We start from the raw sequence: 72,089 nt of genomic DNA, 5'->3' as shown, positions 1-72,089 counted from the left end.
GCGGAAATGTGCGCAGAGCCAGCGCACCTTTCCGAGCAGGTCTGACAAGCGTGGGTAGCTTTTCAGAATGCGCTGAACCACCAAATTAAAGACGTGGGCCAGGCATGGCACGTGCGTGAGGCTGCCGAGCTGCAGAGCCGCCACCAGGTTATGGCCGTTGTCACACACGACCATGCCCGGTTGGAGGCTCAGCAGCGAAAGCCAGCGGTCGGTCTGCTCTGTCAGACCCTGCAGCAGTTCGTGGGCCATGTGCCTCTTCTCTCCTAAGCTGAGCAGTTTCAGCACGGCCTGCTGACGCTTGCCCACCGCTGTGCTGCCACGCCGCGCGACACCGACTGCTGGCGACGTGCTGCTGCTGACACATCTTGATTGTGAGACAGAGGTTGCGTAGGAGGAGGAGGAGGGTGGTTTAGTGGAGGAACCATACACCGCCGCAGATACCAGCACCGAGCTGGGGCCCGCAATTCTGGGGGTGGGTAGGACGTGAGCGGTCCCAGCCTGCACTAAATTCACCCAATGTGCAGTCAGGGAGATATAGTGGCCCTGCCCGCCTGTGCTTGTCCACGTGTCCGTTGTTAAGTGGACCTTGCCAGTAACCGCGTTGGTGAGGGCGCGTACAATGTTGTGGGAGACGTGGTCGTGTAGGGCTGGGACGGCACATCGGGAAAAGTAGTGGCGACTGGGAACCGAGTAGCGCGGGGCCGCCGCCGCCATCATGTTTTTGAAAGCCTCCGTTTCCACAAGCCTATACGGCAGCATCTCCAGGCTGATCAATTTGGCTATGTGCACGTTTAACGCTTGAGCGTGCGGGTGCGTGGCTGCGTACTTGCGCTTGCGTTCAAACACTTGCGCTAGCGACGGCTGGACGGTGCGCTGAGAGACATTGCTGGATGGGGCCGAGGACAGCGGAGGTGGGGGTGTGGGTGCAGGCCGGGAGACGGTCGTGCCTGTGTCCTGAGAGGGGGGTTGGATCTCAGTGGCAGGTTGGGGCACAGGGGGAGAGGCAGCGGTGCAAACCGGAGGCGGTGAACGGCCTTCATCCCACCTTGTGGGGTGCTTGGCCATCATATGCCTGCGCATGCTGGTGGTGGCTCCATGGCTGATCTTGGCGCGACAAAACTTGCACACCACAGTTCGTCGGTCGTCTGCACTCTCAGTGAAAAACTGCCACACCTTTGAGCACCTCGGCCTCTGCAGGGTGGCATGGCGCGAGCGGGCGCTTTGGGAAACAGTTGGTGGATTATTTGGTCTGGCCCTGCCTCTACCCCTGGCCACCACACTGCCTCTTCCAACCTGCCCTGCTGCTGCACTTGCCTCCCCCTCTGAAGACCTGTCCTCAGTAGGCTTAGCAAACCAGGTGGGGTCAGTCACCTCATCGTCCTGCTGCTCTTCCTCCGAATCCTCTGTGCGCTCCTCCCTCGGACTTACTGCAATTACTACTACCTGAGTGATAGACAACTGTGTCTTATCGTCTTCGTCCTCCTCACCCACTGAAAGCTCTTGAGACAGTTGCCGGAAGTCCCCAGCCTCATCCCCCGGACCCCGGGAACTTTCCAAAGGTTGGGCATCACTCACGACAAACTCCTCCGGTGGGAGAGGAACCATTGCTGCCCATTCTGGGCAGGGGCCCGAGAACAGTTCCTGGGAGTCTGCCTGCTCCTCAGAATGTGTTATTGTAATGGACTGAGGAGGCTGGGAGGAAGGAGGAGCAGCAGCCAGAGGATTCAGAGTTGCAGCAGTGGACGGTGTAGAACTCTGGGTGGTCGATAGATTGCTGGATGCACTTTCTGCCATCCACGACAGGACCTGCTCACACTGCTCGTTTTCTAATAAAGGTCTACCTCGTGGACCCATTAATTGTGAGATTAATCTGGGGACGCCAGAAACATGCCTCTCTCCTAATCCCGCAGCAGTCGGCTGCGATACACCTGGATCAGGAGCTCGGCCTGTGCCCACACCCTGACTTGGGCCTCCACGTCCTCGCCCGCGTCCACGTCCTCTAGGCCTACCCCTACCCCTCAGCATGGTGTATTACCAGTAGTGCAGAAACAGAACGCTGTAATGAAATGTGCCGCTTATTGGCCTGTGGTTGGAGGCTGACTTCACTTGCGGAATGCACAGCAGAGCCAGGAAAGAATTTTGCGCAAGCCTGTAGTGAAAAGTAGGTGCGTATCACTGAGCTAGTGGAATTCACAGCGCAGATGCAGTCAAGTGTCCAAAGGCCACTAGTAGGCCTTAAGTATTTTGCTTCTATTTTTTTAAAGGCTGAGCTGAGACAGCAGACAGATACTGTAGACAGCGTATTTATGTATACTGTTTCCCTCTGGACGGGATGACGGCGGTGATGTAACGGGCAACGCAGAGCAAGGAAACTATTTTGCGCAAGCCTGCTGTAACACTTAGCTGCGTATTAATTAGGACTACTACCCCCAGCAGAGACGCAGTACACTCAAGACGGTCACAGGCAGCCCAAAGATAGTATTTTTCCCATATTTGTTTGAAAAAGGCCACTGCCTATATAGACAGTATATCTCTTTCACCTTTCCCACTGTCCCTGCCTCACCACTACTGGCCCTATACTATGTAAAATTACTGTAGACTGTTTCCCTCTGGACGGGATGACGGCGGTGATGTAACGGGCAAAGCAGAGCCAGGAAACAATTTTGCGCAAGCCTGCTGTAACACTTAGCTGCGTATTAATTAGGACTACTACCCCCAGCAGAGACGCAGTACACTCAAGACGGTCACAGGCAGCCCAAAGATAGTATTTTTCCCAAATTTGTTTGAAAAAGCCCACTGCCTATATAGACAGTATATCTCTTTCACCTTTGCCACTGTCCCTGCCTCACCACTACTGGCCCTATACTATGTAAAATTACTGCAGACTGAGGACGCAATGCTCTGCACACCCGATATACAAAAAAAAAAAAAAGTGCAACACTGCCCACAGCAGCCTTAACAGTGCTGCACACGGTCAGATGTGGCCCTAAGAAGGACCGTTGGGGTTCTTCAAACCTAAAATAACTCCTAACGCTCTCCCTATAGCAGCAGCAGCATCAGCAGCACTGTCCCTGATCTCTGTCAAAATGCATCTGTGGCGAGCCGCGGGCGGGGCCGATTTATATACTCGGGTGACACCTGATCTCCCCAGCCACTCACTGCAGGGGGGTGGTATAGGGCTGGAACATCACAGGAGGAAGTTGTAATGCATTCCCTGTCTTTCTATTGGCCAGAAAAGCGCGCTAATGTCTCAGAGATGAAAGTGAAAGTAACTCGAACATCGCGTGGTGCTCGTCTCGAGTAACGAGCATCTCGAACACCCTAATACTCGAACGAGCATCAAGCTCGGGCGAGTACGCTCGCTCATCTCTAATTGAAACTGATCCACGTAAATCTTGTCACGTGCTTTTATGCTGCACTCCGGGGACACGGTGATAATTTTATACGGGGACGTGCCACTCAGGAGAGGGCCATGGGTTCTAATAAACTAATCATTTAATGTAGCATCATTTCTTGTGGTGGGTACATATGGGATGAATTGTAAGAAGTTAGGGCAGAAGAAACTATTGGCCCATATATAATCGTAAAGGATATTTCCATGTATAAGTTGGACATAAGCCTCTAAAAACATAAGAGTTCACTTAGTTGCAGCCCTACAAGCCTCTATTGGGTTATGCAACCTTTTCACAACTCTAGAGCACTGCAATTATCGATGCACCATTAAAAAGGACTAACTAAATGCTCTAATGAAAGCTCCAGATAATAGGCATGGAAAATTTCCATTAGTGGAAAGGATTTCTGTAGAGCGAATTTCATTTCCTTGGCAACCAGTGTAGACATCACATTGTGTTACATGTAATTTGATGGCACATCTGAAAGTGGAAGATTTCCGTTAACTTGATTTGAAGTGTAACTCCAGGTAAAAAGTGAAAATTGAGCTCATGTGAAGACTTTAGGTCAAGACAACCAGGCCCATGCCACCCTGACATTAGAAATTGGAAATATTTCCTACTGAGTGTAATTAGGTACAAGTTCTTATTGTTCCATGTTAAATACTATACTTTTAAGTGGCGTTGGGAGTGGAGGAACAGTGCTGAGGGGGAAAGTAAGACAAGAAGAGGTGTAAAGAGCAAGTCATGTGGTGCGAGATGGAGGTGGAAAGCGGGAGTTCCTCTTTGTGGCTCTGCTGTGTTATAGATAGTCCTACAGAGAGTACCCTCCAGGAAGGTAACGGACATGTTAAATGAAAGTTGGAAACCAGATACTTGCAGGCAAGCAGAACTTTCACTCCCACGTTCTTGCTTATTGTGAACCCATGTTAACAAACTCTGCGTAAGATAATCCTCGGATACAGGACTTTATTTGCTCTCCATTGCCATGGAACTCTGTTTGTTTCTTTTGCTGTTATTAACCCATTTCAAACATAACCAGAGACTGAGTTGCCCGGTGTACCAGGACCTGCTGTGGTCTATGTCAATTACCTGAAAAGTTTTCAGGCCATACTGCTAATGGGGCTTACATTAAGACCTGGCCCTCTCCTAAACCATTACAGCTGGATCCGGGTCATGAGTCCCTTATGTCCCCTCTGGCTACACATGAAGAAAAATGGACTATGACCTCAATCATAAAGCTCAGCCTGTGCACACTGCTCAGGAATCAGTTCAGCCCAATGCCCATCATAGAATGGTAGAGTTGGAAGGGACCTCCAGGGTCATCGGGTCCAATCCCCTGTTTAGTGCAGGATTTACTAAATCATCCCAGACAGATATTTGTCCAGCCTTTGTTTAAACACTTCCATTGAAGGAGAACTCACCATCTCCCATAGTAACCTGTTCCACTCACTGTCAGAAAGTATTTTCTAATATCTAATTTGTGTCTCCTTCCTTTCAGTTTCATCCCATTGCTTCTAGTCTTTCCTTGTGCAGATGAGAATAGGGCTGAACCCTCTGCACTGTGACAACCCTTCAGATATTTGTAGACAGCTGTTAAGTCTCCTCTCAGCCTTCTCTTCTGCAAGCTAAACATTCCCAGATCTTTTAACTGTTCTTCATAGAACATGATTTGCAGACTGCTCACCATCTTGGTAACTCTTCTCTGATCTTGCTCTGGTTTGTCTGTCTTTTTTAAAGTGGGGTGCCCAGAACTGCAAAGTATTCCAGATGAGGTCTGACTAAGGAAGAGTAGAGGGGGATAATTACCTCACGTAATCCAGACTCTATGCTTCTCTTAACCCTTTCCAATCCAATTTGTATCCTGGTTTTCCTAGGGGGCTTACTCTTTTTCTGCCATTATACAATGACGCTATATGCTGGCTAAAGCCAGTACTGCATGAGGTGACACATTGGATAGGCTCCGACAGCAGAGAGGCTGGCAATATACAGTAAGAGAACCCCGATGGACGTCTTCCAACATCGGAGCTGTACAGCCTTAAATCATCATGTCTTCAGACGTCAGACAGTGGATTGGAAAGGGTTAATACATCCCAGTATTGTGTTTGCCTTTTTGGCTGCTGCATCACATTGTTGACTCATGTTCAGTCTATGATCTATTAGTATACCCAAGTCTTTTTCACATGTGCTGCTGCTTAGCTCAATTCCTCCCATTCTGTATATGCGTTCTTAATTTTTCTTGCCCAGATGTAGGACTTTGCATTTCTCCTTGTTAAATGACATTCTCTTAGTCGCTGCCCACTATGCAAGCTTTTCTAGATCTTTTTGAATAATCACTTTAACCTTGTGTTAGCTATCCCTCCTAGCTTTGTGTCGTCGGCAAATTTGATCAGTTTCCCATCTATTCCCTCCTCCAGATCATTTATAAAAATGTTGAACAACACTGGACCTAGGACAGAACTTTGTGGTACCCCACATGAAACATTCTTCCACTTGGATGTGCAGCCATTTATGACCACTCTTTGAGTATGATCACGCAGCCAGTTGTGAATGCACCTAATAGTTGCCTTGTGACTCCCATATTTAGTCATTTTTTCAATAAGTATGATAGGAGATACTTTGTCAAATGCATTACTAAGGTCAAGATAAACTATATCCCCCAAATTTACCTGATCAACCCAGTCGGTGATTCTGTCATAGAAAGAAATTAGATTCGTCTGGCATGACTTGTTTGTTACAAACCAATACTGGCTCTGGGTAATTACTCCATTTTCATCCAAGTACTTGCATACATGCTGTTTAATAATTTGTTCAAAGATCTTTCCCAGTATATAAGTCAGGCTCACAGGCCTGTAGTTTCCTGGATCCACCTTATTCCCTTTTTTGAAGATAGGGACAACATTTGCCCTTTTCCAATCTTCTGGGACTTCTCTTGTTCTCCAGGAATTTTCAAAGATTATGTCGAGTGGTTCAGCAATTACCTCCGCTGCTTCCTTTAGTATCCTAGGATGTAATTCATCTGGACCTTTAGATTTGAATTCATTTAAGCAAGCTAAGTGTTCCCTCACCATCTCTCTGCTTGCAGGGAAGATCAGTTGATGTTCCATCTACTTTCTGAGGCCTTAGTCAGACGGGCGTTTTTAGCCGCGATTTGCGCATGCGCATGCGTCCGGCGATTTTATAAAACCATTGCTTTGCAATGGTATCGGACACATGAGCGCTTTTTATGCGCTCGTCCGATAAATTATAGAACAAAAAATCGCAGATCGCACCTATCTGCGATCTGCGATTCCTGTTCTCTTCTGTATATGCGCTCAATGGGGCCGGCGGCAGCAGCGCCGACCCCATTGAGAACATATAGAAGACAAATCATTCTTCTCTTCCACAGCTGTAACAGCTGTGGCAGAGAAGAACGATGTTTGCCCATTGAATTCAATGGAGCGGCAATACAGCCGCTCCATTGAAAGCAATGGGCTGCCGGCGTGCGCGGGGTGAATTGTCGGGAAGGGGTTAAATATATAAGCCCTTCCCTGCAATTCATCCTAAAATGTGTTAAAATAAAAAAATTGTATACTCACCTTTCCGCTGCAGCCGGAGTCCAGCCGCGGCCGCTGTCAGTTCTCCTGAACTGCTTCTCGGCACTATTCAGCCGGCGGGGCTTTAAAATCACCGCCTGCTGAATGATCTGCCTCTGATTGGTCACAGCCCTGACCAATCAGAGGCCGGTTTCACTCACACACCCATTCATGAATTCATGAATGGGTGAGTGACTGCTGCCTCTCAGCGCTGAGCCAATCAGGGGCAGGTCTGACTCGCATCCATTCATGAATTCATGAATGGGTGTCAGTGAGGCATGCCTCTGATTGGCTCAGCGCTGAGCCAATTAGGGGGCAGGTCTGACTCACACCCCCTTCACACCCACTGCAGGACGGCCGCGCGGAGCTCCGGCAGCCGGGAGAAGGTGAGTATACAACTTTTTTTTATTTTAACACATTTTAGGATGAATTGCAGGGAAAGGCTTATATATTTAAGCCCTTACCGACAATTCATCCCGGGCTCGCCCGCAGCGCATTGCTTTCAATGGAGGCGGCTCTATTGCCGTCTCCATTGAATGCAATGCGCTGGACAGCTCCGGCCCGTTTCTAATGAAACGCGGCTAGGAGCAGATTTTCGGGCGATTTGCGGACGACTTGCGCGCACCGGTCACGCGATTTGCGGATGCGCATCCGTCATGCGATCCGCAAATCGCGCGAAAAAACGCCCGTCTGACTAAGGCCTGAGAGAAAACAGATACAAAAGAGGAATTTAAAAGCTCGGCCTTCTCAACATCATTCTTAACCAAGTCACCATTTTCATCTTGTAATCATCCAATAGCATCTTTGACTTTTCTTTTGCTTCTGACATACCCCCAAAATCTTTTTTTATTGCTTTTGGCCTCTGTTGCAAGCCTCAATTCATTATTAGCTTTTCTTACACTGGCCCTACAGTTTCTGCAGACAACATTATATTCTTCTATAGATATCCCCTCCTCTTTCCATTTGATAAATATATTTTTCTTCATTTTTACCGTGTGCAAGTTCTGTGTCCAATTCTTCCCATTCTTCCTTCTCTTAGGGATTCTTACATCATTACAAAATAATTTAAGTATTCCAATAATGATGTCATTGAATGGCTGTGATTGGTTAATGCAGCGCCGGCTTATATGGGCTGATGCTGCGCTGAATTAGCCAATCAGAGCATTAGCTTTCTGGAGGCGGAGCATTCAAGCCCCGCATCCAGAAAGCAATGCTCTGTCAGCAGGGAGGAGCGAGCATAGCCTGCAGCAGCGCCGCAGATCATCGCAGAACGCCGCAGGAGGTGAGTATTGATTTTTTTTTTTACAGGTAGTTAGTCCACGTATAAGACGACCCCTGACGTTTGAGAAGATTTTCATGGCTTAAAAAGTCGTCTTATACGCCGAAAAAATATGGGTCCAATACACAGAGAAATGAGAATTTGCTTTTTTAAACAGGAAATTACAGAGTCAGGTATATACATATCTAAGATTTGAGATTTGGCGACATTTAGCTGCAAGTAATGAACATTCTGGTTTCATTAGGGCCATGGACGTAACTATAGGGGATGCAGGGGATGCGGTTGAACCCAGGCTTAGGAGCCTTAGGGGCCCATAAGGCCTTTCCTCTCCATATAGGGAGCCCAGTATTATGAATAAAGCATTATAGTTGGGGGCCCTGTTACAGATTTTGCATTGAGGCCCAGGAGCTTCAAGTTACGCCTCTGATAAGGGCTATAAATATGTCATCCGCAAACAAACCAATTTTGTATTCTCTTCCCCTATAGTAAATTCCAGATACATTTTTTGTGTTCCTTAGCCATTCCGCTAAGAGCTGCAAGACCAAAGTAGATATTAAAGGTGATAATGGATGTCCTTGCTGAGTGCCATTGGTGATATTAAATGTTTTAGAGGTGTATCCTAATGTTAGTACAGCAGCAGATGGGAAGGAGTATAGTGCCATAATTGACTCCTATGCTACTCCAGATAATCCAAATTTGAGTTGAATTTCACATGGGTTTCCCCAATGGACTCGGTCAAACGCCCTGTCTGCATTGTGAAAAAAATATCAGTAAGTATATGGCTGCTTTCAGTCATTTTCTTTGTCTGTTTTATATTTTCCTTTCTGTGATTTTAAATTGAGGGGAAAAAGTAGAGAAGACATTCAAGTTTTTTCATAACTGAGTACTACCCTTAACAAATTCTACCTGATCTTGACACGCCAAAGTGGAAAAAGTATCTGCCAACCTAGTGGCTAAAATCCTTGAATATATTTTTAAGTCCGTGTAAAGTAATCATTGAGGGCGAAAGTTTCCAGGTCTATCAGGCAGAGTAATAATCGTGGCGTGTAACATCTCTTTGAGGATTCTACCCATTGTTTGTATAGTGTTAAAAAGAGAAAGAATATGAGGGGATAAGGCAGACTGAAAAACGTTCTAGTAATCCTTTGTTAAGTCCTCAGGACCAGGAGTTTTATGTGGTTTAAGTGACTTGATAGCACTATTGATTTCTGCTAGAGCTATAGGGGCAGATAATGCTTCTAGCTGCTGCGCTGACACCTTAGGGAGTGAAACGGAATTTAAAAAGTTCGAAATCTCCTCAGTAGTGGGTTGGGGAGTTAATGGGTCGTCTCGGAGTTTATAAAGTGATGCATAATAATCAGCTAAAGTATTAAATATTTTTTCATTTTGTACATTAAAAATATAAAATATTTTAGACTTTGCAGCTCTAGATTTGAGACACGCTGCGAAAAATGCGCTCACTTTATTATTTTGACTACAATACCTGGCTTTAATTTTCCGCATCGCTTGTTCATATTTATATAAATCTAGTTGATGGAAGTGATCTTGGAGGTTACATATCATGTCTGATCTAGCTGGGCAATATTTGGCTTTGTTTAATTGACTCAAGTGAATAATATTATTTGAGAGATGTAATCTCAACTCATTCTTCGCTCTGTTCTTTTCAGCTGCTAAGCTTATAAAGGGTCTCCTAATATAAGTTTTATGAGCACACCATATTGCGGATGGCTGTATTTCAGGCATGCAGTGGTTATAAAAAAAATCAAGGCGTAATAAGTACGTTTTGATGAAGTATTTAGAGGAATGTAAAAAATGATTGTTCAGTTTCCAAGACATTGGCTACTATATGTTTCAGAAATATTTAGAGAGATTGGCACATCATCATACAAAGTAATTGTACCAATTTTATAAGATACTATATGTTGAAACAAAAGATTATCAGTGAAGAAGATGTCTATGCGCGTGTGGGTCTTGGGCATGTGTGAAAAAAAGGTGTCATTTTTTTCAGTTAGTTGTTACCTCCATACATAAAGAAAAATTTTCTTTTTATGTCACTTTGTCGTGTCGCCACAAATGGCTATCGTGCCAGCCCAAAGCACTAACGTGATGCCACAAAGCGCTATGGTGAGCTCTAATTTTATTATTACTCTTTCAGGCTGGCAATTAATTGTGATTTGTTTTGTTCGGACGCCAGTGATCTTGGGCACAATTTGTAGTTGTGAGTGGTGAGGTGTGGAATAATACACAGAGCCAGATATTTTGCTTACATTGTCGTAAAACTGGTATTTTTAATTAAGGCAGTCCGATGAGTTTGTTTTCTTCATCACATTCAGTACATAATAATTGATAGACAAATTGCAACGATGTAGACACCTGTGTCTAACTCATTTAAATACTGGGAACTTACTCTGGATTTCTTCTCTCTATCCTTCTTTGTATTTATATCTAATTTTCTACATCTCTTTTATTTTTCCTCTATTCACTGTCAAAGCTGTCACTCCTCCTCAACTACTCATATTATTCTCATATTTTTCTCTTGTTTCTCTCTTTCTCTCTGTCACAGCAGATCTCTGTCTCTTTTCACTTTTCTCTCCTGCCTGGCACTTTCTTTTCTCCTGTCAGGCACTTCTTATTCTGGCGCTCTCTCTCTGGTGCGTCTCACTCGCTCTCTCACACTGGCTCACTCTCTGGCTCACTCTGGCTCCTGCCACCGTTGTCCAGCTATTTATCCTCTCTGTCACCTGACCCGTGTGTCTGCAGCCAATCACACCCTATCTGGTTGCTAGGCTACCTGCCTCATCTGAGTCTCTATGCATTTTCTCTATCTTGTGCAGCTGGCTAATAAATGTCCTAACTGGTTGGTGAGTTACCTGCATCCTTTGTGTTAACTGACTCAGATTAAGCCCTAGGGCCGGCTATTATATTACTACAGGCCACTACAAATTGATATAAATCGGTAGGTTTATCTGTCAAACAAGAAGCAGGCGAGTCTACAGATGGCCACATAACGCTATCAAAATCTCCTAAAATCAGGACAGACTCATTCTTAGAATAATAATAATCTTTATTTGTATAGCGCTAACTTATTCCGCAGCGCTTTCAGGCATGGATAAATGCAAAAGAATACAACAATTGCAACAAATACAATGTGAGGTACATTGGGTTAGATATAATGATGGTTTTCTTGAAAAAAAGCACAATAAAATTTAGTTTGTTTTTTTTATTAGGGCATAACTGACTTCTATAGTATCATTTGTATTATTTATTGTACAAACCAAGATAATATAACTTCCAATTGGGTTGATAAAAGTGTTAATTAGAGAAAAAGCTAAAGTAACTTTCTCTGCAATGACAACTCCTTTTTTGTTAATTGCTGAAGCAGCAAGAATACATGGGAAATGATTAAGCCTTAAAGGAGATGTCCCGCGCCGAAACAGGTTTTTTTTTTTTCAACCCCCCCCCCCCGTTCGGCGCGAGACAACCCCGATGCAGGGAAGTAAAGGAAGCTTACCGGAGCGCTTACCTTAATCCCCGCGCTCCGGTGACTTCAATACTTACCGCTGAAGATGGCCGCCGGGATCCTCTGTCTTCGTGGACCGCAGCTCTTCTGTGCGGTCCACTGCCGATTCCAGCCTCCTGATTGGCTGGAATCGGCACGTGACGGGGCGGAGCTACACGGAGCCGCTCTCTGGCACGAGCGGCTCCATAGAAGACTACAGAAGACCCGGACTGCGCAAGCGCGGCTAATTTGGCCATCGGAGGGCGAAAATTAGTCGGCACCATGGAGACGAGGACGCTAGCAACGGAGCAGGTAAGTATAAAACTTTTTATAACTTCTGTATGGCTCATAATTAATGCACAATGTATATTACAAAGTGCATTATTATGGCCATACAGAAGTGTATAGACCCACTTGCTGCCTCGGGACAACCCCTTTAACTGTAAAATGTCCACCTGATTAAGGTGTGATTCTTATATGCACAATATATCTGCATTCAAGATTTTAGCCTCTTTCCGAAGTAGAGACCCTATAAAAAGACTATTATGTAGAAGACCATTTCTAGAGTTCATATAAATGCAATGAAACACAGAGTGACCAGCTAACGGATATAGAATCTTCTGTAGAAGCCTAGTAAATTCCAATCACCATTCAAAAACTGATAGTAACAAAAATTGACATCAAACAACACAAACTTATGTTTGAGTATGCAATACCCCCTTAGTTATGATGCAAAGGGGGTTTAGAAGTTAAGTGTCTAAGGACACTCAAAAGAAACATAAAATAGCTGAGCAAAATTTAACCACAATAAATGACGTTGTAGGGCAAAAAAATAGTTATGCATGCCCTTCAGCCCACACAAATGGGAGAAGGTATATGGCCACTAACTGATATAATTTAAATCTTTAAGGGGTTGATTCTATTCATTCATCTTCCAGTCTTGTAGCTTGCTTTCCTCTAGGTGAATTTGGAACAGTAATGAGTCCCCAGTCCTGGAGAAGCTGTCAGCTTGGCAGGAAAGGCAAAAAATATTTTCTTTCCCTCTCTTGTTACCACTAATTTCACAGGAAACACCTATTTGAAGGGGATATTGTTGGTATGTAAAATTTTTGTGGCAGTAGAAAATTTGCAACATCTCACCAGAGTGGCCATAGATAGGATCAGTAAAAATAGTAACATGGTATGTTAGGCTGAATGAAGACAATGTCCATCCAGTTCATCCTGTCTCAACCCCCTAGTTGATCCACAGGAAGGCAAAAAAAACCCAAGAGGCAGAAGACAATTAAACCAATTTTGGGGAAAATTCCTTCCCAACACCATAATGACAGTCAGAATAATCTCTGGATTAACCTTTGATAGTTCCTACCTAAATGTAAGACCCAGAACAACAACCTTCTGGTCACCTAATGTCCTCTAATATGATAGCGCTCTAGAAAGACGTCTAGTCCCCTCTTAAACTCCTCAACGGCCATCACCATGTCCTCAGGCAGAGAGTTCTACAGTCTCACTGCTCTTACAGTAAAGAATCCCCTTCTGTGTTGGTGATGAAACCTGCTTTCTTCTAGACGTAGCAGATGTCCTCTTGTTACCGTCGCAGTCCTGGGTATAAACAGATCATGGGAGAGATCCTTATATTGTCCCCTAATGTAAGACATGGAAATCTGTCTGGAAGGTTTTGTACATTCCTAGCCACTAGCATCAGTTTACCTTTAAAATGTAAATGGGCGATAACATCTCTTGGAGTGGATGCAGAAAGATTGTGATTTGGTCTTTGGTGCACTCTGTCTATTAACAGATCAATTTGAGGTGTATTTGGAAGGACCGCAACAAAGAAACCTGTAAGATATTCTGCAAGCTCTTCTGCTTTAATGGTTTTAAGTATGCCACAGAATTGGACGTTATTACGGCAAGATCGATCTCCCAAGTCTGCCACTTTCAATTTCAGTGCTCCTACCTCATCCTCTAGGACATTAGTTATATCCACTAGCTTATTGCTCTTTATAATTCTGCCATTTTAGATTTGTTGTGGGAAGTTTGATGCTGCAAACTCTTCTTTTATGTTTTTAAAAGCAGCATTCATGTCTTCCTTGAGGGACGTTCTCAACTCCACCAACGTAGTTTAAGAGATTCTTCAGACATTGGTTTGAGAGAAGAGGACAAAGAGTGATCAAACTGAAGCATGTTCTGCTGAATAATGTGGTGCTGATCAGATACAACATGTGCCGTCACCATTTCACATGTAGCTGCAGCACTTACATGTCTAGCAGGTTTGGGTCCTCCATTCTGCACTGTGAGCTCCAGCAAATGTGAAGGATGCTGAGAGGGTGAATTGCCAGAGCTTCTTTGCGAAGGATCAGGTGATGATGCAAGTGAGGACACTTGTGAAACTGCGACACTACTGATTTAATGAACATGCTGTGACCTTGTGGAAGGAAAGAACTCTGTGAGACTTGCAGAGTTCAGGTCTTTTTCTTTGCTTTCCCTATGATTCAGGAGCAGTAGAAGAGATACGTGATCCAATTCAGTCATCAGGGACCCACAAGGGATGCCATAAAGAGACGATTTTCAGTCAAGGGTAATGGAGTTACTGAATGTGCAACTTACTTCATGTGCTGCAGGCCACGCACCCACTAAATTGCAATTTTCAAGCATTCCACCATTATAAAAAAATGATATAACTAAATATTAAAGGGTTACATAAACAGTTATTGTATATTCATTGGAGGTGGGACCAACCTCCTTGAACCCCTTTCGGCAATGAGTTGTTTCCATCCACAGGATCCCCTTTCGCTGGATGTTTTTCCTTGATCACGCCATTCTCTGTATATGTCTCTAGAAAACTCCACGTGGTTGGCAGTGACATGCCGGCCCAGCTAGTCTAGCATCGATGACTAGATCTCATTGAAAGTCGCTCAAATCCTTCCCCATCTAATGTGGATTCACACTGAAACCTATGGAAAACGTGTGATGGGATTTTATGCTGCACTCCGGGGTCACGGCTCTCATTTCCATAAGGGAAGCGCCAACCATGAGAGGTCTAGGGGTTCTTATAAAGTGGATATTTATTGTATAACTGGAATAATCCTTATACGTTTCCTGAAATAATGAGTAAAAAATAAGTCCGCAGCTCTTCCTGCAACAGCTATATGGACATTAAAATAAAACTTGTAAGACAGAATGCGGTGAGACAAATACAAAAAAAAATGAATGTGGTCCTTGTAGGACAAAATTGGATTAGTGCTAAAGATCTTACCATTGTAGATACACCACATATAGGATGGGCCACGGAAAACTACTCCGCCACCTCACTCTTATAAAATCTGTCTTTGTTGTTCATAGCAACCAATCATATCGCCGCTTTCATTTTACCGCAGCAGTAGAAGAAACGAAAGCTGTGTTGTAATTGGTTGCTATGGACAACCAAGACAGGTTTCATTTAGACAGCTTTCATAAGAGCGTAGTCCTGGAATCAGAGGCTGGCTACTTTTCCATGGCACAGCCTGTATTATGTATTCTGTACTTACATGTATTATTGGATTTAAACTCAGTATGTTAAAGGATTTTTGTAAAGCTACGAAAACGGATAATATTTTAAAGAAACGAAAGTCAACGAGAGCGTTCCCCGACTGCGAGGTGAGAAACAAGCTGCTGTATTTTTTATGTAGATAGAAAGCTCCTGACTGACACTTGTAATCTACTTCAAGTTCGGAAAAGAATTCCAAAGAAAAGTAGAGAAGAGAAGCTGCGAGGTGCACCGGGCCGCGGTCTGCGCTGACAACCGGTCTGGCTGCTATTTAGTTTGATAAAGAAGGCTATGACTCCTCTATCCGGTAGACTGGCAGATCATTAACTGGAACACCTGAGCTCAATGAACCGGAGCTCACAAAACAGGAGAGAATGATGTTTCACAGTTCTGCTTCAAGGGACACAAACTCCCAGACTAACTAATATCCCTGGCACACCAGACACGCCGGTGGGGGTGAGATAGATTTTTTAACAAGTTGCCAGGCTGTGATCAAGAGTGCCGGTTATAGAAGTGAAAAAAAAACTCTTATGAAAGGATAAAAGAAAAGTTAAAATCCTTTAAATATGAGAGCAGAGGCAATCTGTCTTCTGTGGAAAATTTCTGCTTGCTAAGATTTAAAGGGAAAGTTTGAAACAGTGGAGACACGTGACCACTTTTAAAGCCACCGAAAGCTTCATGGCCCCTTTATTAGAGACACCAGCTCTTTCACAATTGGCTATTGAAATTACAGCCGTGGCCCTGTATTTCAGCATAAAATCACGTGACAAGTTTTCCATGGATCAGTTTCAGTGTGAATCCACATAAGATGGGAAAATCCAGTGATCTGCGTAACTTCCAACGAGGCCGGGTCATGGGGGTTAGGATTTCACTGCTGACCTTGTGGGGATTTCTTGTGTAAGAGTGTGGAGAGTAGACTGAGAATGGGGTGACTGAGGAAAACTATCCAATGAAAGAAGATCCTGTGGACGGAAACAATTTGTCACTAAAAGGGGTCAGAGGAGGATGTCAGGAATTGTTCTGATCAACAGATGCTAAACAGTTTAGCAAATTGCAAGTATATACAACACTGGTGCTCCAACTAACGTATGCGAACACATACCTTGCAATTCCTTGGCACAGATGGGTTATAGCAGCAGACTAGTTCCAGCGCCATTGTGTCAAAGAGAGACAGAAATGCGAGAATCCAGGGGGCAAAACAGTGCAAGAATGATATCGCTGAGCACTGGAAAAGCATCACCTGCTCAGATGAATCCAGATTTCTGTTGCACCGTGCTGATTGGAGGTCAGAATTTGACATAAGCAGCATGAATGAATGACCCCTTACTGTTTTTCTGCTAGAGTTGGAGTAATGGGGAAGGTTTTCTTCGCATACTCTGGGTCCTCTGATATCTGTGGGTGGACTTCATGATGAATTGTTGCAGTTCCAGTTCTGAAGGGTAAAGAATGTTCAACGTGCTACTTTAAGGGGGTCTCAAATAAAATGGTCATTCAATATATGTCCTAATAACAGGCAATATGGCAAAAAGGCCAGAATCAGCATGGCCCAGCAGAGTAGTAGAGAATCCTTTGTTGTGGCACTGTAAGTGGCTCTCCTAAAGGGTGTACTGGGCTTCATAATGGAGCACCAAGATGGTCACTGCAAACATAACTGAGCATGCTCCCTGGGAGCTTTCTATTGAGATGATGTCAGCACTATAAAAAGAAATAATGCTGTGCCACAGAAAAAGCGCAGGGGCTGGGGGAACAATGGCGTTGCCAGGACTGAGGAAGAGAAACTGTTAGGCACTGCAGAGAGGCTATAACAGGAGGGTGACAATCTGCAGAGCTAATGCTGAGCCTACAACCCCCCCATGTATCCAACTGTGAGAGGATCTCAGGACTATTATCAAGAACCCCTGGTCGAGCAACGTTCCCAGCTCCAGGTTAGCCTGAACTAGCCAATACTAGTACTCCCCCGCAACTGTTGTAAGTGAGGCTGGCCTCATTAAATACCGAACAGTGTGCACACTAGAAGGGACTATGAGGTAGTCAACAGGCCTGCTATATACAAGAGAGAACTCGGGTACAAATTGCACTGACTGCAGGGCATTATCCAGTGCTCGATTGGCTAGGAGTAACTGCTCGATTGGCTAGGAAACCGTAAGTCGCGGAAGGCTATCTTGTAATTACTGAACTGTGCAAATTACAGTGTGAATTATTCTTCCAGTTGCTTTGTTAACATTGCCTGCTGCCAGCACTGTTATTCCCTTATACGAATGATGGCATATTGGGCTTTCATAGTCTGACGATACTAAAATTGCTAAACCTCAGTTAGTCGTCAGGATTGAGAAATGGTATAAAAGTTAATGTTTCTTTGACATCATACTGTTGTTCTCTTATGGTGACTTGACATTACAAGTACCACCACAATCATTGAGATCTGCATGTACATTGAACTGCACTTCTGAATGCAGGAATGGGTTAAAAAGAGTCTCATGTTTACCTCATTGATTCTGCCAGTTAAATCTGTCATGACAACAGACAACTTTAACATAGATGCTTTAAGACGCTATGAAATAAAAAAGTTATATCAGATTGTAGTAACAAAAATTTATTCTTGATTTCTGAGCCAAGCTGCACAGATCATTTCTTGCCTTGGAGGACTTGACACCTCTGTAAATTACACAGAAAGCCCATTTATTTCAGTGAGAATTGTGTAATTCTGCATTTCTCCAACAGAGGTGCTGCAGGGTTACTGAATAGTGTTTCTGAAGTTCCTCTACTGAATACCGCTGACTGCCGGTGGTTTCAGCAGTGGCACAACCTGTGATTAACTTGGAATTGGAAAACCATCTAACAAAAAAGGGATTCCAAAGCTGAAAACCTCTTTATGATGCAGGACGCATCATGTAATGTGTGAAGCGGCCCTGGTATCTGGTTTGGGGTTTCCCGGTGATATGGGATGATGTTGGTAGAACACAAGTTCCGGGGAGATATCTCACACAAGGTTCAGGAGCCGACATGTATGCTTTCAGTAACAAACTTTGATGAAATGTACAAAGAAAACCAATAAAAAGTTTAAGTCCCATTCCAGGGTTACGACCACTTACAGCTATTGCTTTAAAAGTCCAGTATCCATATATCGGGCTTCTCAAAATACTTACCGAGTTACTGGGGTTTCAATTGAAGTACTCTTTTTTTTCTGTGGAATGGGTTTCTCAAATGTCCTTATCCAGTCACCAGTAATGTAGTCTCTGCCAGCTTTTTATGACATCAACATTGTTGGGTAAAAGGGAGGAGGGGGTCGAGGAGGCAGAAGTTTCCTTAAAGCTTGTATCCAGCTCAGACTTTATCTAAAGGAAACGTCTATCCCCTGGAGGAGCTTATGTTCATAGGGCTAGTCCTGTGCACCACAGTTTTTCTCACATCAAGGAGTATTCCTTACTCCTCACTCCACAGAATGACTGAAAGACTTAAGAGACTACTCCGAGCTCCCCACACTGCAGCATAGCTGCACAGATAAAGAGGAGTATTCCCAACTCATCATACTGCAGCCTAGCTGCACAGACACAGAGGAGTATCCCCAGCTCATCACACTGCAGCCTAGCTGCACAGAATAACTACTTCCTGTGACTTCTTCCTGCACAGAGAGCTGCTTCTTGTTCTCTCCCCTCTTTAAAGTCACAGTAGTTTACAAATCACTGACACAGTAGGACATCCAATAAACAACAAAATATTCAGCAACAACCATACCCTTCTTACAAATACATCATTTCAATATAGATGGCACATAAATGGTGCATGAAACCATTTCGGTGTTAAAGCATCCAAAACGCCCCCAAATAATCAGGTATTACTCAGAAGGACTTACACTGAAATAAAAACATCATCTTTGCCCCCTGGTTCTCATCCTGCATATTTGTAGATACTAGTAAATGTTTTCTGCTGTGCTCAGTCATGTGCATAGATTCTTGTCTAAGATGATGAAAGCTTTTTATGCAAATGATGGAAAATAACGAAAAAGTTTAAAAAGTTCTCCAAAGTTCACATCTCGCAGTCAGTAGGGAATGTTGTCTGACACCATGTGTTACATAAAGTTCATAAATAGAACACAGAGCGTACCCGGCACTGAGCAATTAGCCTTAAACTCAGAACCTGGCGCTGTGATGTGAAGAGTCCTGACAAGGTACAAATGATGGAGGGAGCTGCTGGAGTCAAGTGATGATGATACAGGATGACTATAAACAGCAGCGGTGGAAGAAGAACAGTTAAGTTGGATGAAAGTTCTCACAGCCATTTTCACTTTACTGTATTTAGCATATTTGCCATTTTCAATGCAAGGCAGAATGAATGGAGTGATCAGTTTTCTTTATACTGTATACAGTTGTTCTGGCTAGTTTTTAAGTTGTGGTGTATCTTTAAACCTATGTATGATCGGTTAATAAGGCTATTTAATGATATGAGAGTAGGGGTGCACACATGCAACCCACAAGTCCATTCTGTGTGGCCCACAACTATGAGATCACAGACAAGCTTGTCTATGCCTGGTGGCTGCTCAAATGTGCTCTATCCTACCAAAAGTAATTGGACACCTGAGCAAGAATCAAAAGTAGTATTTATTTCCATATGTTACTACTTAATGGGTTTCCTTAGCCACTAATGACATCGGATACTCTCCGTGGTATACATTCTATTGACGTCTGATACACTTCAGCTGGGATTTCCCTCCATTCATCCAGCAATCGTCTGGTGAGTTCTCTCAAGGAGGATAGACACTGTTCATGTTTTCTGATCAAAAGTTCCAGTTTGTCCCAAAGTAGGGTTCAGGTCAGGACTCTATGCAGGCCAATCGTGGAACATTCATTTCCTCAAACCAATGTAGAATAGAGTTAGAGTCACTACAATCAATGGACAGAGACTACGTCATGTTAAACATCCCCAGACCATTACCACATGTTGTACTTAACTGTTGGAATAGCACACACAGACAAAAGGCTTCCCCAGGCATACACCATACCCAGGTACCTCCATCTGATTTAATTGGCACTCCATGTAAATAGGAAGATGGATTAATACCTCTGCAGAACCACCTATTGGAAGGCAGCTTTCCTGCAAGTCAATGTTAGACTCTTTAAACAAGTCTTGTAACTATGACTGGGAATTATAAGCCAAAGCCAGAAACCATACACAGACAGCTGTTTGGGGGTGATTGCCAAGCAGAAACCTACTGCACACTAATGAGGGGCAATCACCCTGAAAGAGCTGTCTGTGCATGGTGATTCTGGCTTTGGCTTATAATTTCCAGTCATTATTACAAGACTTGTTTAAAGAGTCTAACATTGACTTGCAGAAACGCTGCCTTGCAATAGATGTGGCTGCAGAATTATTGTTCTATCTTTCAATTTTCATATTTCCCAGAGGAGCATGGAAGACCTTCATCACTTCATAGATCGTTCTTCCATTGTTGAACAACCCCTTGCACCTTTGTAGACAGCCCAATGCATGTTCTTTGAAAGTACTTTCCAGATGTTTGCATCTAAACAACCCACTGAACCGGTAGGTGGAATATAGCTGCAGATAACAGGGTGAAGGTTGAGGCTGTCAGATTACAGGTCATGTGATAAACTAAATGGGGCATAGCGCAGGCGCATTAAGCTCAAGAAGTCAGCGCGGGTCCAGGAAAATGACAGTTCGCAGGTGCAGCCATTTCTGGTCACTGCATAAGATTTACTGAGACTGTAGAAAATTGGCATGTCTATCCATCAAACCCAGAAGACATCCCTGCTGCTGGTGAGCAGAGCAACTCTAGCTCTTCTCAAAAAATCTGACCCTTTTCCACTGTTTCGGATACCAGGCGGTAAAACTTCTAAAGAAGATTATAAAGGTATCAGTGCACTTACAAGTACATTGTATATCTATTGCATTGTCTGTATCGGCAGTACAACGAGATTAGCTTAGAATCCATGATGAAAACCTGATGACAGGTTCCCTTTAAATATCATGAATGTCTATATTTTTGCCACTTTAAATTTTCCTTATATTATATTTTGCTAACAGGCATCAAAAAACTTCAAATAATCCCATAAATCACAAAAGTCCGCTGTGAATTATCCTTCTCTCAAAATATATTTGAAATTTGACATTTCACAATGGCTTAAGCATCACAGATGTCTTGCTGCGATCAGATGTCACTTATCCCTTGGTTGTGTACTGGACTTAATGATACAGAAACTCTTGCCGTCTTATTAAGCCCCAGAGTATATTACCAATGTCAAGCAAGATCAGATCACATTTCAAGAAAATGTAATCTTTACAACAACCTGCTATAAAGTGTGCAGCTCTGCTTATCCTACAAGAAATGCCACGCCAGAAGAGATGCGAGTGTGAAAACTGCAGTGTCAGAGGGGAAAGGGACAAGATGTGCTGCAGCTAGGTCAGGGTACAGATACCGCCATAGGAACAGTTGTGTTACAAGGGTAGTATGCATGGTTGGCAGACGTTCCCATGCTTGTATGGGCCAAACAGGAACAACTACAACCCTAGAAGACATCAACTGCATTACATTTCTTGTATTGAGACTTTTATCAGCATTATTCAGTCACCTTGTGAAAGAAGTAAATGGGCACTCTATGGCGGTATTATTTAAAGAGGACTCATCATGTCTTATGATCAATAGGACTGGCTGCAAAATTTTGCAGCGACCACCTCGTTGCTTCTATTGTGCCTACATATGTAGAAACGTTTAACTTGATTGTGATAACTTTCTGTGGCAATTTATCTTACTTTAAGGCATTTAAAAACTATTGGAAGGGCAAATAAACTGCCAAAGAAAGTTTTTTTAATGCATCGCGAGTCAAGATAAGTTTTGCTATATCTGTATCCTCTTTCCTGTACACCTTCATTACCTCCATTATATTATGGTCTTGAAGCTTTGAATCTCTCAAGTTGGCGGTCACTGTGAATGAATAGCATCAGTGCAAAGGAAACCTGATGTCATGTCTTGAGAGAAGCGTCAGGACCGCCTAAGTCATGGACCCCGTGGCACATGGAAGAAGAGGCAGTCTCCCTCCCCGCTATTTCTCAACTAGAGATGAGCGAATATACTCGTTTCGAGTAATTACTCGATCGAGCACCGCGATTTTCAAGTACTTCCGTACTCGGGTGAAAAGATTCGAGGGGCGCCAGGGGGCAGGGGAGGCGTGGCGAAGCGGGGGGGTAGCAGCAGGGAACAGGGGGAGCCCTCTCTCTCTCCCTCTCCCCCCCCCCCCCACTCCCCACTGCAACCCCCCCACTCACCCACGGGGCCCCCCGAATCTTTTCGCCCGAGTACGGAAGTACTCGAAAATCGCGGCGCTCGGGTGAAAAAGGGGTGTGGCCGAGTAGGTTCGCTCATCTCTATTCTCAACATAGAGGTGCTGATGTCGACATAGATCAAAGTGGATGTGCAATCAGTCCTCTATGTACGCTGTCCTCCTGGCCAGAGTGGGGTCATGGACCTTATGGGAATCCAACCCAAAGGGTTTTTCATGGTAGGGACAGGCGACACAGAAACCATAATATATATTTATAATAACAAATTAACTTAGAGAATTAGTTGGCAATAGAAGCTTCTGTTAATAGATAAGCGATATGAAGTGATTACAGAAAGGTTGGATAACCCCTCTAACTGTAAAGATATGCACAACTTTAACGTACAAAGAATATTATTAGAATCTTTTATAAATCACAAAAATCAGCAATACACCAATTATAAAGCACGTGGTGGTCCCACAGAACGTTTTAACCCAACAGTGGTGATTGCCTGGACACAGTCCAGAAGTAACACAAATGTTTTTCAATATCTTGTCTGCAACTATCAGATTGATATTCATTTATCTGGCGTTGGCTTAAGTTCCTGTACTTTTACTGGCAGGCCTGCACTTTAGTCATAGTCACTATCCATGTGCACACATTGTTTTTGTTTTTTCAGAAGGCCCACCTCACTTACGTATCTTCAGAGTGTTGGTACCATAGTGGAGGTGAAACATCTTTGGGAGTCTGCTGGGAGTACCCTGGTGCCCAGAGCTGCAGGGTGATGGGGACTATCTCCAGCAGTATCTCTAGCTGTAGTCCCTGCAGCTTTGTTTTCTTGTCAGTTCTGATGCATTATAGGGCCACACTGCTCAGTTACAGGCTCCTTCCTTTCTCGTGCCACTGTCTCTTTCTAGCAGGCGCAGAATCTCCAGAACACGTCTCATACGGCTCCCTCAGCTGAGTCCTCACTCCTCTTGCAGCTCTCTCTCTCTGCAAGGCAATCTCTGAAGGCTGGGTACCACTGGGATCCCTCTCAAGCTTTCCACTCTCTCACCCAGTCTCCTGCTCCTACAGATCCCCCTAGAGCATACTGAGGCTGTGCACCTCTCTATCAATCCCAATGCTCCAGATATCCCACCTGATCTTTGCAGCCTATTGGAAGTAGAATATAACACTCCATAGAAAAATACACAAAATGTAGTGATGCATGACAGCCACTAAAAGTCCTCAGTTTACCATCCGAAGAAACATCATCTGAAACCCTTACAGGTTAACACTAGAGAATGGTGTTTAGTTTGGCGCCACAGTTAGTGAAAGGTCTAGCATAGGAATTAGGACTCATTCAAACGACCATTATTTCGGCACATATGTATGGCCGAGCGACACATGGTGAATGTAGTCAAAGAAAGTAAATAGACTTTCATTGATTCGCTCACATTAGCATGTAAATATTGCGTGTAGGAAAAAGATTGCAGCATGCTATCCCTAGTGTGTTGGTGTGAACTGTGTCCTGTCCTGCTGTGGATCATTTACCATCTCTGGGTGAGTTAGGTCATTAAGTTGCAGTGTCAGGCCATCCCTATTGGGACGATTACCCTGCTTGCGGGCAGGTGTCATGTGGATGCTGTCTCGTTAGAGTAGGCATCCACGAGACAACGAGGAACCTTGAAGTGGGTTTGCGGGCTTAAGTGACTTGGCCAATCCATGAACGAATACCTTGTACTTATGATAGCTATTCCATCTGGTTATGCGTACGGGTATGCAAGGTGAGTGCTTTGGCTATTTGTCAGTCCGTATGTTATGTCTGTCTGTGAGTCCAGTATGCAGCTCACTGTCTTTTGGTGTTCCGTGTGTGCAGTTGCACAGTATTTCTGATTCCAAAACTAGTGTGTCTGTGCTGTGGCGAGGTGTGCCTGGTGGATGTAACAGTATTGTAATGTGTGATATGCAACAGATGTGCTGCATGTCACAGTCTTGGTTGTGGCCCCTGTGGACATTGTATGAGTCTTCTTGTTCTCAGACACTGTTGTCATTGGAAGGCATATTTCACCAGGTCACCATGCTGGAAGGGGCATGTGCGTCTAATAGACAAATGGTAGGACATGACTTGCCCTGCAGGGTATTCACTGTTTTGGTATAAAAAAAGTGGGGTGTGGCAATCATGTTGCTGTGTTGCCATGATGTTGAAGTGCATAAGCAAGTGTGAGGGGTGGATGCAATGTTGGGTGTGGTCATGAGTCACATGAGAAATGCTGTCAGCCTGCTGAGTGGTTGGGTGCAGTCTGAATTCAGCAGAGAGAAAGACCATATAGACTGTGACCGTATGCTGCTAAAAGTTGTGTTTAGGGGGGCGTGGCCAAGCGGATGGCGGGATAAGCCGCACTTTGGACGGGCTCCCGCGTCTTCTACCTTTCCTGCAGCCCTGAGGCACCGGTGAGCGGCAGTAAAGAAGAGCAGCGTAGCCCATGGGGAAGAGAAGACCCACCCGATCGCAGTCCGGTACTCCGGTCAGCAGAAGCAGCGGAATGGAGCGTTATCTCGGCGGAGCAGGGGAGGCGACTGTGAGGAGCAAGATGGCGCCGGCACCAGCAGAAGCGCGGGAGGCAGATCACCTCCTGCACTCATCAGCGGCTCGACATGCCAGAGAAGGCACCCTGCAGATGCCAGACAAGGGGGAACTAGCAGAAGGCAGAGCAGCAAGAGGAGCAAGCAAAACGGACTTCTCCCCACAAGAACAGCTGGAGCAGAGAGGAGGCACACAGACCGAGGGTGCAGTGAGTACTCCGGGCAGCAGCCCCTGCACACAGCACAGCACACCCTCCCCTACAGCACAGGCATACATGGCTGATAGGAGTGATAGCCCCTCATGGACACCCTCACATATGCCTAATACCATGGCTAGCCCACCCCCTAAAGAGAATAGAAGCTCTCCACATGATATAGGAGATGAGGAGTGGAAACGCCATATAATGGCGATACCGACAAAAAATGAACTGACTGAACTGTTTCATAAGTTTGAATCTTCCAACAAACAAATATTAGACATAGAGATGAGCGAACACCTAAATGTTCGGGTGTTCGTTATTCGGAACAAACTTCCCGTGATGCTCGAGGGTTCGTTTCGAACAACGAACCCCATTGAAGTCAATGGGCGACCAGAACATTTTTGTATTTCGCCGATGCTCGCTAAGGTTTTCATGTGTGAAAATCTGGGCAATTCAGGAAAGTGATGGGAATGACACAGTGACGGATAGGGCAGGCGAGGGGCTACGTGTTGGGCTGCATCTCAAGTTCACAGGTCCCACTATTAAGCCACAATACCGGCAAGAGTGGGCCCCCCCCCCCCTCCCAACAACTTTTACTTCTGAAAAGCCCTCATTAGCATGGCATACCTTTGCTAAGCACCACACTACCTCCAACAAAGCACAATCACTGCCTGCATGACACTCCACTGACACTTCTCCTGGGTTACATGCTGCCCAACCGCCCCCCCTCCCCCCCCACAGCGCACACCAAAGTGTCCCTGGGCAGCCTTCAGCTGCCCTCATGCCACACCACGCTCATGTCTATTTAGAATTGCGTCTGCCATGACGAGGGACCGCAGGCACACACTGCAGAGGTTGGCACGGCTAGGCAGCGACCCTCTTTAAAAGTGGCGGAGCGATAGCCCACAATGCTGTCCAGAAGCAATGAGAAATAGAATCCTGTGCCACCGCCATCAGGAGCTGCACACGTGGGCATAGCAATGGGGAACCTATGTGCCACACACTATTCATTCTGTCAAGGTGTCTGTATGCCCCAGTCAGACCGGGCTTTTTAATTCATAGACACAGGCAGGTACAACTCCCTATTGTGAAGTCCCTGTCGACCCACAGCATGGGTGGCTCCCTGGAACCCACCGGCGGTACACAGAAATATCCCATTGCATTGCCCAACACAGCTGAGGTAGTAATGTTGTGCTTAACCCTTTCCAATCCAATTTGTATATGGTTTTCCTAGGGGGCTTACTCTTTTTCTGCTGTTATACAACGGCGCTATATGCTGGCTAAAGCCAGTACTGCATGAGCTGACACGTAGGATAGGCTCCGACAGCAGAGAGGCTGGCAATATACAGTAAGAGAACCCCGACGGACGTCTACCAACAACGGAGCTGTACAGCTTTAAACCCTAATGTCTTCACAGGTCACACAGTGGACTGGAAAGGGTTAATGCAGGTGGGTTTCGGCCCACACTGCATGCCCCAGTCAGACTGGGGTTCTTTACAAGTGGACACATGTAGGTTAAACTCCCTGTGGACCCACTGCCTGGGTGGGTGCCAGGAAGCCACCGGCGGTACATAGAAATATCCCATTGCATTGCCCAACACAGCTGAGGTAGTAATGTCGTGCGTAATACAGGTGGGCTTCGGCCCACACTGCATGCCCCAGTCAGACTGGGGTTCTTTAGAAGTGTACAGATGTATTAAAAACTCAGTGTGCACCTACAGCATGGGTGGCTCCCTGGAACCCACCGGCGGTACACAGAAATATCCCATTGCATTGCCCAACACAGCTGAGGTAACGTCAGCTGTAATGCAGGTGGGCTAAAAATTAATTTGATTACACTGTAGGCGAGGGCCCACAAAAATTGCTGTATCAACAGTACTAATGTACATCCCAAAAATTGGCCATGGCCAGCCAAGAGGGCAGGTGAAACCCATTAATCGCTTTGGTTAATGTGGCTTAAGTGGTAACTAGGCCTGGAGGCAGCCCAGTGTAACGAAAAATTGGTTCAAGTTAAAGTTCCAATGCTTTTAAGCGCATTGAAACTTATAAAAATTGTTCTGAAAAATTATTTGAGTGAGCCTTGTGGCCCTAAGAAAAATTGCCCGTTCAGCGTGATTACGTGAGGTTTCAGGAGGAGGAGCAGGAGGAGGAGGAGGAGGAATATTAGACACAGATTGATGAAGCAGAAATGTCCCCGTTTTGGATGGTGAGAGAGAACGTAGCTTCCATCCGCGGGTGCAGCCTACGTATTGCTTACGTATCGCTGCTGTCCGCTGGTGGAGAACAGAAGTCTGGGGAAATCCAGCCTTTGTTCATCTTGATGAGTGTTAGCCTGTCGGCACTGTCGGTTGACAAGCGGCTACGCTTATCTGTGATGATTCCCCCAGCCGCACTAAACACCCTCTCCGACAACACGCTAGCCGCAGGACAAGCAAGCACCTCCAGGGCATACAGCGCTAGTTCAGGCCACATGTCCAGCTTCGACACCCAGTAGTTGTAGGGGGCAGAGGCGTCACCAAGAGTGGTCGTGCGATCCGCTACGTACTCCCTCACCATCCTTTTACAGTGCTCCCGCCGACTCAGCCGTGACTGGGGAGCGGTGACACAGTCTTGGTGGGGAGCCATAAAGCTGGCCAGGCCCTTAAAGACTGTTGCACTGCCTGGGATGTACATGCTGCTCGATCTACGCACATCCCCTGCTACCTTGCCCTCGGAACTGCGCCTTCTGCCACTAGCGCTGTCGGCTGGGAATTTTACCATCAGCTTGTCCGCAAGGGTCCTGTGGTATAGCAACACTCTCGAACCCCTTTCCTCTTCGGGAATCAGAGTGGGCAGGTTCTCCTTATACCGTGGATCGAGCAGTGTGTACACCCAGTAATCCGTAGTGGCCAGAATGCGTGCAACGCGAGGGTCACGAGAAAGGCATCCTAACATGAAGTCAGCCATGTGTGCCAGGGTACCTGTACGCAACACATGGCTGTATTCACTAGGAAGATCACTTTCAGGATCCTCCTCCTCCTCCTCCTCCTCCTCCTCAGGCCATACACTCTGAAAGGATGACAGGCAATCAGCCGGTGTACCGTCAGCAGCGGCCCAAGCTGTCTCTTCCCCCTCCTCCTCATCCTCCTCATGCTCCTCCTCCTGTACGCGCTGAGAAATAGACAGGAGGGTGCCCTGACTATCCAGCGGCATACTGTCTTCCCCCGCCCCCGTTTCCGAGCGCAAAGCAGCTGCCTTTATGGTTTGCAGGGAATTTCTCAAGATGCATAGCAGAGGAATGGTGACGCTAATGATTGTAGCATCGCCACTCACCACCTGGGTAGACTCCTCAAAATTACCAAGGACATGGCAGATGTCTGCCAACCAGGCCCACTCTTCTGAAAGGAATTGAGGAGGCTGACTCCCACTGCGCCGCCCATGTTGGAGTTGGTATTCGACTATAGCTCTCCGTTGTTCATAGAGCCTGGCCAACATGTGGAGCGTAGAGTTCCACCGTGTGGGCACGTCGCACAGCAGTCGGTGCACTGGCAGCTTAAAGTGATGTTGCAGGGTGCGCAGGGTGGCAGCGTCCGTGTGGGACTTGCGGAAATGTGCGCAGAGCCGGCGCGCCTTTACGAGCAGGTCTGACAAGCGTGGGTAGCTTTTCAGAAAGCGCTGAACCACCAAATTAAAGACGTGGGCCAGGCATGGCACGTGCGTGAGGCTGCCAAGCTGCAGAGCCGCCACCAGGTTACGCCCGTTGTCACACACGACCATGCCCGGTTGGAGGCTCAGCGGCGCAAGCCAGCGGTCAGTCTGCTGTGTCAGACCCTGCAGCAGTTCGTGGGCCGTGTGCCTCTTATCGCCTAAGCTGAGTAGTTTCAGCACGGCCTGCTGACGCTTGCCCACCGCTGTGCTGCCACACCGCGCGACACCGACTGCTGGCGACATGCTGCTGCTAACACATCTTGATTGCGAGACAGAGGAGGAGGAGGAGGAGGGTGCTTTAGTGGAGGAAGCATACACCTCCGCAGATACCACCACCGAGCTGGGGCCCGCAATTCTGGGGGTGGGTAGGACGTGAGCGGTCCCAGGCTCTGACTCTGTCCCAGCCTCCACTAAATTCACCCAATGTGCCGTCAGGGAGATGTAGTGGCCCTGCCCGCCTGTGCTTGTCCACGTGTCCGTAGTTAAGTGGACCGTGGCAGTAACCGCGTTGGTGAGGGCGCGCACAATGTTGCGGGAGACGTGGTCGTGCAGGGCTGGGACGGCACATCGGGAAAAGTAGTGGCGACTGGGAACTGAGTAGCGCGGGGCCGCCGCCTCCATGATACTTTTGAAGGACTCAGTTTCCACAACCCTATACGGCAGCATCTCAAGGCTGATGAATTTTGCTATGCGGACGGTTAACGTTTGAGCGTGCGGGTGCGTGGCGGCGTACTTGCGCTTGCGCTCGAACACTTGCGCAAGCGACGGCTGAACGGTGCGCTGAACTACACTGCTGGATGGGGCCGAGGACAGCGGAGATGAGGGTGTGGGTGCAGGCCATGAGGCGGTAGTGCCTGTGTCCTGAGAGGGGGGTTGCATCTCAGTGGCAGGTTGGGGCACAGGGGGAGAGGCAGGGGTGCAAACCGGAGGCGGTGAACGGCCTTCGTCCCACCTTGTGGGGTGCTTGGCCATCATATGTCTGCGCATGGTGGTGGTGGTGAGGCTGTTGGTGTTGGTGTCAGGACAGTGTCCGGGATATGGGGGTCCCTGAGATATCCCGCAACCCCTGTCCCTGCCTACTTGCCCCCCTGGGCTAACCCCCAGGGCGACAACTGGGCGACGGTCCCTACCCTCACTAGGGAAGCGGGACACGGGAGACAAACAGACACTGAGACAAGCAACGGTAGAATGGTCAGACAATCCGGGTAGGCAACAAGAGGGTACGCAGTACGGAGGGGTCAGGCAAAAACGTAGTCAAGTCCAAAAGCAGGTGTCAGAAAAGCCGAGGTCACAAGAGCAGTCAGGATAAACGCGGGTGCAGCTGGAGAACCAAACTAACACTGGCGAGGCCTGAGAGGAAAACACACCTATTTAAATGCTGTCAGCGCTCCCGCCCCAGAAGCTGATTGGGGCGGGGAGCCTGACAGCAGCAGGGCTAATCAGGGCGGTGCTGGGGACACGCCCCCAGTCTAGCTGCACAGACAGTTACTAGGGAAGCCAGCCTGGTAGTCAGGACACTAGAAGCACCAGCTGCCTCCCTAGCAACGCCGCGGCGACCAGTCTTACAGCGGCCCGGGGAGATCACAAGAACCGGGGTACCTCTGCGCCGCGCTCCTGTACCCCGGGTGGCCGGACCGGTGGTGCGGGCACGGCGGCCCCGAGAGTTGCCGGTTCTGACAGTACCCCCCCTTCTACGGGGGTACACCGGACCCCCATGGCCAGGTGCGGGCTTAAGCGGGAAAGCCCTGTGGAATGCCTGGACTAGGCGTGGCGCATGAACGTCCCTGGCAGGGACCCACGTCCTATCCTCAGGGCCAAATCCTCTCCAGTGGACCAGGTACTGCAGCCCACCTCTAACCCGTCGGGCATCCACAAGCCTTTCTACTTCATACTCCAGTTCCCCCTGTACCAGAGAGGGAGGAGGCGGGTTCTGGGTGGGGAGAACTGGAGTCACATACTTCTTAAGCAAGTTCTTGTGAAAAACCTTGTGGACCTTCCAGGGGTCAGGAAGTGCCAACTTATATGACACCGGGTTGATAACCTGAGAAACCGTAAATGGGCCAATGAACCGAGGAGCAAGTTTCAGGGAGGGAACCTTAAGTCTCAGATTCTTAGATGATAATAAAACCTGCTCCCCGACCACAAAAGGTGCAGAGATAGTACGTCTTTTATTTGCGTATTTACGCAGTTTCTCTTGGGAACCCTGAAGGTTCTTACGAACCTGGGCCCAAACTGTGCACAGTTCTTCGGCGGATATGTCGGCGGCCGGATTGTTCGAGACCAAAGGAGTAGAAAGCGAGAACCGGGGATGGAACCCATAGTTACAAAAAAAAGGTGACAGTTGGGTCGACGAGTTACCATGGTTGTTAATAGCAAATTCGGCGAGAGGTAAGTAGTTGGCCCACTGATGCTGGTTATCAGAGACAAACAGTCGCAGATACTGGATAAGTTCTTGGTTCATCCGTTCCGTTTGTCCGTTACTCTCGGGATGGAAAGCGGAGGAAAAGGACAAATTAACGTTTAGATTTTTACAGAAGGCTCGCCAGAAGCGAGCGACGAACTGAACCCCTCTATCAGACACAATGTCCTCGGGGATGCCATGTAACCGAACAATCTCCTTGATGAACATCTCAGACAAAAGTTTGGCGTTAGGCAACTTGCCAAGTGGAACAAAATGAGACATTTTGGAGAAACGGTCAACTATTACCCAAATGACCGTATTCCCCAGCGAGGATGGCAGATCAGTAATAAAATCCATGGACAAATGGGACCATGGCCTGGACGGAATGGGCAAGGGCAGAAGAGGCCCCTCAGGACGTCTCCTGAGGTTCTTCCCCCTTGCGCAAACCGGGCACGCGGACACAAATACCCGTACATCCTTGGCCATGTGCGGCCACCAATAGAGTCTGGCCGCTAACTCCAGAGTACCCCTGATACCGGGGTGTCCAGCTAGGACTGAAGCATGTGTCTCCTCTAACACTTTCAATCTCAGTGACAACGGGACAAATAATTTGCCTTCCGGAAGGGCTTCAGGAGCAGATTGTTGAGCGGCGTGAATGAGAGGTGAAAGGTCGGAGGAGACAGCAGCGAGGACCACCCCGGGGGAGAGAATGCTCTCAGGCTCCGGCTCGGAAGGTTCCGGAGAACCAAAACTCCTAGACAGGGCATCAGCCTTGACATTCTTAGAACCGGGTCTATAGGTAACAACAAAATTGAACCGAGAGAAAAACAAGGCCCAGCGGGCTTGCCGAGCATTTAACCTCTTAGCGGAATCTAGATAAGTGAGGTTTTTATGGTCAGTGAGTACCGTAATCTGGTGATGGGCTCCTTCCAAAAAATGCCTCCACTCTTCGAAAGCCCACTTAATCGCCAGCAATTCCCGGTTGCCTATATCATAGTTCCGTTCGGTGGACGAAAACTTCCTAGAAAAATAGGCACACGGTCTAAGGTTGGTGAGGGTGGAGGGACCTTGGGACAGTACCGCTCCCACACCAAACTCAGAGGCATCTACCTCCACCACAAAAGGACTGGACAGATCCGGTTGTACTAGGACAGGTGCAGACGAGAACGCCGCCTTTAGGGTATTGAAGGCCCTCAGAGCCTCAGAAGACCAGGTCCTCACATCTGCCCCCTTTCTGGTGAGGTCCGTTAGAGGTTTAGCCACCACGGAGAAGTCTTTAATGAATTTGCGATAGTAGTTGGCGAAGCCGAGGAAGCGTTGAAGGGCTTTCAACGACCCTGGCTGAGCCCACTCCGTGATGGCCTTCACCTTTTCAGGATCCATCTGGAAGTCGCATGGCGTGATGATATACCCCAAAAATGATATCTTTTGTACCCCGAAAACACATTTCTCGAGTTTAGCAAACAGCTTGTTATGTCTGAGTCGAGCTAGCACAGTCTGAACGTGAGTATGGTGACTCGGCAAGTCGGAGGAAAAAATCAAAATGTCGTCTAGATATACAACCACGAACACCCCCATGATATCCTGAAACACTGAGTTCATGTACCCCTGAAAAATGGCGGGGGCGTTACACAATCCAAAAGGCATAACTAGGTATTCAAAATGCCCGAGGGGCGTATTGAAGGCGGTTTTCCACTCATCCCCCTCCCGAATGCGGATGAGGTTGTATGCTCCCCTGAGATCAAGTTTAGAAAACCATCGGGCACCAGCGACCTGGTTGAGGAGGTCAGGAATGAGTGGAAGAGCATACTGGTTTCGGACTGTGATTTTATTTAGCTCTCTATAGTCAATACAGGGCCGGAGACCCCCATCCTTCTTCTCAACGAAGAAAAACCCGGCACCCACCGGGGATTCTGAGGGCCGGATGTGCCCCTTGGCCAGGCTGTCCTGGATGTAGTCCCTCATGGATTCTCTCTCTGGAACCGTAACGTTATAAATGCGGCCCTTAGGAAGTTTGGCCCCAGGAATCAAGTCTATTTTACAGTCCCATTCCCTATGAGGGGGCAGAGCTTCAGATAATTGTTTGGAGAACACGTCAGAAAACTCGGAGAGGTATTCTGGTAGGGGGCTCCCCTCGCAGGTGGAGATTCCCACCTTCACCGCACAAAGGTGGTTGGCACAGCGGGGACCCCACTTTACCAGTTCCAACGTGTCCCAATTTACTACCGGGTTGTGCTCCCGGAGCCAGGGGAGGCCTAGGACGACGTCCACAGACAAATCTCTCATCACTAGAAAGGTGCAGGTTTCCACGTGTAAGGCTCCTATAGTAAACCTTACTTCAGGGGTTACCAGATTAACCACCCCTGCTTGCAAAGGAGTGGAGTCCACTCCTGAAACCAGAATCGGAGTTTCTAAACGTAACAAAACCCCGGACAGTTGAGCAACGAAATTAAAGTTAACGAAATTAGCCGCAGCCCCCGAATCAACAAAGGCTTGCCCAGTACGGTGGAAAGCATGAAATTCTAGGGTGCAAGGCACTAACATCTTGGACAACACAGGGAGTACCTTGGCTCCTAGACAGTCCCCCCGATAACTGCCTAGGAGCGGGAGTTCTTCCTGCCGTGGCTTCTTAGCGCAGGTAGCAATGCGGTGACCCGGCTCCCCACAGTAGAAGCAGAGGTTCTTCTTCAGGCGGTGTTCCCGTCGTTGCTCGGGGTTCACGGCTCCCAGCTCCATGGCCTCGGTGGTGGGAGGGTAAAAGGTCGGGTCAGTCGAAGAAGTAGACGTGGGGAGTGGGGTGGTCCGAGCGGCGTGTCTGGCCCTCAAACGTCGGTCGGCTCGAATAGCCAGCGACATGGCTTGCTCCAGGGTTTTAGGCTCTGGGTGGGCCACAAGTAGGTCCTTGAGACCCTCAGACAGACCGGTCAAAAATAAGTCTTTTAGGGCGGCATCGTTCCACCGGGATTCCGTACAATGTTGACGGAATTGGGAACAGTAGTCCTCCGCCATCTTACAACCCTGGCGCAGGGCCAGAAGTTTGGAGACTGCGTAGCCCGCCCGGTCGGGTTCGTCATAAATTTGACCCAGGGCGAAAAAAAAGGCGTCAAGGGATAGTCGGGCTGGAGAGCCAGCTGGTAGCGAGAAAGCCCAATTCTGGGGCTCTCCCCTCAGGCGGGTAATTACGATTCCCACTTTCTGGTATTCAGTACCAGAGGAGTGGGGGCGGAGATCAAAGTAGAGCTTGCAGCTCTCTCTAAATGCAAAAAACTGATCTCTCTCTCCGGAGAAGCAATCCGGAAGCGTGGCTCGAGGTTCTGACATCGTTCCTGGAGCGGACGAGGGCTGCATGGGACCTGCAGCTGCCACTTGTTCCCGTGGCTGCAAGCGGGCTGTTAGGTCCTGGGCAAGGGTCGTAAGGACCTGGACCTGGTTCGCTACAGCCGCCACGGCCTCCATCGAGGGGCTCAAAGTTGCCGGGCGGATGCAAGGGTCTGACCTTAGTTCGGCCAGTGTTACTGTCAGGACAGTGTCCGGGATATGGGGGTCCCTGAGATATCCCGCAACCCCTGTCCCTGCCTACTTGCCCCCCTGGGCTAACCCCCAGGGCGACAACTGGGCGACGGTCCCTACCCTCACTAGGGAAGCGGGACACGGGAGACAAACAGACACTGAGACAAGCAACGGTAGAATGGTCAGACAATCCGGGTAGGCAACAAGAGGGTACGCAGTACGGAGGGGTCAGGCAAAAACGTAGTCAAGTCCAAAAGCAGGTGTCAGAAAAGCCGAGGTCACAAGAGCAGTCAGGATAAACGCGGGTGCAGCTGGAGAACCAAACTAACACTGGCGAGGCCTGAGAGGAAAACACACCTATTTAAATGCTGTCAGCGCTCCCGCCCCAGAAGCTGATTGGGGCGGGGAGCCTGACAGCAGCAGGGCTAATCAGGGCGGTGCTGGGGACACGCCCCCAGTCTAGCTGCACAGACAGTTACTAGGGAAGCCAGCCTGGTAGTCAGGACACTAGAAGCACCAGCTGCCTCCCTAGCAACCCGGCGGCGACCAGTCTTACAGCGGCCCGGGGAGATCACAAGAACCGGGGTACCTCTGCGCCGCGCTCCTGTACCCCGGGTGGCCGGACCGGTGGTGCGGGCACGGCGGCCCCGAGAGTTGCCGGTTCTGACAGTTGGCTCCCCGGCTGAGCTTTGCGCAACAAAGGTTGCACACCACTGTTCGTCGGTCGTCAGGCGTCTCTGTGAAAAACTGCCAGACCTTAGAGCACCTCGGCCTCTGCAGGGTGGCATGGCGCGAGGGGGCGCTTTGGGAAACACTTGGTGGATTATTCGGTCTGGCCCTGCCTCTACCCCTGGACACCGCACTGCCTCTTGCAACCCGCCCTGCTGATGCCCTTGACTCCCCCTCTGAAGACCTGTCCTCCTAAGTAAGCGTTGCACACCAGGTGGGGTCAGTCACCTCATCGTCCTGCTGCTCTTCCTCCGAATCCTCTGTGCGCTGCTCCCTCGGACTTACTGCCCTTACTACTACCTCACTGCAAGACAACTGTGTCTGATCGTCATCATCCTCCTCACCCACAGAAAGTTGTTGAGACAGTTGGCGGAAGTCCCCAGCCTCTTCCCTCGGACCCCGGGAACTTTCGAATGGTTGGGCATCAGTGACGATAAACTCCTCTGGTGGGAGAGGAACCGCTGCTGCCCAATCTAAGCAGGGGCCCGAGAACAGTTCCTGGGAGTGTTCCCGCTCCTGAGCAGATGTCATTGTAGTGGAGTGAGGAGGCTGGGAGGAAGGAGGAGCAGCAGACAGAGGATTCGGATTTGCAGCAGTGGACGGCGCAGAACTGCGTGTTGACGATAGGTTGCTCGAAGCACTTTCTGCCATCCAGGACAGGACCTGCTCACACTGCTCATTTTCTAATAACCGTCTCCCGCGTGGACCCATTAATTGGGCGATGAATGTGGGGACGCCAGAAACGTGCCTCTCTCCTAATCGCGCAGCAGTCGGCTGCGACACACCGGGATCAGGAGCTCGGGCTGTGCCCACACCCTGACTTGGCCCTCCGCGTCCTCGGCCGCGTCCACGTCCTCTAGGCCTACCCCTACCCCTCAGCATGCTGTATTACCAGTGATTTGATTTAACAGGCAGGAAATAAATTGGCGCAAGACTGCAGGCCAAATATAATTTTTGCCCTTTTGGGAAAACGAAAGGCCCCACTGCCTCTAGTGAATGAATAATCTAAGTTTAATAACTGTGCTGTGTCCCTGCTAATGTGTCACAGAACGTGAGGGTAGCAGAGTTATTATAACTCTGGCAGAGCAGGTATTTTTTTTCCCAATTAAGGAAAGCAAATGGCGAAGCCAGCAGTAAAGCATAGCTGGGTGCGTATGATTTAGCAATATTTTTCACGCAGCTCACACGTGTCCACAGGCGTAAGGACGGACAGAGGCTGGACAAATAGATTTGTTTTCAGTTTTTTCCCACCAAAAGGCAGCACTGCGTATATTCAATGAACATGAGAAGTGTAATAACTGTGCTGTGTCCCTGCTTATGTGTCACAGAACGTGAGGGTAGCAGAGTTATTATAACTCTGGCAGAGCAGGTATTTTTTTTCCCAATTAAGGAAAGCAAATGGCGAAGCCAGCAGTAAAGCGTAGCTGGGTGCGTCTGATTTAGCAATGTTTTTCACGCAGCTCACACGTCTCCACCGCCCGTAAGGACGGACACAGGCTGGACAAATAGATTTGTTTCCACTTGTTTTTCCACCAAAAGGCAGCACTGCGTATATTCTATGAATAATAACTGTGTTGTGGCCCTGCCTATACAATTCTTTCCCTGCAGTATCAATGGAGGGTGGAATGCTCTGCAGAGGCGATTTTGAGAAGCCCCAAAAAAATGCAGCACAGCTAACAGCAGCCTGGACAGTACTGCACACGGATAAATATGGCCCTAGAAAGGACCGTTGAGGTTCTTGAAGGCTACACTCACTCCTAACACTCTCCCTGCCTATGCAGCACTTCTGTCCCTAATGCCAGGTGCAACGCTCTGCAGAGCCGATTTTGAGAAAAAAAAAAATGCCACTGCTAACAGCAGCCAACACACAGCTATCAGTGGCCCTAATAAGGACCTTTGGGGGGTCTTGAAGCCTACACTAACTACCAATTCTTTCCCTACAGCAGCTCCGGTATAAACAGCACTGTCCCTCATCTAACTCACCAGGCATCTGAGGCGAGCCGCGGGAGGGGCCGACTTTTATATTAGGCGAACACCTGATCTCGCCAGCCACTCACAGCAGGGGGGTGGTATAGGGCTTAAACGTTGCAGGGGGAAGTTGTAATGCCTTCCCTGTCTTTCAATTGGCCAGAAAAGCGCGCTAACGTCTCAGGGAAGGAAGTGAAAATAACCAGAACACCGCATGGTGTTCGTTACGAATAACGAACATCCCGAACACCCTAATATTCGCACGAATATCAAGCTCGGACGAACGCGTTCGCTCATCTCTAATTAGACAGCATTCGTTCAGATATGCAGCACCTTGGCCACAGAATAATGCAAATAGAAGACACTCAGGAGGGCACGGCAGCTATACTAGAAACCCACAGACAGGCTATACAAGCCCAGGCCGATCAGATTACAGGTCTTATCATGCATATTGACGACCTGGAAAATCGGAACCGCCGAAATAATATACGAATACGGGGCCTGCCAGAGGAGGTTGAGAGCCAGCAGCTTGAGGAGTGGGCACAGACTTTTTTTCAACAACTATTGAAACGGTCAACGGAGAATCCAGTGGAGATAGACCGAATTCACAGAGCCTTGGGGCCCAGGGCCACAGACCCCAATAGGCCAAGAGATATCATATGCAGAGTGCATTTCTATAAAGACAAAGATGCAATCATTAAAAAAGCCAGAGAAAGAGGAGACCTGCACCATAATGGAAAGCCCATCATATTCCTCCAAGATCTGGCACGCCACACCCTGCGAATGAGAGGAGCCCTCAGACCTCTTTTAACAGCCCTGAAAGCACAGGGGACCCCATATAGATGGGGATTCCCCTTTTCACTGTCCGCCACAAAAGATGGGAAAACAGCTGTTTTCCGCAACATGGGTGACCTACCGAACTTTCTAGGAACTTTGCAGCTACCAATGGTCGCCCTTCCTGATTGGCCCATGGTTCCAACGGCCCTAGCACCCACAGCGCAAGAACAGTGGCAGACAATGCAACCAAAAGCACAGAGAGATAAAAGAACCCGCACAGACAGGAACACCTGAACCTATGGGAGCAAACTTTAGGATGACATACTGCCTCCCTTTTGACCCCTCGTAACATCAGTCCAGAACATCCAAGAGACACTAACCCTTTCATCTGTACCTCGGTTGCTCCACGAACAGAAGCAGAGACAAAACGAACATATATCCCATAAGCCACTGAAGTTGGGCCCTGGGAAAAACGGAGCGGGAGTCCACACACCGAGGCGGAAAGGATATGGGACTCTAGGGACTGACTCCGAGTTAAAGAGATCAGACTTATGAGACGCTTATTAAGTTAATAGTTACTAATTGAGGATGCAGATTGTTCTTTTCTCACCTCCCTTTTCTTTTTTTTTCTTTTCTCTCCGCTCTCTAATGATACGTCTCACTAACCCCGACCTTAACTTCCTTCTCCATTTTCAGACTCTTAAATATGGAACGCCACCATACGCTCCCTGGTGCCTCGGGGAATATCCTTTAAGGCCTCAAATAGGGGCCAGCAACAACAAACATATGTTAGATACATGGGTGGGGGACGCGGGGGTTCGGAACACCTCCTTCCGGTACCTCCTTGCTCCCCACACACAGGGTGACCATTCGCACTGTTGCGAAAGCTGGCAAGCTCAAGCTAGCAATTCACCCAGCAAGCATGCACAACTGCTATGCGCTGCGCAAGGCTTCAACAAACAAGCCTTTCTCACCTTTCTCTTTTCTCTCCCTCTCTACGGGCTTTCTCAAGCCTAACACAACGCCGCCTTCCCGCACACCCGTTTTACACCCACCTATCCACTCCCGACCTCAGCTGAGACACCTCATATCTCAATCAGATGGCTGACATCACCTTTAGCACTTTTAACGCCAGGGGGTTAAACAAACCGGCCAAGAGGGGGCAGATCATGGACCATTTCCACCGTCGAAAGACAATGATAATCTTCCTACAGGAAACACACTTCCAGGAATCCAAAGTACCGAAATGTAGGTACCGTCATTACACATCGTGGTACCATAGCACACACCCGACAAAAAAAACAGGAGGCACTTCTATAGCAATACATAAAAGTTTACCACATAAGCTGCTGGCCTCCGAGATAGACAAGAACGGGAGATATCTATTCTTAAAAATCCAAGTAAATGCTGAAATCTTTACATTGGCTAACGTTTATTTCCCTAACCTAGGCCAGAAAAGCTTTGGAACCCGAACGCTGAAGGCTCTGGCGACCTTTGCGAACGGGTCCAATATCATCATGGGAGGCGACTTTAACCTCTGCATGGATCCGGCTCGTGACTCCTCGGGGGGTAAGTCGGGGGCTTCCCCCACAACAATGCACAGACTCAAAACAGATCTAGCTAGCCTTAGATTGGTAGACTTGTGGAGGACACTCCACCCTAGAGATAGGGACTATAGCTTTCACTCACTAGCACACAACAGTTATCACAGACTAGACTACCTTTATATATCACATAGCCTACTAGACAGAAAACCCTCCTCATCCATAGGCTCCTTTGTGTGGTCGGACCATGCTCCAGTCTGGGGATCATTGGGGACAGGACAGAGGAATAAACAGAGCCCAGAATGGCGCTTAAATGACAACCTACTGGACGACGTGGTATGTCTACAAGAAATACAGCTGGCAATAGACTCCTTTATAGCCAACCATGCTACAGATACAACCGCAGCCCCTGTGAAGTGGGAATCCCTCAAGTGCGTATTACGGGGAATCTTTATATCGCACGGATCCAGAATTAAAAAGCTGAGGTCCACCAAACTAGAGGCCCTATTGACCCACTTAAACACACTTGAGTCAACAAATAAAGCGACACCCGCTGCAGACACTGCAGCAGAGATCTCGGCGACTAGAACAAACATCCTTAATATATTGGAGCAAACCTCTCTCTGCCAACGTGACAGAGCCAGAGGAAGGTTCTATGAATATGGGGACAAGTGCGGTAAGGGACTGGCTAGAGCATTAAATCCTAGACCACCTCAAACCTATGTCTTCACTATAGATAAACCAGGAGAGGGATTGGTCCACGACAATACCAGGATCCTCGAGAGCTTTCACGCATATTATCAGAAATTGTATAATTTAGATAAAGAACAGAACAACACTGAAGGGGATCATAGGAAGGAGAGAGAGACATACATAGCAACCCATGCCCCTAAGAACATATACCACGAAGACACGATAGCATTAGAGACTGATTTTACAATGCAGGACTTGGAAGAGGCGGTCGGGTCATTGAAAATCGGTAAAAGCCCAGGCCCAGACGGGTTTACACCCCGCTTTTATAAGACATGTATAGGACGCCTGGCCCCCCTAATGTTGGAAGCATTCAACACAGTTTCTAGAGCATCCCCCTTTCCGGCGCAGGCGCTGCAGGCGGTTATAACAGTCCTTCCAAAGCCTGGGAAAGACCCGACTAATTGTGGGAGTTACAGGCCAATATCGCTTCTAAATGTTGATACTAAATTGTTTGCTAAAATGTTAGCGAGCCGCCTGGAGCGCCACATACCAACCCTGATACACGGGGACCAAGTGGGATTTGTCCCCGGAAGGGAGGCAGGGGACAGTACAATCCGTACACTGGCACTCATATCGAGGGCCGCAAAGGCGGATACCCCACTCTGCCTTCTTTCGGTCGATGCCGAGAAGGCCTTTGACAGAGTGGACTGGGGTTTTCTGGAGGCAACGTTAAAACAGATAGGGCTGGGCACAAGGTTCCTAGAGTGGATAATGGCACTTTATAATAATCCGTCAGCAAGAATACGAGTTAATGGGAAATTATCCAATCAGGTCCAGATTAGGAACGGCACGAGGCAGGGCTGTCCCCTGTCTCCCTTTCTTTACATCATTGTGATGGAGACCCTGGCCAACGCTCTTAGAACCAATTCCGACATTCGGGGAATGCAGGTGGTCATAAGCGAGCAGAAAGTCGCCCTTTATGCTGACGATCTGCTACTCTACATATCAAACCCAAGGATAGCCTTACCCAATATTTTAGAAGAGTTTCGGAGATTCGGCCGCCTCTCCAATTTTAAGGTAAATTTAAGTAAATCGGAAATTTTGAATATTAACATACCTGACAATGAGGAGAGGGATTTGGGAAGTGCCTTCCCGTTCAGATGGAAAAAAAACGGGATCAAATACTTAGGCATAACAATTACGCCAGACATAAAGGATCTATTCCAAACAAATTATAAACCACTCCTAGTAAAGCTCGAAAAGGATCTAGAGGGGTGGCGGGCAGTATCCCTCTCCTGGTTTGGCAGGATTAGTTCCATAAAAATGAATGTCCTCCCTAGGCTATTATACGTCCTCCAAACCATTCCCATCAGACTCCCAGGGGCCTACTTAAGTAAAATAAGGAAACTAATAATGAGATTCATCTGGGGCGACAAAAGACCGAGACATAGTTGGAGGGCCCTGACCGGCCCCAGGGAGAGTGGAGGAATGGGGATTCCCAATATCGCACTCTACTACAAAGCATCACTGACTAGAAGGGTACTGGAAATAGTGCGGAGTAGATCCCAGAAACGTTGGGCGTCAGCAGAACAAGACTCAGTCTCATACAGGGGACACGGCCTAATCTGGATACCAGGAAATGGGAAACATAAAAGTATGGGACTGTCCCCATTTATGGAAGAAATACTGACAGCATGGGTGGGACCCGCAACAAAGGCAGGTTTGATAAAGAGACCAGGACCACTGACCCCACTGGTGGGAAATATAGACCTCCCAACATTTTACAACGGCTCCCCGGTAGCAAACCTCTTGGTGAGTGACCAGACAGAGGAAATCCCTAGAATCAAAAACATGCTTGGGGGAAACGGAATAAAAACACTAGGAGAGATTCTGGAAGGCAGGGACGCACCAGCTGGAGCATGGTTCCAATACTTCCAAATATGCCACTACATTAGGACACTAGGGGGACCGACATTGCTGGGAACAGGCACGACATCCTTCGAAAACAAATTTATACTTAACAAAACAGTAAAGGGTACGGTATCAGAACTATATCAATTCTTACTAGCAGAGAATAGCCAAAGAAATGGAGCTGTGCTGGAAAGAGAATGGGAAAAGGAGCTCAGACGCTCTCCCCCCGAGGAGTCATGGAGGAGAGCCTACACGCTAACACATAAAATTATCATTTCAAGCAAGCTACAGGAGCTAAATTATAAGATTCTGACAAGGTGGTACAGGACCCCCGCTGAGCTTGCCAGAGCCTTCCCACAATATCCAGACGCCTGCTGGAGATGCTTAAAAGAAAAAGGTACCTTCATCCATATCTGGTGGTCGTGCTCATTGATCTGCCCCCTCTGGCAAGAGGTTGGTGAACTCTACTCATGGGTGAGTAGACAAAATATAAAACTGACACCTGAAGTAGCGCTATTGTCGATGTTCCCTGGTCCCCTGACACGAGTCAAAAAATCGCTATTACGATTTTTTGTCATAGCCATGCGCCAAATAATTCCCAGGAGATGGAAATCCCCATCACCCCCCACAAGAGTGATGTGGATTGAAGCATTAGATAACATCCAACACATGGAAGAAACATGTGCAAGGGATGAGATGAGGCATAGCAAATATCTGTCAACCTGGTCCATGTGGATCACTCTCCGTAACACACCGGAGATGTCGACGTGGGTCACAAATGGCAATACACCCCCCCATCCCCCCACACCCCCACTGATAAACCCAATCAGCTAACCAAAATTAAGTCTCAAAATCTGTGATGGTTATCTCAAGGGTAAATAGGTCGGACTCCTCCCCCCCCCCCCCATCCTTCCTTATCCTTTCTTCTTCCCCTCTTCTCTATCCTTCTCATTTCTAGAATTCTAAATAATAAATGTTATTTTTTATAGATAGTTAATGCCAAGGAAGTTATACTAAGACAAGTTTATTCATCTATCCGGTTTAAGGTCTTGGTATACAAAGTTGACATAAAATAGTAATGTGATGTTATCGGATAATATTTGGTGTCATCAAATGTTGATTGAACAGTTTTCAAAAAATAAAAAACATATTTTGAACCATAAAAGTTGTGTTTAGTGTCCACAAAGTTAAACCAGGCCTGCAGGGTAACTAAGAGACTGTGACTATATAATGAGACTGAGAGTTGCTTCTGCAAGGGCCATTAAGCTAACACAGTGCTGAAAAGTACCCTGTTTCCCCGAAAATAAGACATACCCTGAAAATAAGACATAGCATGATTTTACAGAATTTTTGAGGATGCAAAATGATTTTTCAGGCTTTTTGAGGATGCTTGAAATATAAGCCCTACTCCAAAATTAAACCCTGCTAACAGTTAATTAAAAAAGTCAATTTAAATAGTGTCCAGGCAGCTATACATTTAAAAAAGTTAAACCTTTTTGAACAAAAATTAATATAAGACACTGTCTTATTTTCAGGGAAACACGGTAGTAAGATAGCCTTGCCAAGTATAGTGTTGTTGAGCAGTGAACCAAAATATTTGTGTTGCAATGTTTTGAAACTGTGTGCCAAGTGAGTGCACTGCTAATTCAGCTGCCATATGAAGATTGTTATTGCAAGGTGTGCTCCATTTGTTAATTTACACCTGCACATGGGGATCCATCACAAGCTTCTGAGCTTTACACTTCATAGGAGTGAAGCCTGGATCTTACAATCATTGACCTTTAAGTGGTTATCTAGTTTGGCAAACTCATCTTCAAATACCCTATTAGCAGAGATGTCAACCTGGATAAGCTTTTTACAGGGTGATTCTTGAGTTAGCTTTCAAAGGTGAGGCTTATTTAAAAGGATATAGCTAACCTACTGCAGAAGTACTATAGTGTATTTGAGAGGGAGAGTGTGTGAGAATGAAAATGAGAGCAGGGGAGTGAGAAGAACAATGAGAAAAAGCAAAAAGAAAGAATGAGAACAAATAAGAGGGAGAGAATAGAAAAGAGAGAGCTGGAATTAAAAAGAGAGCAAATGAAAAAGAAAGAACAAAGAGAGAATAAAAGGGATAGAGAATAAGAATGCAAAATAAAGACAAAATGAGAAAACTATCATGTACGCCGGGCACACCACACCACAGCACAGACGCATTAGTTCCAAAACCGGAAATACTACACAACTGCACACACGAAAGACCAAAGGGACAGTGAACTCATGGACAGACGTGAGTCTAGCATAACCAGATGGAATAGCTATCATAAGTACGAGGTTTTAGTTTGTGAATTGGCCAAGTCACTTAATCCTGCAAGCCCACTTCAAGGGTCCTCGTTGTTTCACAGGTCCCTACACTAACAGGACAACATCCCCATGACACCTGATAAGGATGGCCCTGCACTGGAACCTAAGGACTGAACTCACCCAGAGATGGTAAACGATCCACAGCCAGATAGGACACAGTTCACAGCAACACACTGCGGATAGCATGCAAAACAGAACAGGACTGTTCATACCAAATGTTGGGCCACCTGCGCAGACCTACAGAACACATCAGTGTTCACACACATATACACTGAGCATGTCTGTTCATACCTAGTGTCTGGAAACCTACACAGACAATGAACATGTTGCTGTTTACACTAACACCCCAGGGATTTGCACACAAGATAGAACAGGACTGTTCACACACCTTGTTTGGCACCTGCACAGACCCAATGAAGACAACACTGTTCACACACATGCCACCTGCACAGACATGCACCACACATCATGCATAAAAGCAAAATCCTAGGGTGACAGAGAAACCCAACACAGCAATCCCACTGAGAGCTCACATGCATAAAGATAACCCATGGCTAGCGTGTGTCCTCACACAAAGGGGAAAGAGTCAAACACCGTACTGTCATACAGGTTACAGTGTCAGGCATCACTCACCTGACACACACATAAGACATCAGATGTCTGGAGGCCACATCTGTAAAAGAGAGGGAAGAGGGGGGTCTGCATATGCTGCAGACAGGGGCTACAGGTGTCCAGATCATCCTCAGGGAAAGTAAGAGAGACACTATAGAGTAGACATGCATAAATCCAAGCTCAGTGTGGGATTACCACAGAGTGCATAAACAGAATAAAATGACCAGCATTCTCTGGCAAGAGAAGCTGGTATTTATGTGCAGCAGACAAGGGGGATTGGCTGGGTGGAGGATCCAACACCCAGCCAGCTCATCTATCCCCCACCTATGAAGCTGTGCTCATGGAAAACAATAGAACCGCAGGTCCCAGCCGCACAACCTTACAAGAATGGCAATGCAAAAAAGAAAGCAATAATGAAAGAGAAAAAAAGAGAAGAAAAAATGAGGGCAAGTGGGAATAACAAAGAGAAAGAACAAAAATAGAATTAAAAAGAGAGAACAAGATCAATAAAGAGAGAACAATAATGAAAGAATAGAGATGACAAGAATAAAAAAGAACGATAATGAAATAGAGAATGAGACCTAAAAAAAGAGAGAACAAATTGAAAGAATGAAAGAGAGAATGAGAATGAAATGGAGATAAAAAGAGAACAAGAATGAAAAAGAGAATGAGAACAAAAAAGGTAAAGTACAAGGACAAAAAAAAGAGAACACAAGAGAGAATGAGAATGAAAAAGAGAATAAGAACAAAAAGAGAGAGAACTGGAACAAAACTGAGAATGAAAGAGAGAACAAAAAGAGAATGAGAATGAAAAAGACAGAGCAAAACCATCAAAAAGAATGATAAAAGACAGATGACAAGAAAAAAAAAGAGAACAAGAGAGAGAAGGAAAAAGAATGAGAGTGAAAAAGAGAGAGAACAAGAACAAAAGAGAAATTATAGAGAATTAATAAACAAAAAAAGAGAACAAAAAGAGGGAATGAAAACAGAATAGTTACAACAAGAATGAAAAAGAGAGAAAACGAGAGAAAAGAGCCTATTGAATGCAGTATGTAATGCTGCATATCCCCTGTAGGGATGATGCAGGAGAATTGAATACTTGTTACTGAGTTCCCCAACAGATTACTGCTGATCACTGGAGATCGTTTTAATTAAAAGTTAACCACTTTAAATTAGGAATACATTCATGCCTTATTGACAGATCTTTTTTATTATCGCACCCAACTTTAGAAATGAAACAATTCACCATAACTTGAAAATGAGCAAAATTTTAGAATGCTATAAATTCCCTTATTAAATACAGAAAAGGTGTGATTGGCAGAGAAAATATATCTGCAGTACATCTGCTATGCTGAGGTTACAGCAGAACATAAATGTGATCATATAGAGAACAAGTGATATTAATAGATATAACGTGACACGTACTGCATAGAACATTTCCATAGAAATGAAGAAACGGTGATTTGGGAAAATAAATTTCACACTGCAGTCCGCACCACAATCTGTGCATTGCGCAGTGTGAACATTATCGGCTCTGCAGTTTCTTAAAGGAGTTTTCACTTTTTAAAAAAAATCTCTTTTTGATGGAAGAGTCGCCCAAATACAGCAGAACCTGAACACACAATATCCCACTTCCTATTGTTTATCTGTAATGCAAAGTATTAAATTCCCCAGCAGCACGACCACAGGTGAAGTGAGGCATTACATACTTCCCATTTCAATTTCCAATTTTATTGCTCCGTTCTGGACAAAACCAAACAGTGCCGGATGGACACCATTGACTACAATGGGATCCATCTACTTTCCGCTCAGCTACCTGGCATTGGACGGAAGAAAAAGAGCCGTTTGCAGCCTTTTTTCTTCTGGTATTGTGACCCAGATCTGTGATCGAACCTCCGGCTGGAGGTTGGACACAGATGTGAACCGGTCTAATGCACAGACATACCAGGTCCTCCAAAGAGAGAGATATCCCACTCCTAAGCCCCTAACCAAGACTGGATTTCAGTGGTGACAAACCAGGCAATTAGCCAAGACTGCTGTCCCTTATGAGTCCCTGAGAACTAAAACTCAAGGAGCAACCCTAGGAATAAGGCTTCCACTGCCTTGGACCACCAGAAACTTTACCTGCAATGGGGCTTAAGGTACCAGTACACCAGTACAGGATGCGCATGGCTGTCCCCAGGACATGAACCTACCTGGTGTTCTGAGGGCAAGCCTGGTGGTCTTGCATCGGCCTTTGCTCAATCTCCAAGGTAATTGCTATGTGGGCCCAGACCCGTGCTGCTGCCAGGTCAGATGGAGAGAGAAAGCCATGCCCGTGCATTTATTCCAACAGCAAATTATAACAAACCTCTTCTTTGGCTTCGGTGCAATACTGGGGTTCAAGTCTTGAAGATGTCCATAAAAGCACAACCCGTACAAATAATGTGATATCAGTCAATGTTCAGCAAATGGTAACTGCAGGCTCCTTTATGGTTTTCCTTAGAACGTGAAGCAACGCTAACAATTCTCCTGTCAGTGGACAAAGGCAGGAGTCACCCAGAGCACATGCAGCAGGGAGGAAGCCACTGGTAATATATGCTATTGCTTTGCGGTGCTACGGATTCCGATACTATGCAGGATCTTTCTCACCCGATTTCACGGTAGTTAGTCAATTCACTGGTGGCTCCGAGAATGGCTGGTGTTACCTGCGATGAGAATGCTGATCTTCCTCACTGATCTCTCTCTAACTGCTCTAAAGATGGCATGGCTTTCTCTTCCGCAGAACTACTGTCTTTAAAAATGTTCAGCACAGGCACTAATTTTCTAGTTACTTTGGTCTGAATGGTTTTTAGATGAATCCACCACAGCATGGAGTCACTGGGAACAATGTGCCACCGCCCTAGACAGCCATTGCCTCCCTTATGGTCTTTTTACACAAGCTGATTATGGAGGCTAAGCATTCCTAAGAAAGTTCATTGAACCTATAATCAGGCCATGTAAAAGGATCGATGATCAGTTGATGAACTAGCAAATGCTCATTTGCTGGTGGATCGGCTTACTTATGAGAGCATAAAAATGTTCGCTAATCGGGGGTACATCTCCCCATGTGAACAGGGAGATGTGTACAGCCTGCGTATGGAGACAAACAATTGTATTAGTGATAATTCGTCCCCATGTAAAATGAAAATCAAATGAGCGTCAAACCACGTTACATCTGGCCTGTGTAAAAGACATATGCTGTGTCACAACATATTATCGTGATGAGATGATGACCGGAATCATTGGGGTCCCACATCCAGATTTATAAAGTAAGTATATCCAAAAAAAACTACAATAGTGGTGTTACGATCGTGTGGGCAAACTGAGCACGGGGTCCACACGATCACGACCAAGAGAGGACTGGGTACGCACACGGGTTACACAGGTTTCAATCAGCTGGCCCTGGCTATAGGGAGGTTGACCTGGCCCTACCTAAGCGGGGACATTGCCCCAATAAGGGCAGCCCAGCGGTCCCGGGATCTGGGCCCTAGCTGATCTTGGTCGCGATCGTGTGGGCCCCGCGCTCAGTTTGCCCACACAATCGTAACAGGAGGATGAAATATGGATCTAAATATCAACATTTTAGCCAACATTGAGCAGATTTGCTATTGAAAATTTGCTAGGTTTCTTGTGCAAATTGTTCTAGAAAAGTGTCTTACAATACATGGTGTGCATCACATCTATGTGGTTTAGACACTTGTTACAACAGGTCCAACAAGGGGGTGTGGGCTCATGAAAAGTACATGTGGCCTAAATGTGACTTGCACTAAAACGTGAAGCAACACTAACAATTCTCCTGACAATGGCAAATTTGCACCAAAAGTTTGGCACACTTTTTTGCATAGACTAAACCAACTAAAGGATAATATAAAGTTAGACTCAACAATCTAAAGATATGCCAGATTTGTAATCCGACATGAGCCACAGTAATTACCTGGCGCATTTTAAGACTGTCTAAGCTTGCACTGTCTAACTATCATACAGTATTAGTAAATCTTTGCTAGTCTTTTGAGCGTAGCAGAAAATCCACCCATTGGTGAAAAGCTAGCGATCTGTATACTCCAAGCTTTTCACACAGCAATAGTATGGCTGTACAGAGCCATAATAGGACTGCCATGGAGATGCATGAGCCCTCTTCTGTACCTCTGTATGCCTCTGATATCGTACAAAGGTTTACTGTGTCTGATCTCTGCAGAAAAAAAGATTCTATCTGATTCACTATGAATGGAGGTACAATGAAGTGTTACTTCTAGAGAAAAATATATTTATATACACAACACTCAACAGAGCCTACACAGCAGCACATGGGGGGGTTGTAGCCCTATACTAAAGGAGCGTTATACACTCCGTAAACACATCTCCACTTTTTTTCATGAGCACCGATACAAAAGTAATGGCTCTTGTCATATAGGTTTCCCAGTTTATAAATAGCTCTTACACGCACGACTTTGCCAGGAAAATGTAAATATTGCAGGATGGTACAAAACAGAAGAAGCAGATAGCACAAGCAGAATTTCTATATGAAATTATCACATATTAAGCCTCTCTATTAAAGCGCACTCAGCATTATGGATGTCCTTGATAATGGGATATAAAGTTAATAATACAATTAAATGTTACCAAATTATATTAACCTCTTCCTGACATGCACCATACATGTGCGGCGCAGCAGGCTAGTAGTTCTTGCATTGCACCGTACATGTACAGTGTTGATTATCAGGGGGGCTTAGAAAATCAGCTTTGATACCGGTGATTTAACCCTTTAGATGCAGACAGCGGCATCTAAATGGCTTGGAGAGGGCATCCTCTTTATTCCCATCCATACTTCCGTTTTGAGATCACGGGGTACTAATAGTTGCCATTGTAACCGGAGGTCAGATCAAGACCTCCAAACTGCTATGTATGGTGGTCTGTGAATGTCAGTGCATTACTGACAGCAACAGGCTGTACTATCAGTGATGAACTAACAATGTCAGATAATGCCCTGCACTATATATGTTATACAGCAGGGGCGTAACTATAGAGGGTGCAGGGATGCCGTTGCACCTGGGCCCAGGAGCCTTAGGGGGCCCATAAGGCCTCTCTTCTCCATATTGGGAACCCAGTACTATGCAAAAAGCATTATAGTTGGGGACCCTGTTACAGATTTTGCACCGGGGCCCAGAAGCTTCAAGTTACGCCTCTGTTATACAGGGTATTATCTAAGCGATCAAAGGATCACATCTTCAAGCCCCTGTGTGGGATGAATAAATGTGGTTAAAATAATAATAATAAAAAACACTGTCACATGCCAACCTCACCCACCAAAAAAAAACTAAAATTCGAAAAGCATAATGTTTCTAATAAAATATTATTGGAAAAATTCAGATTTGAAAAAAATAAATAAAAATTTGGTGTTGACACACTTGTAACGGTCCGTACTATAAACATATCACGTTGTTTATCCCGTATAGTGAAGGCCATGAAGGCAAAAAAAAGAAAAACAATGACAATTGTTGATTTTGATCATAAAAAGCAAGCAAATAATCGTATGCATCCAAAAATGGTGCAGAGGAAAATGTAAACTCGTCTCACAAACATCAAGCCCTCATACAGCTCCGTAGATTGAAAAATAGAAATGTTTTGACTGGTTTATGCAATCCTATGCAGACAGCCGCGATTTGACCATGTGAACTCGCGTGCTAAACAAAGTGCGACATGTCCTATTTCTGTGTGGGCCTCTGCATCAGTTTACAGATTTTCTAAAAGCCGTTTTTGAAAACTTTCAGGGGTGTACTTTGTGAAATAGGGGGATTTTGGGGGAGGTTCTAATATATAGGCCTCTCAGTGTCACTTCAGAACTGAATTGGTCCCTTTAAAAACAGATTCTGGAAATTTCCATCACATTTCTTAAAGCTTCCCCTATACTTACCCCGTTTCTGATGTTGAAAATAAAATAAAAAGACGTTTTCAAAACGGTACCAACATACAGCGCACATATGGTAAATGGTATTTATTAGCTATTTTGCATGGTATGATTATTTGTCTTACAAATAGAAAAAAATCAAAGTTTGAAAATGGCACATTTTTCTACATTTTCTGTAATTTTAGCATTTTTAAAATAAATAAACATAAAACCTATCAAAGAAAATTTACCACTAATATAAAGTTCAATGTGTCACGAACAAAACTGTTTAATTTGAAAAAGGGGGCATGGTCAGAAAGGCTAAAAGTGTCTACAGAGGGAAGGGGTTAATTCTGCTTATCTTTCATTTGTATAACACTTGTAATATGAATTAATATGCCTTTATTCAATTAATTCATATTTAGAGCCATCTCCGTTTGATTTTACAGTTTTCATTTCACTAATTTAGAAATGTTTCTGGTATTAAATCTAATTTAAAAATCACTGAATGATATTCCTGTTATAAAAACATACTGCTCAGTATTTCATTCCACTTATAGAATAGTGTGAGCTGAAGAATGCCGCCATACCGTACGTACATCTAACCAAAGAGATATGAGAGAGATAGATAGATAAATAGATAGATAGATATGGGATAGATATGAGAGATAGATAGATAGATAGATATGAGATAGATAGATAGATAGATAGATAGATAGATAGATAGGAGATAGATAGATAGATAGATATGGGATAGATAGATATGAGATGGATAGATATGAGATAGATAGATAGATAGATAGATAGATAGATAGATAGGAGATAGATAGATATATAGATAGATATGGGATAGATAGATATGAGATGGATAGATATGAGATAGATAGATAGATAGATAGATAGATAGATAGATATGAGATAGATAGATATGGGATAGATAGATATGAGATAGATAGATAGATGGATAGATATGGGATAGATATGAGATTTATATAATAATAATCTTTATTTATATAGCGCCAACATATTCCTCAGTGCTTACAAAACAGGGGAGACATCGGAGTAGTGGCTGGACAGGAAGATGAGCATGGCTGCCGCATTCAGGATGGATTGGAGAGGGTAGAGTCTGGTGCAGAGGAGGCCGATTAACAGCGAGTTGCAATAATCGAGCCGGGAGTGGATGAGGGCGACAGTGAGCGTTTTTAGCGTGTCAACGGTGAGAAAGGGGCGTATTCTTGTGATGTTCTTGACGTGCAAGTGACATGTTTGGGCCAGAGATTGGATGTAGGGGGTAAAGGAGAGATCGGCGTCGAATATGACCCCAAGGCAGCGGGCGTGCTGTCTGCGAGTTATGGTGGTGCCACACACTGAGTTGGAGATGTCAGGATGAGGTTGGTTAGCAGAGGGCGGAAACAGCAGAAGGGCAATTTTAGAGAGGTTTAGTTTTAGGTAGAGAGAGGACATAATGTTAGAGACAGCAGACAGACAGTCGGTGGCGTTCTGGAGTAATGGTGCTGTGATGTCACGGGAAGAGGTGTATAGCTGGGTATCGTCAGCATAGAGGTAGTACTGCAAGCCAAATCTCCTAATGGTCTTTCCAATGGGGGCTGTATAGATGGAGAAGAGGAGGGGGCCGAGGACCGAGCCCTGAAGGACCCCAACAGCAAGGAAGGAGCGGTCAAATAGGTAGGAGGAGAATCAGAAGAGAGCAGTGTCCTTTAGGCTGATGGAGCAAAGCATACTGAGGAGAAGTTTGTGGTCAACAGTGTGAAATACTGCAAAGATCAGTAGGAAGTAGAGATGAGCGAGCACCAAAATGCTCGGGTGCTCGTTACTCGAGTTGAACTTCCCACGATGCTCGAGGGTTCATTTCGAGTAACGAACCCCATTGAAGTCAATGGGCAACCCGAGCATTTTTGTATGGGACCTATGCTCCGCTAAGGTTTTCATTTGTGAAAATCTGGGAAATTCAAGAAAGTGATGGGAACGACACAGAAACGGATAGGGCAGGCAAGGGGCTACATGTTGGGCTGCATCTTATGTTCCCAGGTCCCACTATTAAGCCACAATAGCGGCAAGAGTGCCCCCCCAACAATTTTTACTTCTGAAAAACCCTCATTAGCAAGGCACACCTTAGCTAAGCACCACACTACCTCCAACAAAGCACAATCACTGCCTGCATGACACTCCGCTGCCACTTCTCCTGGGTAACATGCTGCCCAACCCCCCCTGCACGACCCAGTGTCCACAGCGCACACCAAAGTGTCCCTGCGCAGCCTTCAGCTGCCCTCATGCCACGCCACACTCATGTCTATTTATAAGTGCGTCTGCCAGAGGAACCGCAGGCACACACTGCAGAAGGTTGGCACGGCAAGGCAGCGACCCTCTTTAAAAGGGGCGGGGCGATAGTCCACAATGCTGTACAGAAGCAATGAGAAATCCAATCCTGTGCCACCTCCATCTGGAGCTGCACACGTGGGCATAGCAATGGGGAACCTATGTGCCACACACTATTCATTCTGTCAAGGTGTCTGCATGCCCCAGTCAGACCGCGTTTTTTTATAAATAGTCACAGGCATGTACAACTCCACAATGGGAATTCCGTGTGCACCCACAGCATGGGTGGCTCCCTGGAACCCACCCACTGTACATAAATGTATCCCATTGCAGTGCCCTGGACAGCAGACCTAACCTCAGATGAAATGCAGGTGGGCTTCGGCCCACACTGCATGCCCCAGTCAGACTGGGGTTCTTTAGAAGTGGAAACAGATGCATTTACAACTCCCTGTGGACCGACAGCATGGGTGGGTGCCAGGAAGCCACCGGCGGTACATAAATATTTCCCATTGCATTGCCCAACACAGCTGAGGTAGTAATGTCATGTTTAATGCAGGTGGGCTTCGGCCCACACTGCATGCCCGAGTCAGACTGGGGTTCTTTAGAAGTGGACACATGTAGTTACAACTCCCTGTGAACCCACAGCATGGGTGGCTCCCTGGAACCCACCGGCGGTACATAAAAATATCCCATTGCATTGCCCATCACAGCTGAGGTAGTAATGTCATGTTTAATGCAGGTGGGCTTCGGCCCACACTGTATGCCCCAGTCAGACTGGGGTTCTTTAGAAGTGGACACATGTAGTTACAACTCCCTGTGGACCCACAGCATGGGTGGCTCCCTGGAACCCACCGGCGGTACATAAAAATATCCCATTGCATTGCCCATCACAGCTGAGGTAGTAATGTCATGTTTAATGCAGGTGGGCTTAGGCCCACACTGCATGCCCCAGTCAGACTGGGGTTCTTTAGAAGTGGAAACAGATGCATTTACAACTCCCTGTGGACCCACAGCATGGGTGGCTCCCTGAAACCCACCGGCGGTACATAAAAATATCCCATTGCATTGCCCATCACAGCTGAGGTAGTAATGTCATGTTTAATGCAGGTGGGCTTCGGCCCACACTGCATGCCCCAGTCAGACTGGGGTTCTTTAGAAGTGGAAACAGATGCATTTACAACTCCCTGTGGACCCACAGCATGGCTGGGTGCCAGGAAGCCACCGGCGGTACATAAAAATATCCCATTGCATTGCCCAACACAGCTGATGTAATGTCAGCTGTAATGCAGGTGGGCTAAAAATTAATTTGATTACACTGTAGGCGAGGGCCCACAAAAATTGCTGTATCAACAGTACTAATGTACATCAGAAAAATTGGCCATGGCCAACCAAGAGGGCAGGTGAAACCCATCAATCGCTTTGGTTAATGTGGCTTAATTGGTAACTAGGCCAGGAGGCAGCCCAGTTAAAATAAAAATTGGTTGAGGAGAAAGTTTCAACGCTTTAATGAGCATTGAAACGTATAAAAATTGTTTAGAAAAATGATATGACTGAGCCTTGTGGGCCTAAGAAAAATTGCCCGTTCGGCGTGATTATGTGAGGTTTCAGGAGGAGGAGCAGGAGGAGGAGGAGGAATATTATACACAGATTGATGAAGCGAAATGGTCCCCGTTTTTGATGGGGATACAGAAGGATGCTACCATCCGCGGGTGCAGCCTACGTATTTTGCTTAGGTATCGCTGCTGTCCGCTGGTGGAGAAGAGAAGTCTGGGGAAATCCAGGCTTTGTTCATCTTGATGAGTGTTAGCCTGTCGGCACTGTCGGTTGACAGGCGGGTACGCTTATCTGTGATGATTCCCCCAGCCGCACTAAACACCCTCTCTGACAAGACGCTAGCCCCAGGACAAGCAAGCACCTCCAGGGCATACAGCGCGAGTTCAGGCCACGTGTCCAGCTTCGACACCCAGTAGTTGTAGGGGGCAGAGGCGTCACGGAGGATGGTCGTGCGATCGGCTACGTACTCCCTCACCATCCTTTTACAGTGCTCCCGCCGACTCAGCCGTGACTGGGGAGCGGTGACACAGTCTTGCTGGGGAGCCATAAAGCTGTCAAGGGCCTTAAAGAGTGTTGTCCTGCCTGTGCTGTACATGCTGCCTGATCTCCGCGCCTCCCCTGCTACCTGGCCCTCGGAACTGCGCCTTCGGCCACTAGCGCTGTCGTATGGGAATTTTACCATCAGTTTGTCCGCCAGGGTCCTCTGGTATAGCAACACTCTCGAACCCCTTTCCTCTTCGGGTATGAGAGTGGAAAGGTTCTCCTTATACCGTGGGTCGAGCAGTGTGTACACCCAGTAATCCGTAGTGGCCAGAATGCGTGTAACATGAGGGTCACGAGAAAGGCATCCTAACATGAAGTCAGCCATGTGTGCCAGGGTACCTGTATGCAACACATGGCTGTCCTCACTAGGAAGATCACTTTCAGGATCCTCCTCCTCCTCCTCCTCAGGCCATACATGCTGAAAGGATGACAGGCCAGCAGCATGTGTACCCTCACCAGTGGGCCGAGCTGTGTCTTCCCCCTCCTCCTTATCTTCCTCCTCCTCCTCCTCCTCCTCCTCACCGCGCTGAGATATAGACAGGAGGGTGCTCTGACTATCCAGCGACATACTGTCTTCCCCCGGCTCTGTTTCCGAGTGCAAAGCGTCTGCCTTTATGCTTTGCAGGGAACTTCTCAAGAGGCATAGCAGAGGAATGGTGACGCTAATGATTGCAGCATCGCCGCTCACCACCTGGGTAGACTCCTCAAAGTTTCCAAGGACCTGGCAGATGTCTGCCAACCAGGCCCACTCTTCTGAAAATAATTGAGGAGGCTGACTCCCACTGCGCCGCCCATGTTGGAGTTGGTATTCCACTATAGCTCTACGCTGCTCATAGAGCCTGGCCAACATGTGGAGCGTAGAGTTCCACCGTGTGGGCACGTCGCACAGCAGTCGGTGCACTGGCAGATTAAACCGATGTTGCAGGGTGCGCAGGGTGGCAGCGTCCGTGTGGGACTTGCGGAAATGTGCGCAGAGCCGGCGCACCTTTCCGAGCAGGTCTGACAAGCGTGGGTAGCTTTTCAGAAAGCGCTGAACCACCAAATTAAAGACGTGGGCCAGGCATGGCACGTGCGTGAGGCTGCCGAGCTGCAGAGCCGCCACCAGGTTACGGCCGTTGTCACACACGACCATGCCCGGTTGGAGGCTCAGCGGCGCAAGCCAGCGGTCGGTCTGCTCTGTCAGACCCTGCAGCAGTTCGTGGGCCGTGTGCCTCTAATCTCCTAAGCTGAGTAGTTTCAGCACGGCCTGCTGACGCTTGCCCACCGCTGTGCTGCCACGCCGCGTGACACCGACTGCTGGCGACGTCCTGCTGCTGACACATCTTGATTGCGAGACAGAGGTTGCGTTGGAGGAGGAGGAGGGTGGTTTAGTGGAGGAAGCATACACCGCCGCAGATACCACCACCGAGCTGTGGCCCGCAATTCTGGGGGTGGGTAGGACGTGAGCGGTCCCAGGCTCTGACTCTGTCCCAGCCTCCACTAAATTCACCCAATGTGCCGTCAGGGAGATATAGTGGCCCTGCCCGCCTGTGCTTGTCCACGTGTCCGTTGTTAAGTGGACCTTGGCAGTAACCGCGTTGGTGAGGGCGCGTACAATGTTGCGGGAGACGTGGTCGTGCAGGGCTGGGACGGCACATCGGGAAAAGTAGTGGCGACTGGGAACTGAGTAGCGCGGGGCCGCCGCCACCATCATACCTTTGAAAGCCTCCGTTTCCACAACCCTATACGGCAGCATCTCCAGGCTGATAAATTTGGCTACGTGCACGTTTAACGCTTGAGCGTGCGGGTGCGTGGCGGCGTACTTGCGCTTGCGCTCAAACACTTGCGCTAGCGACGGCTGGACGCTGCGCTGACAGACATTGCTGGATGGGGCCGAGGACAGCGGAGGTGAGGGTGTGGGTGCAGGCCAAGAGACGGTAGTGCCTGAGTCCTCAGAGTGGGGTTAGATCTCAGTGGCAGGTTGGGGCACAGGGGGAGAGGCAGCGGTGCAAACCGGAGGCGGTGAACGGCCTTCGTCCCACCTTGTGGGGTGCTTGGCCATCATATGTCTGCGCATGCTGGTGAGGCTGGTGGTGGTGGCTCCCCGGCTGATCTTGGCGCGACAAAGGTTGCACACCACTGTTCGTCGGTCGTCTGCACTCTCAGTGAAAAACTGCCAGACCTTTGAGCACCTCGGCCTCTGCAGGGTGGCATGGCGCGAGGGGGAGCTTTGGGAAACAGTTGTCGGATTATTTGGTCTGGCCCTGCCTCTACCCCTGGCCACCGCACTGCCTCTTGCAACCTGCCCTGCTGCTGCCCTTGCCTCCCCCTCTGAAGACCTGTCCTCAGTAGGCTTAGCAAACCAGGTGGGGTCAGTCACCTCATCGTCCAGCTGCTCTTCCTCCGAATCCTCTGTGCGCTCCTCCCTCGGACTTACTGCCCTTACTACTACCTCACTGATAGACAACTGTGTCTCATCGTCGTCGTCCTCCTCACCCACTGAAAGCTCTTGAGACAGTTGCCGGAAGTCCCCAGCCTCATCCCCCGGACCCCGGGAACTTTCCAAAGGTTGGGCATCGGTCACGACAAACTCCTCCGGTGGGAGAGGAACCATTGCTGCCCAATCTGGGCAGGGGCCTGAGAACAGTTCCTGGGAGTCTGCCTGCTCCTCAGAATGTGTCATTTTCATGGAGTGAGGAGGCTGGGAGGAAGGAGGAGCAGCAGCCAGAGGATTCAGAGTTGCAGCTGTGGACGGCGTAGAAGACTGGATGGTCGATAGATTGCTGGATGCACTTTCTGCCATCCACGACAGGACCTGCTCACACTGCTCAGTTTCTAATAAAGGTCTACCGCGTGGACCCAATAATTGTGAGATGAATCTGGGGACCCCAGAAACTTGCCTCTCTCCTAATCCCGCAGCAGTCGGCTGCGATACACCTGGACCAGGAGCTCGGCCTGTGCCCACACCCTGACTTGGGCCTCTGCGTCCTCGCCCGCATCCACGTCCATGTCCTCTAGGCCCCGACCTACCCCTCAGCATGGTGTATTACGAGTAGAGCAGAAACAGAACGCTGTAATTAAATGTGCCGCTTATTGGCCTGTGGTTGGAGGCTGACTTCGCTTACGGAACGCACAGCAGAGCCAGGAATTAATTATGCGCAAGCCTGTAGTGAGACCTAGGTGCATATGACTGAGCTAGTGGAATTCACAGGGCAGAACCAGTCAAGTGGCCAAAGGCCAGTGGTAGGCCTTAAGTATGTTGCTTCAATTTTTTAAAATGGTGAGGTGAAAAACCAGACAGACACCATATGCAGCATATATATGTATACTCTTTCCCTCTGGCGGGATGACGGCGATCATGTAACGGACACAGCAGAGCCAGGAAACAATTATGCGCAAGCCTGCTGTAACGCTTAGCTGGGTAATAATGAGCGACTACTACCCCCAGCAGACACACAGTAAACTGTACACGGTCACAGGCTTGGCTGGCTAATAATGAGCGACTACTACCCCCAGCAGACACGCAGTAAACTGAAGACGGTCACAGGCAGCCCAAATATAGTATTTTTTTTCCAATTTTTGGGGAAAGCCCACTGCCTATATAGCCTGTATATGGATTTCCCTGTTGGAGGATGACTGTGGTTATTGAAAGCACAGTGCAGCCAGAAAAAATTATGCGCAAGGCTGGGTACTAATGAGCGACTACTACCCCCAGCAGACACGCAGTAAACCAAAGACGGTCACAGGCAGCCCAAATATATTATTTTTTTCCAATTTTTGGGGAAAAGCCCACTGCCTATATAGCCTGTATATGGATTTCCCTGTTGGAGGATGACTGTGGTTATTGAAAGCACAGTGCAGCCAGAAAAAATTATGTGCAAGGCTGGGTATTAATGAACGACTACTACCCCTAGCAGACACGCAGTAAACTGAAGACGGTCACAGGCAGCCCAAATATAGTATTTTTTTCCAATTTTTGGGAAAAAGCCCACTGCCTATTTAGCCTGTATATGGATTTCCCTGTTGGAGGATGACTGTGGTTATTGAAAGCACAGTGCAGCCAGAAAAAATTATGCGCAAGGCTGCAGTAACACCTAGCTGGATATTAATGAGTGACTACTACCCCCAGCAGACACGCAGTAAACTGAACACGGTCACAGGCAGCCCAAAGATTTTTTTTTCCAATTTTTTTGAAAAACCCCACTGCCTATATAGCCAGTATATCTCTTTCCCTGTACCACTGTTCCTGCCTCACCAGTACTGCCCCTATACTCAGTAAAATGACTGCAGACTGAGGACGCTATGGTCTGCACGCCCGATATACAAAAAAAATAAAAATTTGCAAAACTGCTAAAAGCAGCCTCAACAGTACTGCACACGGTCAGATGTGGCCTTAAGAAGGACCATTGGGGCTCTTGAAGACGAAGATAACAGTCTAACACTCTCCCTATAGCAGCTACAGCAGGACGGCACTTTCCCTAATGTCTCTCAGCCTGCATCTGTGGCGAGCCGCGGGCGGCCCCAGTTTATATAATCGGGTGTCACCTGATCTCCCCAGCCACTCACTGCAGGGGGGTGGGATAGGGCTGGAACTTCCCAGGAGGAATGCCTTCCCTGTGTTTCTATTGGCCAGAAAAACGACGCAAAATTTTCTTGGAAGAAAATGGAAGTGACTCGAACACCGCGTGGTGCTTGTCTCGAGTAACGAGCATCTCGAGTACCCTAATACTCGAACGAGCATCAAGCTCGGACGAGTATGCTCGCTTATCTCTAGTAGGAAGTAAAGATGAGCGGGCATACTCGCTAAGGGCAATTACTCGAGCGAGTAATTGCCCTTAGCGAGTATGCTCGCTCATCTCTAGTAGGAAGTAGTCGCCCCTCGATTTACCCATTAGATAGATAGATAGATAGATAGATAGATAGATAGATAGATAGATAGATAGATAGATAGATATGAGGTAGGTAGATAGATAGATAGATAGATAGATAGATAGATAGATAGATAGATAGATAGATAGATAGATAGATAGATAGATAGATAGATAGATATGAGATAGATAGATAGATAGATAGATAGATAGATAGATAGATAGATAGATAGATAGATATGAGATAGATAACAGATAGATAGATAGATAGATAGATAGATAGATAGATAGATAGATAGATAATAGATAGATAGATGGATAGATATGAGATAGATAGATAGATAGGTAGATATGAGGTAGATAGATAGATATGAGGTAGATAGATAGATATGAGATAGATAACAGATAGATAGATAGATAGATAGATAGATAGATAGATAGATAGATAGATAGATAGATAGATAGATAGATACAACACACGGCGGTCCCGGCCGAGAAGCGAGCACCACTGCAGTCCCGCACCTTTTAAATCGCCGCTGCTGAAGGAAGGCCACATGACCGGCGGAAGACCCTGTGAGAGCAGGCGGCCGCACAGTGCAGCAGCTGACGCCGGCCCCCGTGCAGAAGTGGACACCCCTTCACTCCCCCACCCCCAGCCTATGAAAGATTCTCGTGGCCCCTGCTGTTGGGAGGCGACAGGACCGCCACCACAGAGGCTGACTCCGCCACCCGCAGTTACACTGGTGCACAGAAGGGACCCAACCTCGTCGGCGAACTGCCTAATGCACCGCTGTTCCCAGGGGGACGGAAGCCTACAGCAACGGCACAGTCACACGGAGGTGGGTAAGAGGAGTGCAGCGGGTAACAGTCTGAGGGACGTCACCTCACTTACCTGCGATGCAGCTTCAGCCATTCCTGTAGCTTGGAAGAGCTGTACCTATTCCGCCAATCGGGAGCTCGGGGGGCGTTTTCCTTGTCAAACCCCTAGCCTCCGGTGGCGTCAAGGTACACTAATACAGATAGATAGATAGATAGATAGATAGATAGATAGATAGATAGATAGATAGATAGATAGATAGATATCAGATAGATAGACAGATAGACAGATAGATAGATAGATAGATAGATAGATAGATAGATAGATAGATAGATAGATATGAGATAGATAGATACCGTGTTTCCCCCGAAAATAAGACAGTGTCATATTAATTTTTGTTCAAAAAGGTTTAACTTTTTTACATGTATAGCTGTCTGGACACTATTTAAATTGACTTTTTTTAATTAACTGTTAGCAGGGTTTAATTTTGGAGTAGGGCTTATATTTCAAGCATCCTCAAAAAGCCTGAAAAATCATTTTGCATCCTCAAAGATTCTGGAAAATCATGCTATGTCTTATTTTCAGGGTATGTCTTATTTTCAGGGAAACAGGATAGATAGATAGATAGATAGATAGATAGATAGATAGATAGATAGATAGATAGATAGATAGATAGTATGCCCTCACAGTCAGGGTTCTCTCTCCCTCTTTATCAGCTTGTAAGTAATTTAGTCCACGTTTACTGCTCCTGTCATTTTCCATAAGTAATGTATTTAAACCCCTGTTTTCATCTGTGCAGAACTCTAAAATTAAAGGGGTTGTACCATTGTAATCAGGATCCATACTGATCAGCTGTTCACCAGGCCACTGCATTCATGCACTGACCTGGTTTCTGCATGAAGCAAACAGCTCTATTCTTACTGCAGTGGCCAGACTTGGTATTGCAGACATTAAAATGAATAGAAAAATGGCCTGCAATTTGAAATCTGGCCACTGCAGTCAGAACAGAGCTGTCTACTTCCTGCAGAAATCAGCTCAGTTCTGGTGCTGCATTTATGTACTGAGCTTGGTTTTGGTGCTGTATTTATGTACTGAGGTTAGTTCTGCTGCCATATTTATAAACAGATTAAGGGTGGAAGGACATGGTGGGTCTGGCTACACACAACCAAACCATGCCCATCCATGATGGCCAATTGCCACACAGTTTTGCCAGTAATTTGCATGGTCAGGCTTTGACCGGGTATAGCTAACCGCATTGTGTGTTTCCAAACTAAGGACGCGTTCACATGTAGTAGATTTGCTGTGGATTTTACACAGCAGAAAAACCTTCAGCAAATCCACCATGTGTGAATATACCAGTGTGGCCAATTACTCATGGGCCAGTATTTTGTGCTTGCCTTTCTGGCTAAAATTTGCCCGCCAGCTATTGTGCTGCACTGTGCTCGGTTGGCAGGCCTGCTGCTCACCTCTGTTGCCTTAAGTGACGTCCAAACACTGTTTTACATTGGGTTTCTTAGTATGATGAAGAAAGCTGGTAAGGACGCAAAAAAAGAAAAAAACTTGCACAGGATACCATCTAAATTCTGCGGCTGGATTTCCCGCAGAATTTCCGCCCGTGCAAGCTGCCATAGGATTGCGTTACCAAACGCAATCCTAGGCAGACGGCAGCGATTTGGCCGCACGAAATCTCGCGCAGCAAACAAATCGCGGCATGCTCCATTTCTGTGCAGGACTCTGCGAGAAACCACACTCCCCGGCTGCTGGTTCCGCTCTGTGCATGTGCCGGGTGCCCGGCAGCCAGCACATCAAACAGCCGAAGCCGCGGAAGCTGGTGAGTACGCGCCGGTCCCTGCAGGGGCGCGGGACGGGTCTCACTGCGAGAATTCTCACAGCCAGATCCGACCCGGCCGTCTGCAGGCGGCCATACAGTATCACCCCTTTTATATACAAACACCACAAACAAATTAAAATCAAGTCTATACCAGCTGTGCAGATCGTCATCAGCCGGCGCCAGACACCCATGTAAACATGCGAGAAAGATGCAAACTGCATACAGATGTTGACCTTGTAATGTCGCAGCAGGCCACACAGCATAAGCTGAAAGTTTGAGAGAAGGTGGCATAGTGGGGCAGACCTGATTGAGAGAGATGTCTATGACATCAGGCGTTCCTAGTAAAAGGACGCAGCCTCTACGAGGCGGATTAAGGTGAAGACTGTGGCTTTTAGCTTTAATAATGACTAGTATGCATGCTCAATAATTAAGTAGAGCTATTGAGTGAGTTAATGGTCAATTTCAAGTAAAAGTTAATTTTATTAAAAAGGAAAAAAAGTAAGTGCTGCCTCAACCTCCGCCTGTCACCGCCGTGCCATGCATAACAACACCACCTGCTTCACATACATGGCTATAGGGGTTCAGAGGTAGCTGCCTCTTCAGGGATCCGGTGCCCGAGGAGCTACAAAGGCTCTATTGGCACATAAGAAGACACCAATATTATACATAGCACATACTATTTGGGGCCGCCATGTTGTAGATTTCCATTGGGTCCCAGAAGGTACAAATTACACTTCAGCTCATAGATGTTTTTCGAATTTTTGTTGCGACTGAGGCATTTGTTAAATCAGTGGAGTGATACATTTTATGTACTATTTCCAGCAAACAACCCCTACAAATCAACACTTTTAATTTCCCCGATGGCCATAAAAGGTTGTTGTTTGAAGGCCTAGTGTAATATCTAAATTCTAAGACATGAAGGTGGGGAAGGCCAGCAATGACATGGAGACAAGCCAACTGGCAATGTCTCTAGGACCTGGAGGCAATTTAGCATAATGCAGATCAAGTCTCGAGAGCTATGATGTGCGGATGAGCTAGAAAGTTCTAAGGTTAATTGCATATTCAATAGTTTGGGCGCTTTATTGTACAGTTGCAGGGCGCTCTGTTGGATATTGTGGGTTAACGTCGCTGCAGAGCAAAGGGCAGTGATTAAACATTTCATGTTATGCATAAGAAAATTGGTGACGGAGGTATGTTCGTTAAGTTGTAGTTTTCATTTAGATACATGTTGTCATTTCGCTGCTGCTGTGTTCAAGGGTGGGACAAATTGCTATAGCTATAGGAGGACATTGCTACCATATCTAGTTAACACAAATTTAGACCAACAGTAAAGTCTGAGGAGAGGCTCAGTTAAGCGGATAGGGAACTAATAGCAATGTCGTCTGCCTGACGACTCGCTCCACACTTAGTGGGAAAACTATCTGACAATATGGCTCTGCCACATGTCCATGTGAGAAATTTGATGCATCCACCGCCTTGTATTCTCAGGCTACTTGAGGCTAGCTACCATCAGGTTTCCTACCAATAATGGCATCTGGGACTGTAATTCTTCAATAGACACTTGAGAACTACTGCACCCTATAATACAACATGGGTCGCTGTCGTATAACATTGCAAGAGAAAGAATACATTAAAAACATGAAAGGCTTTCTTTCCATTCTGAACTCCACCGATAAAGAAATGTACAAAATAAAATATATCATAGAATAAAAACGCTAGTCTCCATCCTATGAGGCGTTCGGCCACTCCTTAAAAACTGGTACCTCCACTTCCCAAAAAAAATAATGCAAAGGTAGTCAATAAGGTGTACGAGCCACACAATGGTGCAATTAAAAATACAACATCCCCCATCAAAAAGTACACATATCACTAAATCAACAGAAAACTAAAAACTTTAGGCTTCTGAAACTAAAAATTGTTGTGTCCACATCCTTAAAAGTGTTCCCTAGGAATGGGAAAAAATAACCACCATTCGTGTAGCCTCTGAGAAACCCATCCAGATGTAGCAGAGGAATTCTTCAATTTTCAACCGCAGCTGTCACACATGACAGCTGCGGTAGTCAATGGCTTTTCAGGAAAGGGCTTTTTTAAAACTATTTTAAATGGCTTTTCAGGCAAGGGCTTATGAAGCCCTTCCCTGAAAAGCCATTGACGGCTGCCAGGGCTCAGCGGCGATGTCTGTCGCTGTCCCTGGTTCTGTAGCGCTGCTGAGCTATCAGATTTAAAATCCCCACTTGCTGGTAGCTCTGATTGTGATTGGGTGAAGCACTTAGCCAATCACAATCAGAGCTACCAGCAGGCAAGGAAATCCCTGCTGATGGCTGAAAACTACAGAGCCGGGGACAGCGCCAGAAGTCGCGGCTGAGCCCAGGCAGCTGAAGGGAGGTGAGTATGCTTTTTCTTTTTTTTTTTTAACACTACTTTTATTGGATTTTCAGGGAAGGGCTTATGTTTAAAGCCCTTCTCTGAAATCCAATGACGGGGATGCCGGCAGCAGGATTCTCTACCACAGCTGTCATGTGTGACAGCTGCGGTTGAGAATTGAAGAATTCCTCTGCTGCATCTGCCACAGATGTGGCACATGTAGCAGCAGGGAATTCTTTTAACTAGCAGGGGTGAAGGTAACATCATGTCCTTTATGCCCGCGGGGGTGATGGCAGTGGCGGAGAGGTAAGGTTTTTTTTTACACTAAAATGTTTCTTTTTCAGGGAAGGGCTTATATGTAAAGCCCTTCCCTGAAAAAGAATGCAGGGGTGCCGACAGACCATTGTTTTCAATGGAGCCGCCGGCAGCAGCTGCAGCTCCATTGAAAACACTGCGTGCATTCCCAATAGTGCACGCCTGTCCTATCTTTGCAGGCATGCACCTGCAAAGTACGGACATGTGCACACACCATAGGGAATGCAATGTTGCAAATACAAGCGTGTTTTTGTGCGTGCGTATGCACGCACAAAAACATGCTCATATGACCCCACCCTAAGGGCTTAAACACATGTGTGCATGTGCAAATACACTCCCCGCAATGGAGCGTATTTGCACATGAACTAGTGCAAGATCTTTTTTTAACTGTTCAAAATTGCGCTAAAAGAAAGCTGAATGATAGGGCAAGTCCTACCTTTTTTTGTGCGTAGTGGCCACAGGTATAGGAGGAGCCTATCACCGCACTGTTCAAAGATCCTGTCAGGCTTAGTGCCAGTCTACAGGTGCATTCAACTCATGCTAATTACATTCTCAGACTCTGCACGGACAACAGCCCTGTTTTTCTTGGAAAACCCCAACAAGGGGGTTGTACAATTTAGAAAAAACATTTTTATAAACCCATAAAAGGAGGCCCACCATTCAGGATCCTCATCTCTTACCCATCGTAGAAAGTGGTTATAAAGAGTGTATCTCCCACTCTGAAAGACCTGTCCTGCCCTGCATTACACAGACAACCCATTGATGTAAATGGGCGTCCAGGTGGCAGATTATGTGATGGCGCAGCAACTGACAGACGGAGACAGAGGAAATATTGTTTTTGAACTAAATAAACTTTACTAGCATGGCTTTACTTCAGAAAGCACAAATGTAACATTTCAGATCAAATGAGAATTTACACTCACAATATATATATCTATGTTGGGAAGGCGAGGCACTTTGAACTTCACTTACAACTAATCAGCTTCATACTGCATACTTGGCTTACTATACTCTTGAAGGTCTGCAGCATAATACAAACATTGCAGTCTAACACATCATAGGTGCAAAACTGCTTGTAAGGAATTGAACCGGGAACCTCCTATTCTCCAGTCAGTGGCTCTCACTACTGAGCCATCTAGTCTGTGGACAATACCCTTGCATTACTATCATCCTTGTTCCATGATCCCTGTTATTTAGTTCCTGCCTCCTGGTCCTGGCCCCACCTCTGTTCCTGACTAGACTCATTATAAAAGCCTGACCCTGCCACTGCACCAGTACATGATTAATCTGCTTCACAGAATGGTTTAATCAAGCTCCACACTGCCTGCTCCTCCGCTATTTCTGCAACGCCTCCTGATACTGACTTCTGGCTTCCTCTCTGACTACGTTACCCACCTCATCCATTTATACTGCAAACTGAAACCTCCCGTTGCTGACTTCTGGCTTCCTCTCTGACTACGCTACCCGCCTTATCCATTTGTGCTGCAAACCAAGACCTCCTGTTGCTGATTTCTGGTTTCCTCTCTGACTATGCTACCTGCCTCATCCATGTGTACTGCAAACCGAGACCCAGCCTTGCTGACCTCTGGCTCATCCTTGACTACTCTCCGGACCTGCAGCTATTACACCTGAGGCTCCAGCATCATTCCTGAAACCGCTTCACTACGTGAAACAATTACACAGAATGCTGATCATCACTCTCATCTAACATATATTTTATTGGCCCATAAAGCTAATGTAAGTTGTCTTGTGACCCCGTCACATGGTATTTTACACAACACAACATTTACTAAAACTATTACTCAATTCCCTATCACCCAGTTAATCATGAACAGTATATCAACATACTTAGCTTTGACATAACCAGCTGACCCTAAACATGACGTTCAAATCTTCATGTTATTATAGTACTTCTAGGAGAGGTATTCCTCCAGTCCAAATTTGTTGATTATTGACCGTAAAAACCCTACAGTGTACACATTGAATTGTCATTGAAGACCAGTCTCACATGTCTGGCAGCTTGATCCTTATCCAGATCCAGGGCACTGTCATCAGTTTCTTGGATCAAGTCCTGTGTGGAAGAAAGACTTCTTCTCTTTCCCCATAGTGAGTCACCATCAGCTTTGGCCCCCAAGTCTTCAGGGCCCTCTCGGTAGGGGTAGTGTTTAGCCTCTGGTTACTTTCCCCCTGGCTGCTTCCCTGGTGACAAATACTGTTTGTTTTGTGGCCTACACCACGCTCCTGCTCCAATGACAGCTGGCCTCTGCTACTTCACTGGCCGACCTAATTTTGCTGCGTCACACACCTTGCTCTCTGCTGCATCACACTCTGCTGCTGCTCTGCTCTCTTTATCTCTCTCTGAGCTTTGGTAAAGCTCAAAATTATTTAATAGTGTGGATTCTGGTGCCTGTAGCTTTTGGGTTCTCGAGGGGAGATAGGGATTAGCCTTGCTCACTCTCCCTACTGTGGGGCTGTACCTGGGTGATGAGGCACTAGCTAAGTCACCGCCATATCACTCAAAGAGGGCAAAGCCTCCTCTTGGGCACTGTGGGCACTCTCAGTTCTGGCGCCTGGAGTGCCACTTTTCTGGTGCTTCTACATGCTACAATCTGGTGCAGGACTTATCTTCTTCTCTCTGTTTTCCCTTGCCCTGTCTGACAGGGGGTTATACCTTTGCATGGTTATCGAGCCACTTGCCACTGCCACTTATAAGATAGCTCACCCCTCTTATACTTAATTTCCCCTGTGGGGGAGCTGCAGAGAAATTGAACACTTACTGCCAGGTTTCCCCACAGATTACAGCTGATCACTTTATACTGCTGCTGGTACAGATTTTATATTGTGGCCTATGCATTTTAAGTATAATAAATGGGTTTGTAATGGATATGTAGTTAACTTTAGTGCAACTTTTGCACAGGCCACATAAGGGATATAATGAGTCACAAGGCAATCGGGGGATATTTCTTGTAAATGCCTGATTTACAGAAGCACATAATAAGTTAACATTCCGTGCTACAAGCCTAGAACAAAGTATTAAAACCTAAGACGCGGTCACATGGGACAAAGTAGAACATTAATACAGACACGGATGCGCTTCATCCTCCCTCTGTAGATGAGGTTTCCATGGGCCTATTCAGCTTCGTGCAGGAATACATTATTAGCGTGGTGGTAAGGGAGCGTCTTCACTGTAATTCATTAGAGAACCTGCAATCCTATGAAAAGTCTTGCTGAAGCTTTCATATTGTTTGGGCTTTGAAATTCTCGGAGCTATGCAAATGAAGCTATCCCTTCAAATGAAGAATTCACCGGGTATTTGGAGAAATGGAAAACAGGAACCAACTGGGAAAATGGAGCTACAGGAGCATCAGGTGGGTCTAATCTCGCCTCTCTTTTTATAAATGCCACCATATTTCAATTGTTCCACTCCTGGCTAGATGTATTCAATTATACATGCAAAATTATGCAAGTTGAAGATTTGCATATTAAAGCCTCGTCCATTTCTTTTGTGTATAGTTCTCTAATGCAGGTAGAAAGCATCGAAACGGAAACAAAGTGAAATTATAATTCTAATATCGCTGTTATATTTTATAAGCTCCATTGCGTTTAGCTGGAGAGTCTTTGTCATCTATGTTACATGAGAGCATTTCAGATGAATTTAGAAAATGGAACTAACGGGTTTGTCAGAGACTAAAAAAATAGCGTCAATATTATTTCTGGTCTGCATCTGGTATAGCAGCATCCATCCTCACTCCACCCATGCAAGGGCGCAGTTACTTTAACCCTTTCCAATTCGATTTGTATCCTGGTTTTCCTAGGGGACTTACTCTTTTTCTGCCATGATACAACGGCGCTAGCTGCTGGCTAAGGCCAGTACTGCATGAGGTGACACGTTGGATAGGCTCCGACAGCAGAGAGGCTGGCAATATACAGTAAGAGAACCCCGACGAACATCTTCCAACATCGGAGCTGTACAGCCTTAAATCATAATGTTTTAAGATGTTAGACAGTGGATTGGAAAGAGTTAAATGTTATATCACAAATATTTATTTGCAACTGAGTCACTAGATGCTATGGTGGAGGTGGTTTAAAAAGTCCTAGGCCCTAGGGGGACCTCCCTGATGTAATGGTATATGATGACTTCTCTCTGGACTCTGTTTATACTGAGTCCAAGTGCGTCCAAAACTGTGCATGTTCCAAGGAGCCTCCTGTCCCCCCCCCCCTTCTGTGTCACAGCTGACTGCACTCACTGCATTTTTCCAGGCCTCAGATAAACTGCAACCCACCCTCCAAATAGACATGCTCCAACCCTGGCCCAGCTTCGTACTTGTACAGAGTGGTCACTCACTGCCAGCCTTGTTTGGTTCTGGCTGTCTCTGGGTGGTCACCTCTGCTGCCAACTCTTCAATAGTACTCCTGCATGAAGGGAGACCCTCTCTCCTCGAATATATGCTTCTCTGTTGTTGTCATCTCTGCCCATGTGGTAATGAGACTCTCTCTCCATCTGCACCTATTCCCTAGTCAGGGACTCTGAGCCGGCTAGTCACTTTGCCCTCTTCTCTTTACTGGCCCTCCTGGTGGCCTGCTAGGCTACTTTTGTTGCTCATTCCCTGCAGGGAAGTGAGTGCCTGCCGCGTTGCATGTGCAGCACTGACTGTAAGGATGCTGTGCCTAACGCTTGGGGATGGGACTCTTCCATATTGCTTTTATGATCAGGTGATCACCTAGATGTGAGAGCAGCCACCTAGAAGAATTACCAAGATGGTGAGCGTTCTGCAAATCATGTCCTATGAGGAACTGTTAAAAGATCTGGGAATGATTAGCTTGCAAAAATGAAAGCTGATAGGAGACTTAATAGCTGTCTACAAATATCTGAAGGGCTGTCACTGTCCAGAGGGATCAGCCCTATTCTCATCTGTACAAGGAAAGACCAGAAGCAATGGGATGAAACTGAAAGAGAGAAGACACAAAGTAGATATTAGAGAAAACTTTCTGACAGTGAGGGGGATGAGTGAGTGGAACAGGTTACCACGGGAGGTGGTGAGTTCCAGAGGCGTAATTTGAAGCTCCCGGGCCCCGATGCAAAACTTGTAACAGGGCCCCCAACTATAATGCTTTACTCATAGTACTGGGTTCCCTATATGGAGAAGAGAGGCCTTATGGGCCCCCTAAGACTCCTGGGCCCAGGTGCAATCGCATCCCCTGCATCCTCTGTAGTTACGCCCCTGGTGAGTTCTCCTTCAATGGAAGTGTTCAAACAAAGGCTGGACAAATATCTGTCTGGGATGATTTAGTGATCCTGCACTGAGCAGAGGGTTGGACCAGATGACCCTGGAGGTTTCTTCCAACTCTACTATTCTATGATTCTATGCCAGCTGGATCACTACTCAGAATACAAATAAGGCCGGTACTTTTCACTAAATGGGTATGTAATAGAAAAAAAGTTTGTTTGGCTCATCTTCTCAAACGGGACCTCCAGCTGACTGATGCAGATCCTCCATGGAGCTCAGACTTAATCTTCCAGCTTCAGCAGGGCAAGCAATATGCAACAAAGGTTTCAGTAAAAGTCGGCTTCATGTGGGGTAATCATCTTTATTAATGTTACTTTTAAAACAGAGACATGACAACCTCTGAAGTGCCAGACATGTTTTGGCTGTAAACCAGCCTTTTTCACAGCTACAGACAGACAGGCACTGGTTTAACGTTAAAGCTGCTTTTAGACGGGACAACCCGTTGGGCGCAAGATGCCTGACAGGTCATCCCAGCAATAATCATTCCTGAGCTTTTCCAAGACCCCCTAAAGTTAAATGAAAGCCCAGAATAATTATAATATGAGGAAAGAGTGAAGCATAACTTCCCACCATTGCTCCGGTGCTCTGGACAGTCTTTGTTTTTCTGTGGTAGTGCTACAATGAAGGCATAACTGACTACCTGGGAGGCCACTGCAACCGATCATTGGTCTCATCAGTCATGTGGGTAGCTGGTGCTGTCCATGCTGCAGCACCAGCACTGGAATAGGGGCAGAACGACCAGGTGAGTTATGCTTCTTCTCTCATTTTATAGTGTTCACAGCCTCTTACTACATTTGTGGGGTCTTTT

Source organism: Eleutherodactylus coqui, chromosome 5, assembly GCF_035609145.1.
Source record: "Eleutherodactylus coqui strain aEleCoq1 chromosome 5, aEleCoq1.hap1, whole genome shotgun sequence".
Classification (NCBI taxonomy): domain Eukaryota; kingdom Metazoa; phylum Chordata; class Amphibia; order Anura; family Eleutherodactylidae; genus Eleutherodactylus; species Eleutherodactylus coqui.
Note: the sequence above shows the minus strand (reverse complement) of the source record.